We start from the raw sequence: 72,089 nt of genomic DNA, 5'->3' as shown, positions 1-72,089 counted from the left end.
TCGTGCTTTTTCAAATCCTCAGCACGGCCGAAGCTTTTCTCGCAGGTGTTGCAATTGTGCGGCTTCTCGCCCGTGTGGATTACAACATGCCGATCGAGGTTCCACTGACAAATGAATCCTTTCTTGCAAACGCTGCATGTGAACGGCTTCTCCCCAGTGTGTGTTGCCATGTGCTTTTTCAGGTTGAAATCCTTGGTGAACGTTTTCCCACAAATGTCACACCTGAAAGGCCTTTCCCCTGCGTGGGATCTCATGTGGGTTTTTAACTTAATTGTGAGAGAAAACTCTTTACTGCAAATTTTGCACTTGTACAGTTTCTTGTTTGGTTTTGTCTCAGTACTCCTAGTTGATCCTGTGTTCCCACATCTGGATCTTTTGTGACCTTGGCTCTCAGCTACATCACTGTGGTCACTTCCATCACAAGCAGGAGTCAACCTAAATATATCAGCCTCCTCCCACAGTAAAGGCTGCTCTCCCTCCTGACTGGTGCAGAGTTCCTCCGGTTCCTCTTTAATCCGTGGAGGCTCTGGGTCCTCTTGCCCCACACTGATGTTGCTCTGCTGGTTAGAGTGCTGCTCTCCCTCCTGACTGGTGCAGAGTTCCTCCGGTTCCTCTTTAATCTGTGGAGGCTCTGGGGCCTCTTGACCCAGACTGAAGTTCCTCTGCTGGTTACAGTGCTGCTGGTCCAGGAGAACCTCCTTCTTAACGACAGGTGGCTGTGGGGGGTCTGAAGGAGGGGAGGAGAGAGGAAGTACTCTTATTATAGTGGTATGAATGAACATTAGGGACACTATTTGGATTTTATCCGCATCACACTCACCTGGTCTTAGAAAGGAGGGGGCCGCAAATCTCGGCAGGTAATAAAATACACATGTAACTGTCTGTAACTTATTTTTCTATTAACCAAATGGTTTTATTGGAATAATGTTTGCGCTATTTTGGAGCAACAGTGTGAATATCAGGTCAATAATGACCCAAGCTGAAATAACAGACATTATTTCTCATCAATCATTGATGAACAACCACAATTTAAGAAGATAAAAAATAGTTTTTGAATGGTACATTGCTGTAGAAATCATTACAACATGGTCCCGCGAGGTGTGGCCAGGGAGGGATACAATTCTCGGCGGGGATGCAGTATTCAGCATAACACCTGGAGTCTGTAGTAACCCTGTGAGCATTTTTTCATTGAAAAGGCATTTAAAAAATGGCTATGGTCACCAGTGAAAAGGCTCAAGATAGGTTCAAAAGTGGACTACTATTTGAAGACATTTAGACCATATATTTCGCTGGGATATTATACCACAGAGATGTGGACCAGTGATGTCATTTGTGCACGATTGACATTAGTGGTCCACAACTTAACTCAAATTAACTCTCAGTAACTGTCAAACTAAATTAATGCATGCCTGTACAACTGTTTAGAGTGTCAGATGTGTCAGAGGCGACACGTGCAAAATAAATAAGCATTGTTTTTCGCAGGAAATATCGGATACTTTGAGACTTTTACTAAAGCAATATTGTAATAGGTGTGACTAACTTCGACCAACCAGTCATTTTGTGGTAAAAAAAAATTGGTGGTAAGAGCTTAATTCATCCAGCACTGGTGGCAGCGCTGTTGTAAACAATAAATTAAAAAAAAGGGAAGGGACTCTGGATTGGCTTTGTAGCCTCACCGGGGTTCACCAGCCAATACATGAGAATTACAGACGATTTCTGTTATTCAAATCGGAGTGTTTTGAAAATCGTTTCATAATAATATCACGGATTATGGACAGCCAATCCCAATCTTTGTTTCAACAAGAACAGCGCATCCTGTAAAGAATAGTGTGTACCAACCTGTTTTGTGTAGCTTTATCTCGGGCTTCAAAACGTTATCCAGCAGTCTGCGCTGACGGTCGATCTCTTCCTCGTACACAACTATAGTTTTTTCAAACACTCCAAATATTTCCTCAGCAGCCGCAGTTAGTCGCTCGTTGACGAACGTTATTTCAAACACTCCCACGATTTCCTTTGCAGCCGCAGTTAGTCGGTTGTTGACGAACGTCCTCAAACACTGGACTGTCCAGCGTTTGAGGCCAGTCTGGACTGTAGACATTTCCACTGAAGCAGATGAGAATCTCTCTGAGACCGACACTGACTGTACAAGCAACCAGGCTAAACCTGAGCTAGATCAACTCCTCTTCTTTCAGATTTCCGGCAGTGTAGACGCTTCTTGGCATAGCCTACTACTAGATTAGTCCCGCCGTCGACGGTGGGTCTGACTACGTGAGACTTAGTACTGCTAGCTCAAGATCTTTCATCTAAGCTAACTAGTTTTTCCCTGGTTTTGTTTTTTTCCCCATAACTAGGCATGCTTCCGCCTGAGAGACTGCAAAATCGCAAAGTATCTAGGTACATACCGCCACCTACTGCACCGGAGTGGGTTACATTTTTAGGTTACATTACCAAAGAGCATGGAAGGAAAGAGACGACACTCCGGCCATTTTTGGAAACAGAATGCGCCTCGCAGTGGTCAGCTGCGGTAGCGCGGGCCCCTATAATCAGCCTCTCTAAACAGTAACTCAACGGGAGAGCACTCTAAATTTCGTGGATTCACATCTTTTCTGGGCGTACTGCAAATCTTGATTGAAGTGGTGTAGTGCAGGGATGTAAAACAACAACCATATTGTGGAAACTAAGCAAAATTTTTCGTTTTTTTCTTTTAGTTTTTTCAAGATAAATAGTAAATGCAAAGGACCCGAGGTTAAAACCATGGCAACGCAATTCTGACGGAGTGGACGACAGCCGCATTTGCGCAAACTGTTTACAGGTTAGTAGCTTCTTGTTAAATTTGGATTCTGTCAGTTTTCATAGTTTCCACAATATGGTTGTTGTTTTACATCCCTGCACTACACCACTTCAATCAAGATTTGCAGTACGCCCAGAAAAGATGTGAATCCCCAAAGTTTAGAGTGTTCTCCCGTTGAGTTACTGTTTAGAGAGGCTGATTATAGGGGCCAGCGCTACCGCAGCTGACCACTGCGAGCCTGTGCGAGGTTCTTTTGGCGCTGTCACGCTTCCAAAAATAAAAAATGGCGGAGGCTGCTGGGCGCTGATGTTGCAATGGGGCAATATGGAGCTGTCATTTCTTTCCATAAAAGTTCTTTGACATTACTGTCCTCAAAAAAGGCTTGTTTTCGAGACGCCCCTATCCGAGTTCGGATCACTGGTTCGGATAGGGGCTGAACAGTGATTTTTCATATCCCATAGTCTCCAATTAATTAAATTGATTGTTGGGAACTTTTGAGGCAAAATTAGTTTTTTGGGTTATTCTGTAATCCCCATAATAAGAATAAGAATAAGAATAAGAATAAGAATAAGAATACGAATAAGAATAAGAATAAGAATAAGAATATAATCTAAATAAATCGTAGTGCCATAGCCTACCCTTTCACCTTTCAAACATGTTCCAAGTCCAACCAAAAAAGTTTAAATATATTGACAAAACAAATGTACAATACCATGAGGACAATGAGGGATGAGGGAATGTTTCCCTTAGTGAAAGTGGTTACTATAGCCGCTATTGCCGCTAAACACCTATATCAGAATGATGCTGCACAAGTAGCCTATAAACTAGTATAGCCTATATAGCAGTTAGCATACTATATAGCCTGAGCTATTCCTCTGATTTAGTAGTGCAATATGAACGCAAGGTGATGGTAAACTTCCACTGCAAAAACGTTTTTTTTACTTTGTTTAATTTGCAAAAAACAACAATAAACGATATCAAGAGAACATTTCACTACATACTACAAGACAAGACATTAAGACATGGTATGAGTGCACGACCTTGGTGAGGTGAGCAACAAATCAAGGGGAAACAAACTGATAAGAGAAGAAGGGCAAAAAATAACCACACAGGCACTGTCGCCTCATAGAAGGTCCTGGGTTCGATTCGCCCTTGGGATGCTGTGGGCGCTGAGGGTGTGTCCCCCCATGTCTTCAGTCTCTATGGCCGAGGTGGGCTATCTCGTCAAAAGGGGCTTTCTTTTTGTACGGTCCATGAATATCAGTGGCAAACCTGTAGGCTTATTCCAGATGTGCTAGAATTCCCTTTTCTTCATCACTGAGATGAAATTGATGTACAGTAGCAAGCTACTTTTATTTTGGCATGTAGCCTGGAGCTTAGCTTGCTACATTTTAGTCTAGCAGCAGAGGGCCTCAGATTTTGAGGTACTGTAGGCTACCCCATACCCGAAATTGTATTTTGATGCGAAATTAGTTTTTTGGGGTTATTCTTTACCCCAATCTCTGAAAAAGAGCCAAAATATAGGCCAGTCCGATCACCCACTGCGTGTGCCCGCAGCCTCACCCACCCTGCAGCTCACCTACTGCGTATATTATGCAGGTCGGCCGCTACACGGCCTCACTTGCTCTATTACATCACTGATGACATCATCATCGATGCCATCACTGATGACATCTTCACTGATGACATCATGACTGAACTCATAGCCTCAGCCAGGAAGGATCATCACTGATGACATCACATAATTAATTAGGGCAATCAGCTCACCAAAAAATCCGGCTCCTTCAGGTCACCCGCACGGGTGCTTTTTATACCCCCTGAAAGTTTCAGCCCGATCGCACATAAAACGGCATAGCTGTGGCGTGGCCAACAAAAATGTAAACTAACATTGCCCACCTGCTCCCTTTTAATATAGATTTAATATAGAAGAGGTGAATTAATTAATGAAAATATACAGTTATTTTAAAGGATTACTGGTTCAAAGAGATCTCTGTCAATCCTCCCAGCTGCAGCCAGCTCTGAAGATCATGCACAAACTCTGTGTGGATCTTTTTAATTTAAGATGCCTTTTGGTTTGTGCAGTTAAAACTGAAAGACATCTTGTAACTTACAAAGACCTGTGAATAGTGTGTTGTCCTGATCACCACAGTGATGTACTGTGCACATTGATGAAGGCACATTTGAGAAAACATGAGATGAGTGAAAAGTTGTGCTACAAGCTCTATCCACTTCCTCGTTTAAATTATGAAACTACACCATTCTGTCATAAAATAGATTCTATGTTCCAGGTCACTGGATTTCAGTGTGACTCATTTCATTGTGAATTATTTCAAGAGTCAATGTTATAGTTTTTAGATGTGAGTTACAGGTAATCATCTTTTCAACAACAACAAAATAGTTCTGGAAATATTATCTGATGCAATCCTTTTCCCAAGAAGACTTCATAATTCTCTTATATCTGTGGTATTCTGAAATGGTTATATTATTAAATTATAATAAAAACATCTAAACCCCTCTGAAATATATTGTTGTGGCAACAGACTGTGGCAGCAACTGATCAGCAACACTGAAACACACCTAACAAAACAGATGCAACAATAGACAAAAAAAAAGGCAATGTAATTTGATGATAATGTGCAGTGTGACTTTAATAAAGACAATTTCAGCCAATAAGCATGGACAGTATAATAGGCCCTAACATGTTGATTGTTGTTTTTATGTTATCAGCATGAAGATATGACAATTATAAATTATAGCTGCCATCACATAATAACAAGTATAGTAGCTACAAAAACAAACATTCCTGCACATGAAAAATGAACTTAAAATCAACAGCAGCCTTATAGAGATATCTCTGCTGGGAACTCTGGTCAGTGAGAAACAGTCCCACCTGCTCTGGTCTTTGTACACTCTGCCAGTCATCTCTGTGGCCAAATAATCACATTTGGTCTGAACTTAAAAGTATCAATCACAAACTATTCCTTTATGCTGAACATTTTAATTATTGACCGATGTTGATCACTGTTGGGGGTAACTCATTACAAAAGTAACATGTAATATCTTACTTTTAGCAGTAACTCAGTAATATAACTTATTACCAATAGGATCTGAGTAATATTATACCAGTTACTTTGTCAAGTAGCACCAGTTACAAATTGAGTTACATTTCTTTAAATCAGAGCACATACGAAAAAAGGATACAATCATTTCCTAATCAAATTGTGTGTTTTTATGCAAATAACCACTAGAGATGACAATAACAAGCAAAAGGATAACATTTAGAATTTTGGACAGTTTACACTGATTTTTGTTCCGGGGCGGCAATGTCATTTTGCAACTGCAGTTATTTTGATGAAAGTCATGCAAAAGTAATGTCATAAGTAACAAGTTACTCTTCCCAGACAGTAATATTGTAACGTAACTTATTACTTTCAAATGAAAGTAACTAGTAATATGTAGTATATTACATTTTGAAAGTAACTTGCCCAACACTGATGTTGATACAGTAAATGGTGCAATACAGTAAGTGCCTAAAAACTGTCCAGCGTAAGAAAAAAAAGTAGCCTAAATAAGAGTGAAGTAGCTGTTGAAGCAAGTAGCCTACTAATAAGTTACTTCCACCCTCGCTTGTGTGCGTGCATGCGTGTGTGTGTGTGTGTGTGTGACGTGTGTGTGTGTGTGTGTGTGTGTGTGTGTGTGTGTGTGCGTGCGTGCGTGCCTGTGCACGTGCCTGTATTGGTGCCTGACTGTGCCCTCCTGCGCTGTTCTAACAGATGAAAGTAAGGCTACACAAGAATGCGAACAGCAGAGGGAACACACTCAGTTTCACAGCCCAGGCAGAGTTACACAAATCAGTTGTACAGCACGTTCCTGTGAATGTAACACCGTCTACCACTTGGCTGTGCACACCATCACACGCCGCCGGCCCCGGGTCTCCACAGGAAACGCCCGAAACTTCCTTCCCTCTGACAGTCCCTAGATGAAAGAGAGATCCCCCCCCATATTAATAACATTTTTATTGTCTTTGAATAGCTAATTTTAGAGATCTCATTAAGTTTAAAATAGAAGGCAGCATTAATATAACCAGTCCTGGCAATTACACAATCTTTGTGCAGCCTCCATCTGCAACATGGGACTCACCTTTCCCAATACTGCAGTATTCCACATTGTCTGGACACGTTTTTACTTCGGTGGCTGTACAGTCCACTGCCGTGCACTCATAACACTTTATTTTGGCGGCAGCGGGAACTGAAATAGAGCAGAGTAGGAGACAAGCAGCTGTCAGAGTTGCTCACGGTCAATAATTGAGTGGAGCACATGGGGAATTTTAGGAAACACAAAATGGGAAAATAGAAGGGGTCTGCCATCTTCCATCATATATTATGTGTGGCAAAACCTATTCAAAGCAATAACAGGCCTTGGACAGTATATACTTTTATTTTCCTCAGAAATGAGAAACAGAGGTGAACTAGCTGGGTAATGTTGTGACACTTTGAAGTCTCTGATGTAGGCCTATTTTCCAGCTTCTCTAAATTTGATGGAAGCAAAATTCATGAGTGATGAAATACCACTTGACAACTTGTGACAACTGTCACATGTTACTCAACACCATTTCCTTTGAAATTATATTAGCATGATTGTCCGAAATCAACACCAACAGCCACGGTCAGATAATCCTTCACCCATTCTGGGAGACAAATTCTGTGTTTCCAACAATTGATCAGCAATCAAACATGGAAGGGTGCTGCGTTTCATGTATGTGTTACAAAATCACATTTATTTGAGAAAATATTAACTTAAAAGCTATTTCTAACACACACAAAATGTTTAGACAACATGCTCCAAAACAATTATGTGACAACATGCCCCACCCAGGCATTCCTTACAAAGGTCCCTTCCTTGAGCACATACATGTGTGTAGCTCGACTAAATAATTCAAATGTATTACAGTATCAGCTTATAGCTGACCATTTCTTTCATGTGTCAGAATATAGTTATTTTGATTTCTTTATGAGGAAAATGCACCACACAGGCTCTCTCATTTTACATGATGATAATGAAGCCAAAGTAAATTCAGGAAACAGTTCTGAAAAACGATGAAATCAAAGTGAGCTGAGTTACCGGTGCCGAAGACGGTCCAGATGAGAGCCAGAGTCAGGATCAGCTTCAGCTTCATGGTGATGAGCAAGTGAGCAGATCAGACGGTCCTGATGATGGCAGTAGCACCTCATTATGTAGGGGCATCAGCTATGGGTGGGCCTGGCTGGGCCTAGGCCCACCCACTTCTTGCCTATAGGTCCATCTAATCACAAGACTTTAAAACCTCCACTGGTGGTCATTGAGTATGCACTTCATTCACATAACCTGTCTATTCCCTGTCTGTTGGTATATAGATAACAGAGTTTATGTTTTATTTTGATTCATTTGACTGCAGTATTAAACCTTTTCAAAGTCTTTTTAAAAAACATACATTCTCACACATTTATTTTGAATGATAAACATCCAATAGAGTCTGAAAGTGTGTGTATATATTTGGCAAGCTGCCAATTTGAACACACAACTTTCCAGTGTCCAATATTTGCCACAAGGAGAGAAACCTTACAGCTGTGTCTACTGCGGGAAGAACTTTGCCCAAGGCTCAACTCTCACAAGCCATATCCGAGTGCATACAGGAGAGAAACCTTATAAATGTCTTTTGTGCGGGCAAAGTTTTTCCTGCCAGCACAACTTTGAAATTTCACACCAGAACTCACACAGGGGAAAAGCCGTATAAGTGCAGCACTTGTGGGAAAGCTTTCGCTCTAAAAACCTACCTGACGGAACACATGAGGACCCATACAGGGGAGAGAACGAAGAGAACGAGAGAACGAAGCATTTGGATACTGATTTGGAAATCGATTACCAATGGCATCGATTGAAGCTTCGAAGCATTTGGGTCAGCCCTAATTGTTTTGTTTTGTTTGTTTGTCTAATAGTGTTGTTTGTTCTTGGATTTTTGTATATGTAGTTTTCTTGCTTGTTTTGTTTGTTGTGTTGTTGTTATTGTTGTTCTTTGTGGGGGATATGGGGTATGAGAGCCATGTAATCAATGACTTTAAGATGCTCACAGTGTCCATGCTTGGATCAAAGTCACTACAAATTCTTCAAACTCTTTTAATGCAAATCAGAGCACAGTATAAAATAATAAAGACCTGATCCAAACAGTAAGAGTAATGGCAAAAGGATATGTCCTCCAAATAACATGTGAGTATGGACAACTAACATTAGTATTTTGAATTTGATGCTATGCTCTGATTGGTTCATACAGTGGAGTATGGAAGTGCCCCCCCCCCCCTCTCTGTCTTTCCTCTCTTGTTCAGATTCTCCCCCTGTCCGTCTCCCTGATTTTGTCTCTCTAACCACCTCAATCTACTCTCAAACACCTGTATTTCTCAGTCTGTCTCTCATCTTTCCATCAAGTAAAGTCCACTCGTAGCTCATGTGTTCAACAGTGTTGGGCAAGCTACTTGGAAAATGTAGTGAGCTTAAAGCTACCAGCTACTGTACATTAAAATATAGCTTCACTGCCCCGGTGACGTTGTATAGATCCAGACCTTATGTTTGTGTTATATGTATTGGGATACTGGTGGTGGTGGTGGTGGGAGGCGGGGGTTATGTTATGGTGTGTTATTACGTTATGATATATGATGTGATCATCTACGTTCTTGAAACATGTACTGACCTTGAAAACAAATTTCCTGCTGAACAAATCAACCAATCAATCAATCAATCTATATCTATCTTCACTACATTGAAGCTATCCCCAGAGAAATGTAGTTAAGCTACTACCACCACGAGATAAATGTAGTTTAGTAGCTCCACTACTACTTCTATGCATGCACCCCCCCCTCAAGGAAAATGATGTACATAATTTACATTCTAAATCAAAAAATACATTCTCAAAATAATAAAAACATGATTAGAACTTGTATTAAAAACTTGTATTAAAGTTAGATTTAGACTTGATTGAAAAAACAGCTTCAACATTTTCAAAGGGAAAGACACCTTTCTGACAGAAAGTACATGCGACTCAAGGTGTGTAGCCCTAACCCTACCCATAGACCAGATATCATATTCAGATATGTTGAGGTCAGAGGTCAAGGGACCCCTTTGAAAATGGCCATGCCAATTTTTTCCCTCGCCAAAATGTAGCCTAACTTTGGAGCGTTATTTTGACCGCTTCCCGACATGGTAGGTTGACATGGTACCAATCGATTCCTTAGGTCAGTGGTTCTCAAGTGGGGGTCCGGGGACCCCCATGGGTCGGTGGCACTTTGCCAGGGGGTCCGCGAAAAGTTTTCAGGAAAATAAAAATAAAAACTTATTTTTTGCAAAAGCTTCATAGTTCAACGAAAATATTGTACGCTTTAAATCTAAAGCTGTTCATGGATTACATTCTAATCTAATAAACCTATCAATTTAAAAGTCAAGCACGTTACCGTGGAAACAATTAAGCTTAGCTCAAAATCACAAATCAGAATGAGGGGGTCCATGGCTGAAAAACATTTGAGAACGTCTGCCTTAGGTCTTCTAGTATGGTATAAGAACCATAGGCGGATTATGACATGACGTGCGCCTGGGCCTGGAGCCCTGGATACATAAAGCCCCCCCCCCCCCCCTCCCCTCAATTAAGGCCAGAATAATAACTAAGACTCTGGGCCAGGTTTATCCATATATCGCATCGGGTGAGTGCCCGGGGGCACCAGCCAATTTGGTAAATGGTAAATGGACTGCATTTATATAGCGCTTTTATCCAAAGCGCTTTACAATGTGCCTACATTCACCCATTCACACACCGAAGGTGGCCAGCTGCCACGCAGGGTGCTGGCACAGCCATCGGGAGCAATTTGGGGTTCAGTGTCTTGCCCAAGGACACTTCGACATGCGGACTGGAGGAGCCGGGGATCGAACCACGACCTTCTGGTTGGTGGATGACATGCTCTACCTCCTGAGCCACAGCCGCCCCAATTTGCCTTGTTGGGAGGGCACCACACATTCAAATCAATTCTTTATAAGCTTCGTCATATTTTCTTTATATATTAGGCCTACTCCGGCGGCCGAAATTAATCTTCAATACTAAAAGAATATATGCATGAGAAAGAATCGTGATTGGTGTGTAGGTGCCCCCCCCCCACCCTCTCCATCACATTTGAATGTATCCAGTTCAAGCATTTTGTGTGGTGAGAGAAAACCTGTTCACCAGAAGAACTGCTAGAAAAGGGAGGCTGAAATCTACTTCCCCAAGTGTGCTCACCACAGTCTGGCTTTTCTTTACCCTGCCTGTTAACTGTGGGTGAGAGACCTTCACAATTGAAAGATCTCTGTCTCTCACCTTGTCACTAACTGTAGACTAAGGGTGAGAGAGATGGTTTGAACTGGACGTGCGGTTTGTGATGCCTAACCATAATTATGCAACCATAATAACAGATGGCATATGGATTGCAATATATGGCCCATTCCTTTAAAACTGGGAGCGAAGGATTTCACGGTTGAGTGACGTCACAGCCGCGTTGTCGATGTTCCATCTATACAGTCGGCAAAGCAGCCAGGTTTAGCTCTAGCTAGCCAGGCTAGCCATCGTTAGCCAAAGACAGCAGCAACATGTCGACACAGATAGAAGTAAGCACGGTAAAGAATTTAGCTGTTAATTAGTAAAATACTGGCAGCCAGGACGCCAGCTTTATACTGTTATTTATTTACAGTACATGTAACGTTATTTATTTTAGGATATATTACCGTACATCCATACTGCTCACCTGGCTCCTCAAGTCTCCACAAGCCCTGAAATGCCAAGATGGCGTGAAAATACATTATTTATATCCTGTTTTTAGCTGAAATCTGCACTATAGCCATGTTGCTCCAAGCATAAGGCAGAGCACCACTTCTTGGGGCACCATGGCAACAGTGATTTTGTCTAAAACAGCGTGTAAATGATGTGTGTTGTTTTTTGTGTTGTTGTTTGTGTGTGTGTTTTTTTGTGTGTTTTTTTTGGTTGCTCATGACTCTGTTCACACTTGGCTGACAGCTCTACTTGCCAGTTGCGTTCTACTGCATGTTCAAGATTCAAGATTCAAGATTTTTATTGTCACTCCATGGTACAAGTATCACGTGTGAAATTCTTGTGCTGTGGACTCCGTTTACGACATAGTACAAATATAGCAAGGCATATGAGTGCAAAAACAACAAGCAATAGGGCAATAGGCAATAAGCAATAGCAATAAGTAACAATAGCAATAGGGCAGTATAGTGATAAGACAAGTCCGAGACAGTGGCCCATTCACTGCACCTAGGTGCACATGTCATGTGCATACATTAGACGCGCCCAAACATTTCAAATTCGACGTATTTGTCACACAGGTGCAAATAGCATGTACCTTATTAGACATACAATTAAACATTAGACATCCGTAATGGCAGCAGCTGCAGTGCGGTACGGCACGGCTACTACGCTATTTGTGCATGTTAAGGAGTCTCGTGGCCTGCGGGAAGAAGCTGTTCCTCAAGCGATTTGTGCGTGCTTTTGGAACCCTGTATCTCCTCCCTGAGGGTAGCAGGGAGAACAGGCTGTTGTGGGGATGGTTTGTGTCTTTGATGATCTTCAGGGACCTCCTGAGGCACCGCTGGTTATACAGTTCATGCAGTTCTGGCAACTCACATCCTGTTACGTGCTGGGCCGCGCGCCTCACCCTCCGTAGCGCCCTGCGGTCCATGGTGGTACAGTTCCCGTACCAGGTGGTGAAGCAGCCAGTCAGCAGGCTTTCAGGAGGAGAGAGGGGGAGAGAGGGGGGGGTGATGGGGGGGAGGAGAGGAGGAGAGGGGTGGGAGAGGAGGGGGGGAGGAGGGGAGGCGCTCTGGCAGAGGGGTCAAACCTGGCGTAGAACGCATTGAGTTCATCTGGCAGGGTGGGTGACTCGTTGTGTTGTTGTTTTGCGCCTTTGAAGTCATTGGCAGCGTGGAGTCCTCTCCACAGGTGTTTGGGGTTGTTGGAGTCCAGTTTTGCTTCCAGCTGCCTGCCATATTCTCTCCGTGCTCTTTTTAAAGTGCTTCGGAGGGCATATCTTGTCTGTTTGTATTCCTCTGGTGTTCCGGAGTTGAAGGCGGTGGTCCTGGCGTGGAGGGCTGCCCGGACGTCACTATTGATCCAGGGCTTCTGGTTTGGCATTATTTTGATTATTTTTTGGGGGATTATGTCCTCTGTGCATTTTTGAATGAAGCCTGTTACTGTGTCTGCATACTCGTCCAGGTCTCCTGCAGCCTTGAACTCTTCCCATGCTGTTTGGATGTAGTACACTGACTATCAGCAAGTACCCGACATACAACCCGACAAAACATCTGAGCTATCCCTTTAACAAACACATGGGTTAAAAGCTTGAATATTTGGAATGAGACTGGACAGTTTTTAACTTACAAAAATGTCAAACTAACTTTGTCAACCAAATGTCCCACCTCACCCAGCTTGTCTCTTGCATGGGTCTTCCTCATGAGACCGTCTCTGCCACCTCTCTCGAGGACTTGTATCCTCCTTCAACGATGACGAGTGCCTGTGAAATAAACAAAGATGTCATTGGTTAAATATAACAAACGCAAAACGTTTAGACCGCGGCAACCTTTTTGCCTCCCCCCATATCCCCCTAGCCACTAATCCTATCCACCCCTCGAATCCTGACTCTCTAGCACCTTATTATTTACCTTATTACAATAGTGAATGAATGATGAATTACAGAAAATATGATGAGAATGAGGTATTGTTAATAGTCTTTGGCGCTTAGACACCACAGGGAGATATTGAGATAGAGCTGCATCAGCCATGAGCAGGAGCCAGATAGATCCCCCTGTCTAGATACTGGTGGTGGTGATGGTGAGGCCTCTCCTTCTGAGACTCTTCAGACTGAAGAATCTGATGGGTGTGTGAAAACTGGGTGGAGAAGGGGAGGTGGAGGGTGCGAGTCAAGGTTGGGAGGCTGAATGGACCGAAACAAGCATATTTAATAGGATAACAGCCATGTGATAGGCTTACAGTACGATGAGGGGTGAAAAGCAATGTGATACAATGGAGGTGTGTGGGGTGAGAGGTGATGTGACTCTCTGCTATTGGATAATAGAGACCAGGTGGCAAACAGCTGATTATTCAATTGATGCCCGGAAGTTGACAGGCTATTTTGAGCATGTGAGCAGATTTGAAGGGGTGGAGAAATAAGAAGTGAACTGAGGAAGTGTAAAGTGCAGATTATAGTCTTCCTGACTGAACTTACGTTAGAACTTCATATCCCCCTAGCCACTAATGCTATCCACCCCTCGAATCCTGACTCTCTAGCTGCTAGAGAGGTGCTAGAGTCTAGCACCTTTCTATCCCTATGGCCCCCTTGCACCCCTCCAAACACCACCCATATCCACCGAGCCACTGTAGTGTTCAGGGTAAAATCAGACTAGAGCAGAATAGGACAGGCCAGACTAGGCTGTAGATTAGCTAGATCCCCTGTGTCCTAGTTAGTTCTGGTTAATGTCTAGAGTAGTCAGTTTTTTCTGATCTCCCCCCCCCCTCTCTTTCTCTTTCCTCCAACCCCTGCTCCTTCCCCACTTCCCCTTCCTGTTCTCTCCTCTCCTACATTTCCCATTCCCCCCCACCTCCTCTCTTTCCATGCTCTTTCCTCCCCCACATCCCACCGCTCTCCCCCCTCCTCCTGCTCTCTCCTCTTTCTCCCCTCCTCTGCTCCTTCCCCTCCTCCTCTCCTCCCAATTTTCCCCATTCCTTGCCACTTCCTGCTCTCTCCTCTCTCACATTCCCCCTGCTCTCCCTCACCTGCACCCTCCCACCTCTCCTTCTCCGTTCTCTCCTCCCCCACACTTCCCACCTCCTCCCTCTCCCTGCCCTCTCCTCCCCCACATCCCCCCGCTCTCCCTCCCTCCTCCCCTCTCCTGCTCTCTCCTCTTTCCCCCTTCCCACCTCCTATACTCTCCAACATTTCCCATTCCCCCCCCACCCCACCACTCTCTCACATTCCCCCTGCTCTCCTCCCTTCTCCTGCTCTCTCCTCTGCTCTCTCCTATATTTCTATATTTTCTATAATTCTCTATCAATTGTTCAATGTGTTATCTTTATTCTGTAATTTGCTACTGTTGTGTCAGCTAGAATTAGCTAGACTCTGTGAAGCCCTCTGAAACATGCTTGTGAATTAGGGCTATATAAATAAACTTGACTTGACTTGACTTCACTGTTCATACCCATCCATCGAATCCTCACTCTCTGCCTTCCTATCCCGCGCTATGGCCATTTTAAACATCCATGACTGACTGAATGAGTGCGTGAGTGAGTGAGTGAGTAAGTGAGTCAGTGAGTGAGTGAGTGACTGACTGACTGACTGACTGACTGACTCACTGACTGACTGACTGACTGACTGACTGACTCACTCACTGACTGACTGACTGACTGACTGACTCACTGACTGACTGACTGACTGACTGAGAAAGGTAAACATACTTAAGTAGGGGGGCAGAGAAGGGGGGCAGAAAAATCAACTGTATTAAAGGATGGCTTTACCGGTAATCAGTGAAGAGAGAAAATCCAGCACTCCAAATGTCCTTTCATAGGTTTGAATAATTCCTCAAACCCGGGCAGCAGCAATGAACGTTTCAGCGAAAGACCTTCCTCAGCATTGTCAATACCAAATCATGTTTGGTATTATGAGACAAAATGAAAACAACCTAATTCCAAAAATAAAAACATAAAATAAAATATTTGTTTTTATTATTTTGTTGCAAAAGTACATCATATTCATGTTCCATCAAACATTTCTGCAATATATTAGTTATGAGAATTTTATGGCCTTATGATGAAAACTAGCTAAAGCTTATGTCATTCTCCTCACCACATGCCCTGCAGGGTCAACCTCCTGTTTGAAGCTTGCCCCGCCCACCTATGTGATGTCATACCAATGAGGGCATGCAATTTTGATTGTGTAGTTTCACAGGTAGGGCTCAGCAAAAAAAGTGTTTATTTTCACTCATCAGGCATGAAAATATAGCCTCTATAGTTATACCATAATACCCTATGTCCCATAATACCTCAAGTCACCCTAATAATAATAAACAGATCACAGGAAGGAGGGCGCGGAAAAAAAGAATAAAATGACAAGGGAGAAAGAGTATTTATGTATTCTGGCAGACTTTGAAAAACGGGGAAGAATGTGGGAGGTGGATGCGGGGGGGGGGAGGGTCGCCTGCCACCTAGATGGGCCGACTCAAAGCCCTGCATGCAGGTCTCACCCCAGCAGGGCGAGCCCGGAGGATGTGGGCACAGCGGCCCGAGGTGATTTTAACACTTTTGTGTGTTAGTATGAGTGTGCACAAAGCCTATAGTTTATCCTGCAAATTATGCCCAAATCTCCAATAGTGTTTGTTCTAACTCTGTTATTTGTTTATTGTTTATTATATTACTGTCTTTTATTTATTATGGTTTCATTGTCTGAAAAAAATTGGGAATTCAGTTTTTGGAATATTGTGTAGGCTATAAGTAAACTTTGCTATGTTTCTCATTATTATGAATCTGATAGGTTCTGTTCAAAAAGTGTTTTCCTATAGACATATGATTCCTCTCTCCCAATTTTACCATCTAGTAATTGTAATTGTCCCCATGAATATCAGTGGCAAACCTGTAGGCCTATTATATATATATATATATATATATATATATATATATATATATATATATATATATATATATATATATATGTATATGTGAGGTCTCTAGACCATATTTCAAGCTGAAGGCCATTCGTGCATAATCTAATCCGATCACACCCTGACGTCAGTCAAGTTCTAGTATGACGTGGTCAGTCAAAGTCTTAGTATGACGTCTGTAATGACGTCAGATATGACGTCAGTTAATTCTCATATATATAGCAAGGGTTCTACGTCACCTCTCTCTCTCTGGCCGATCATAGCAGCAGCAGCTTCACGGCAGTCCATCTCCCCTGAGCCGTCCTCCGAAGCGTTGTTTTGCGGCTGTTTTGCACCACATCTGCAGACCGAATCAGCACCCCCAAGTCCTCTTTACCCGTGGATAATCCCTGCGGATCTCTCAACGCTTCCCCACCCCACTCCTGGCATGTCGGATCCCGAGCCAGAGCAGTCCATGGACAGACGACAGCTTAAACAACGATACCCTGTTCCGGATCAGCCACGGAGCGTATTTGCCCTACGAGATGCCTGACGACACCGGCGAAGCGGCCGTGCCACAGGCCGCCGACGTACTGTATGCCACGACGAGAAGGCACGGGGCGCGCCATTGCGACGGGCCGCGCCACAGCTCAGCAGCCTATCCTGTCCCGGGTGTTCAGCTGCGTCCGCACCCAGGCTCCTCCAAGCAGGCATCACAGGCCGTTCCATTCCACGTCGCTTGTGGTCAGTTGCACGGCAGGCGCGGATCCCTCTCACCGGGCAGTTAAGTCTTTACTTTAACCGTAAATAAACGGGAGGTTGCGTGAGTAAAAGATGTCACGTCGCTGCCTGATGACGGTGACATTATCACCGCACATTGTATATTTCATCCATAATTCTGTCAGCATGTTGTTGAGATCATCAAAAAAAAAAAAAAAAAAACTTGGCTCATGGAGCACGTCTGGGCATCAGTTTGAGTGTCATAACCTTAAGACCGAAGTCAGACGGCCCAGGGGATGTTGACAGATCAGCATAATTTTTCTTAACAGCAAAGCTTGAAACGTTTGCATTGAGGCCGTGTTGTTTATCACCACTCTGACAGTAACAGCGTCGTCGTTTACATTCACGCTGGCTGTCTCATTTCACGTTTTTCCGCGTCAAGCTACCCAGTCCTAACTCACCACTTCCTGTTAACGAATTTCAAGGTAAAACGCCTTTGGCGTTCCTGTTGACCATAAATAATACCAAAAGCTAAAACAGTTAATACAGTGACATGCTAGTCATGTAACAAGAGGCTGCGAGGCCCGACCGAGCTGGGAAGCGCCAGCCGCAACGCAAGTAGGGGGATCAAGATCGAAGGCCCGACCGAGTTGGGAAGCGCCAGCCGCAAGTAGCCATAAGTCGTTAAAAAGGTCGAAGGCCAGAAAAGTACAATCAATTACTAATGTACCAAGATCGAAGGCCCGACCGAGCTGGGAGCGCCAGCCGCAACGCAAGTAGGGGGATCAAGATCGAAGGCCCGACCGAGTTGGGAAGCGCCAGCCGCAAGTAGCCATAAGTCGTTAAAAAGGTCGAAGGCCAGAAAAGTACAATCAATTACTAATGTACCAAGATCGAAGGCCCGACCGAGCTGGGAGCGCCAGCCGCAAATAGCTGTAAGTCACTAAAAGGTCGAAGGCCAGAAAAGTTCAATCAACTACCGGTGCCCGTAGATCTCAATTAACCTCCGGTAATCAGATCTTCCTTTTGGGGGATCTCCTAGCCTATGCAGATGCCCTCCTCTTGCCTCAAGAGCAGCGCCACTGGCTAATGGAGTCATGCGCCAAAGTATTTGCCATGCATGCCGATTGCTAAATAAAGTTCGTTAAATCCTACCAACTGGCCTCTCATGATTGAAATATATATATATACTGTATATATACTGTATATATATATTCATTCATGCACAAACTCTGTGTGGATCTTTTTAATTTAAGATGCCTTTTGGTTTGTGCAGTTTAAACTGAAAGACATCTTGTAACTTACAAAGACCTGTGAATAGTGTGTTGTCCTGATCACCACAGTGATGTACTGTGCACATTGATGAAGGCACATTTGAGAAAACTTGAGATGAGTGAAAAGTTCTGCTACAAGCTCTATCCACTTCCTCGTTTAAATTATGAAACTAACACCCTTCTGTCATAAAATAGATTCTATGTTCCAGGTCACTGGATTTCAGTGTGACTCATTTCATTGTGAATTATTTCAAGAGTCAATGTTATAGTTTGTAGATGTGAGTTACAGGTAATCATCTTTTCAACAAAAAAATAGTTCTGGAAATATTATCTGATGCAATCCTTTTCCCAACAAGACTTCATAATTATCTGATATCTTTCGTATTCTGAATGGTTATGTTATGAAATTATAATAAAAAAATCTAAACCCCTCTGAAATATATTGTTGTGGCAACAGACTGACGCAGCAACTGATCAGCAACACTGAAACACACCTAACAAAACGGATGGAAAAATAGACAAAAAAAGACAATGTCATTTGATGATAATCTGCAGTGTGACTTTAATAAAGACAATTTCAGCCAATAAGCATGGACAGTATAATAGGCCCTAACATGTTGATTGTTGTTTTTATGCTATCAGCATGAAGATATGACAATTATAAAGACATTATAGCTGCCATCACATAATAACAAGTATAGTAGCTACAAAAACAAACATTCCTGCACATGAAAAATAAACTTAAAATCAACAGCAGCCTTATAGAGATATCTCTGCTGGGAACTCTGGTCAGTGAGAAACAGTCCCACCTGCTCTGGTCTCTGTACACTCTGCCAATCATCTCTGTGGCCAAATAATCACATTTGGTCTGAACTTAAAAGTATCAATCACAAACTATTCCTTTATATGCTGAACATTTTAATTTTTGACTGATGTTGATCACTGTTGGGGTTAGAAAAGTCACATGTAATATATTACTTTTAGCAGTAACTCAGTAATATAAATTATTACCAATAGGATTTGAGTAATATTATACCAGTTACTTTGTCAAGTAGTACAAGTTACAAATTGAGTTCCATTTCTTTAAATCAGAGCACATAAAAAAAGATACAATCATTTCCTAATCAAATTGTGTGTTTTTATGCAAATAACCACTATATATGACAATAACAAAGCAAAAGGATAACATTTAGAACTTTGGACAGTTTACACTGATTTCGAGACATTTAAATTATTTTTGGGGATGTTCCGGGGCGGCAATGTCATTCTGCAACGGCAGTTATTTTGGTGAAAGTAATGCAAAAGTAATGTAATAAGTAACGAGTTACTCTACACAGACAGTAATATTGTAAAGTAACTTATTACTTTCAAATGAAAGTAACTAGTAATATGTAGTATATTACATTTTGAAAGTAACTTGCCCAACACTGATGTTGATACAGTAAATGGTGCAATACAGTAAGTGCTTAAAAACTGTCCAGCATAAGAAAAAACTAGAACGACCGCACCGCGGATTTATGCCTCCGCCATTAGTTAATTATTGAGTCCAAATCGCCATTTGAGGCAAATTGGAAGAGATTCCGTCAAGGCACTCCTGAGATGTTGCGTTACAGAGCTTGGAAATTGGGTGTGTGAGGTCACAGTGACCTTGACCTTTGACCACCAAAATCTAATCAGATCATCCTTGAGTCTAAGTGGATGTTTAAGGCAAATTTAATGAAATTACGTCAAGGCGTTCCTCAGATATCGCGTTAACGAACATCGGACAGACGGACGGACGGACATACGTACGTACGGACGGACATACGTACAGACGGACGGACAGACAACAGGGATCCATAATGCCTCCGGCCTGGCTATCGCCGGCGGAGGCATAAAAAGTAGTCTAAATAACAGTGAAGTATCTGTTGAAGCAAGCACTAATAAGTTACTTCCACCCTCGCTTGTGTGTGTGTGTGTGTGTGTGTGTGTATGTGTGTGTGTGTGTGTGTGTGTGTGTGTGTGTGTGTGTATGTGTGTGTGTGTGTGTGTGTGTGCGTGGGCGTGCGCGTGTCTGCGTGCCTGTGCACGTGCCTGTATTGGTGACTGTGCCCTCCTGCACTGTTCTAACAGATGAAAGTAAGGCTACACAAGAATGCGAACAGCAGAGGGAACACACTCAGTTTCACAGCCCAGGCAGAGTTACCCGAGGCAGATTTACCCGAGCTAGAGTTACGAGAGCCAGAGTTACACAAATCAGATGTACAGCAATTTGCTGTGGGTGCTGTAAGACCCTTCATCAGTTGGAGTGCTGGAACATCCTTGAACACCAGGTCTATCACTTGGACTATCCCTTGGCCTTTCTGACACGCCGTCTCATCAAGACCCAGTACCCCACAGGCAGCGAATGAAACGTTCTTCATTAGGAGGAGAGTCCCTAGATGAAAGAGAGACCCCCCCATATTAATAACATTTTTATTGTCTTTGATTAGCTAATTTGAGAGATCTCATGAAGTTTAAAATAGAAGGCAGCATTAATATAACCAGTCATGACTCCTGGCAATTACGGTACACAATCTTTGTGCAGCCTCCATCTACAACATGGGACTCACCTGTCACTCTAACGCAGACTTTCACATTGTCTTTACACTCTTTTTCAGTGTATTTGCAGCCCGGTGTCCTGCACTGATAACACTTTAGTGTGGCGGCAGTGGGAACTGAAATAGAGCAGAGTAGGAGACAAGCAGCAGTCAGAGTTGCTCACGGTCAATAATTGAGTGGAGCACATGGAGAATTTTAGGAAACACAAAATGGGAATATGATGGAAGATGGCAGACAGCCCTTGTCATATGTGTGGCAAAACCTATTCAAATAAATAACAGGCATTAGAGAGTATAGAAATGTATTTTCCTCAGAAATGAGAAACATACTGTAGAGGTGATAGCTGGGTATAATTGTGACACTTTGAACTCTTTGGTGTATTTTCCAGCTTGTCTAAATTTGATTGGAAGCCAAATTAATTACTGATTAAATACATGTACCACTTGACAACTTGTGACAACTGTCACATGTTGTGCACTCAACACCATTTCCTTTTCAATTATCAGCATAAAAAAACATCCTTCTCCAAAATCAACATCAACAGCCACGGTCAGATAATCCTTCACCCATTCTGGGATACATAGAAAAACACAAATTCTGATCATTTTTTTAAAACTTGTATGATGTAAATTAGCGGCTTAGTCAATTAAATAAATCAATAATAATAGTAGCCTAATCTTCCTATGCAGCCTAAAATCGCACACACAAAATCTAATTTATTTTAGAAAATAGTAAATTCAAAGCTATTCCTTTCATGTGTCAGAATATACAGTTATTTTGATTTCTTTATGAGGAAAATGCACAACACAGGCTCTCTCATTTTACATGATGATAATGAAGTAAATTCAGAAACAGTTCTGAAAAACCATGAAATCAAATTGAGCAGAGTTACTGGTGTCGAAGACGGTCCAGATGAGAGCCAGGATCAGCTTCAGCTTCATGGTGATGAGCAAGTGAGCAGATCAGACGGTCGTGATGATGGCAAGAACACGGTACCTCACGGGGGGGGGAGGGCATATGGGTGGGCCTGGCTGGGCCTAGGCCCACCCACTTCTTGCCTATAGGCCCATCCAATCACAAGACTTTAAAACCTCCAATGGTGGTCATTGGTGGTCATTGAGTATGCACTTCATTCACTTAACCTTGTCTATTGATATATTATGATCTTTTGCACATCACTAACAGTTAATAGGCTGCCTATAGCACACACATGTGTCATAGGAAAACAGTTTAATAGCTAAATCCTTGTATAATTGTACATAAGAATCAGATCAGGAATATGATTCAGAGAGTATGCACTGCATTATCACAACCTTGTCTGTTGGTATATAGATAACGGAGTTTATGTGTGATTTTGATTCATTTGACTGCAGTATTATTGTTTATTTTAATTGATTAAATCCTTCTTCTTTTTCAAACAGAAATGTATATTTTCTGTGTGTCATATACATAGGCAATGTATGATGTAGGCTACAAAAATAAACCTTTTTCGATGTATTTTAAAAACATACATTCTCACATATTTATTTTGAATGATAAACATCCAATAGAGTTCTGAAAGTGTATGTATATTTTTGTCAAGCTGCCAATTTGAACACACAACTGTCCAGTGTCCAATATTTGCCACAATCCAAGGGACTGATGCATACATGGGCAAAATGCGGCCCCAGGGCCGGACCTGGCCCCTGGACCATCCCAATCCGGCGCCCAAGGTCCTCCAAAAAAAACAAAACGACTCCCAAAAACTCAATAAAAGGCAGAATTATGTTCATAAATCTCATCTGCTACAGCCATTTGATTTCTATCACTATTATATCAGGAGAATAACAAGAATTTACCAATCACAACGGGAGAGAGGGTTAAAAATTGGGAGACTCCCGCGAAAATCAGGAGTGTTGGCAGGTATAATCTCCAATGTGTGGCTCTTCGCCCACTTGATGTAAGTCAGTATGGCCCTCTGGAATTTTTTTTTGCCCACCCCTGGACTAATGGCTCAGTTGCAGTGTTAGAATTGAAAGAAGTGTTTGTGACTATGACTGTGGAAAGATCTCCATTATTGAAATACAGCAAGAGGATTGGTCGTATATTTGTACGAAAATTCATAAATGTTCCTCCAACCATAAGTTAGCTTTATTTAACTCATTGAGTGCCAAAGACGACTAAAGTCGTCAATTGCGTTTTTTGACGGTGGGATGTGGATCAAAGCCTCGTGCATCTGCTGTAAAAATATTGTAGCTATTGAAGGTGTATAACCTATTTTACGGACCCATTAGGTGGCGACAGTGCTAACATGCAAACATCGACTTGGACTCAAGCATGGACTGATTCGATTTTGGTGGTCAAAGGTCAAGGTCACTGTGACCTCTCGAACACCATTTTCAGGCTTGTTAACATGATATCTCAGGAATGCCTTGACGGAATTTCATCAAATTTGCCTCAACCATTAACTTGGCCTTAAGGATGAACTGATTACATTTTGGTGGTCAAAGTTCAAGGTCACTGTGACGGGAACACCATTCCCAAGTTCGTTAACGCGATATCTCAAGAATGGCTTGATGGAATTTCTTCTGATTTGACATAAACATCGACTTGGACACAAGGATGAACTGATTCCATTTTGGTTATCAAAGGTCAAAGTTCAAGGTCACTGTGACCTCACACACCCAATTTCCAAGCTCTGTAATGCAACATCTCAGGAGCGCCTTGACGGAATTTCTTCCAATTTGCCTCAAATGGCGATTTGGACTCAAGAATGAACTAATGACGGAGGCATAAATCCGCGGTGCGGTCGTTCTAGTTTTGTAACTCTAACCAAGATAATATCACATTGTTTACATGTATCTATTCCCCTTTCACCTCTTTTGGGAACTTGTAGGTCTGATAGGTGGGATACATATGGAAGCAAATACGTAGATCTTGCCCTGTTGGCAGCTAGGAAATGCATAGCTTTAAATTGTAAAGCATCCAACCCCCCAGCAATAGTTCACTGGTGGAATGAACTCTCAAGTTACCACATGTTGGACATTTGTTATAAGAGTAAACGTAGATGATCAGACTTTTCCAAAATATGACAATCACTGTCAGTAGGCTAATCATGGTAGGAGCGGAGTGCATTGTTTTTAGGGCTGTGCCCGAATACCATTTTTGGGCTTCAAAGCTTCAGTGACAAGTATTCCAATAGATTTGAAGCTTCGACGGGGGCGCGGGGCACGTAGTGACAATGAGAGGCGAGGAGAAAAATCAGACTTCAAGGATTTTCCTTTTTATTGACATGAAAATGGATGGAAAAAGGATATGTCCTCCAAATAACATGTGAGTATGAACAACTGTGGACAACTAACATTAGTATTTTGAATTTGATGCTATGCTCTGAATGGTTCATAGAGTGTTCAGATTCACCCCCTGTCCATCTCCCTGATTTTGTCTCTCTAACCACCTCAATCTACTCTCAAACACCTGTATTTCTCAGTCTGTCTCTCATCTTTCCATCGAGTAAAGTCCACTCGTATCTCGTGTGTTCAACAGTGTTGGGCAAGCTACTTGGAAAATGTAGTGAGCTTAAAGCTACCAGCTACTGTACATTAAAATATAGCTTCACTGCCCCGGTGACGTTGTAGCTAGGCTACAAAGAACTAGCTCTATGAAGAACTACACACATCACATTGATATCCTCTTTACTATGCTGTGGCTTTACAATGATCAAAACAATTATTGTCTCCTTATATATTGTGCATACAGAATTCAGTCAATTCTCTCTCACTCTTAATGAAGAACATTCACGTATCCAAACACAAAGAATGAACCGACATATCTTTGGAGGACTCTCCCTTTCTCTCTCATTTATTTAATGACCAAACACAGCAGCAGAGCAGGGAAGTCAATGTACAACCTTATGTATACCGTACTACTGTACAGCTTCTATATTCAGAATATCAGACATGCGCCTATCCCAACAGCAGAACAGCGTAACAGTCCGGCACAGCTGCTAAATCAGACGTGCCCAAATTGTTTCGTATGAAGAGCCAAAATGTATCTGGATGGAGGGCCGTGGGCCAAAAATAAATGTTGTTACGTGAAATTACATTAGATTAAAATGTATTATAATTTAAAAATCAAAAAATACATTCTCTAAATAATGATTAGAACTTGCATTAAAAACTTGTATTAAAGTTAGATTTAGACTTCAGCTTCAACATTTTCAAAGGGAAAGACCTTTCTGACAGAAAGTGCATGCGACTCAAGGTGTGTAGCCCTAACCCTACCCATAGACCAGATATCATATTCAGATATGTTGAGGTCAGAGGTCAAGGGACCCCTTTGAAAATGGCCATGCCAATTTTTTCCCTCGCCAAAATGTAGCCTAACTTTGGAGCATTATTTTGCCCCCATGCTATGTTGACATGGTTGGTACCAATCGATTCCTTAGGTCTTCTAGTATGGTCTAAGAACCATAGGCGGATTATGACATGACGTGCGCCTGGGCCTGGAGCCCTGGATACATAAAGCCCCACCTCCCCTCAATTAAGGCCAGAATAATAACTAAGACTCTGGGCCAGGTTTATCCATATATCGCATCGGGCAAGTGCCCGGGGGCACCAGCCAATTTGGTAAATAGTAAAATGGTAAATGGACTGCATTTATATAGCGCTTTGCTTTACAATGTGCCTACATTCACCCATTCACACACTGAAGGTGGCCAGCTGCCACGCAGGGTGCTGGCACAGCCATCGGGAGCAATTTGGGGTTCAGTGTCTTGCCCAAGGACACTTCGAGGAGCCAGGGATCGAACCACCGACCTTCTGGTTGGTGGATGACACGCTCTACCTCCTGAGCCACAGCCGCCCCAATTTGGCTTGTTGGGAGGGCACCACACATTCAAATCAATTATTTAAAAGCTTCGTCAAATTTTCTTTATATATTAGGCCTACTCCGCGGCCGAAATTAATCTTCAATACTAAAAGAATATATGCATAATGAGAAAGAATCGTGATTGGTGTGTAGGTGCCCCCCCCATCCTCTCCATCACATTTGAATGTATCCAGTTCAAGCATTTTGTGTGGTGAGAGAAAACATGTTCACCAGAAGAACTGCTAGGAAAGGTAGGCTGAAAACTACTTCCCCAAGTGTGCTCACCACAGTCAGGCTTTTCTTAACCCTGCCTGTTAACTGTGGGTGAGAGACCTTCACAATTGAAAGATCTCTGTCTCTCACCTTGTCACTAACTGTAGACTAAGGGTGAGAGATGGTTTGAACTGGACGTGCGGTTTGTGATGCCTAACCATAATTATGCAACCATAATAACAGATGGCATATGGATTGCAATATATGGCCCATTCCTTTAAAACTGGGAGCGAAGGATTTCACGGTTGAGTGAGGTCACAGCCGAGTTGTCGATGTTCCATCTATACAGTCGGCAAACCAGCCTGTAGACTAAGGGTGAGAGATGGTTTGAACTGGACGTGCGGTTTGTAATGCCTAACCATATTAGGCAACCATAATAACGGATGCAATCACACATCCCTAGCTAGCTTGTTGGCTCATTCATCTTTAGCCTTTATGCCGTTCATGTTTACATTAAAAAAATTAAGATATTTATTTATTTACATACTATATTTTACATAGTTATTGCAGTTTGGATGAAATGTTTACCTTCAGACTCAAGTATGTCTAAGCATATTCTTCATTTGGTCTGGCCCAAGGACTTGAAGACGTGAGATTTCTGCCAAAGTCGTTCTTCATATTTAAGGCCTATAATCACATCTCATAATGAAATATTATGGCTATATTATACAGTACATTTCCTGAATCCATGGAGTCCTGGGAGTATTCCAGGTTTTGTGTTTTGTGTCTCTGATGTTCCTTGATTCCACAGGGCTAAAAGAAAGTATATAGTTTAGGCGAAAATTGTTGAAAAATGTGTGTCATTGACAGTTTGAAGAGCTATATTTGTCAGAAAAAGTCACACCTGGCGTTAAGCTAAGAAGGTCCCCTTTAAGATAGGACCAAACACAATATTATAACACATTGAAAAAAGTCCTGACCATGAGCTACACAAGGTTATGCACCAGCATCTTAACATGCAATTTACTTAGGGGTTGTTAACTTCAAGAGCTGATAACCGTGTGTCAGCTACCACTAAGGAATGGCTATCATACCAAAGTATCTACAGACATGTATCTTATCAAAAAATTTAAGCTGCCACCTTAAGTTTTGCCACCTTGAGTGGTACCGGAATCTGGTCTGGCCCATGGACTATCTCTCCCAATTTTACCATCTAGTAATTGTAATTGTCCCCATGAATATCAGTGGCAAACCTGTAGGCCTAGTCCAGATGTATGTAAATTGTATAAAATAATATTTTACCTGGGCACTTCACACAGACTACCCGAAGTAAAGACACCGGAGCACTCTTTTCCGTCTGCACGTTTTAATAGAAGGGGCTGACTGACGTTTCGACAGACAAGTCTGTCTTCCTCAGAGTCAAGCAGAACACTGAAAAATGGGAGGTTTATATACCCTCCTCCACAGTGATGTCATTAGCAGCCATTTTGAATAATAATAATAGGAAAAACAATGACACAAATATGACATCAAACAATTTACAAATGGGGATATGAATGTGGGGGAAAAAAAATGTATATATATATAATACATATATCACTGTTTTCCCAAGGACGATAGGCTATATCGAAGGGGGAAAAAACCACAAATCAACATATACCCATCACTATTTACAGTATTTACATGTTCTAAATAAAGACTTCCACTAAGAGTCAAAAGGAGAACAGAGAAAAGAAAGACTGTTCTCTCTGTTCTCCTTTTGACTCTTAGTGGAAGTCTTTATTTAGAACATGTAAATACTGTAAATAGTGATGGGTATATGTTGATTTGTGGTTTTTTCCCCCTTCGATATAGCCTATCGTCCTTGGGAAAACAGTGATATATGTATTATATATATATACATTTTTTTTTCCCCCACATTCATATCCCCATTTGTAAATTGTTTGATGTCATATTTGTGTCATTGTTTTTCCTATTATTATTATTCAAAATGGCTGCTAATGACATCACTGTGGAGGAGGGTATATAAACCTCCCATTTTTCAGTGTTCTGCTTGACTCTGAGGAAGACAGACTTGTCTGTCGAAACGTCAGTCAGCCCCTTCTATATTAAAACGTGCAGACGGAAAAGAGTGCTCCGGTGTCTTTACTTCGGGTAGTCTGTGTGAAGTGCCCAGGTAAAATATTATTTTATGCATATTGTCCTCCACTGTTGAGCACCAGGACCCTTTTTATTCCAAACCTGGCTGAAGCGTGCTGGACTCTATTACGTATGTAAATTGTATGTATGTCATGTAAATTCCCTGCACATTTAATGCCTATTTAACTTAGCCTGTACATTTCATGTACATTCATTGTAAACTCTTAATTAACTCTGACTGTAAATTCATGTAAATCCACTGCCTATTTAACGTCTATTTACCTCAGTCAGTAAATCTCATGTAAATTCAACATAACATATTTATCATCCACAGAACAGTTCACCACTCATGTACATATTCTATTTGATTGCAATTGCAACTTTGTGATTGTCTTTAGTTAGCTTCCTACTTCTTATCTCTGTATATTGATGTGACCGCTACGCTGCATACAGACACTAAGACAAATTCCTTATGTAACTTGCATACTGTGGCAATAAAAGTGATTCTGATTCTGATGTGCTGGAATTCCCTTTTCTTGATCACTGAGATCAAATTGATTGGGGGGTGTAGCTTTGATGTACAGTAGCAAGTTACTTTTATTTTGGCATGTAGCCTGCAGCTTAGCTTGCTACATTTTAGTCTAGCAGCAGAGGCCCTCAGATTTTGAGGTAGGCTACCACACCCAAAATTTTATTTTGATGCTAAATTAGTTTTTTGGGGTTAATCTTTACCTCTGAAAAAGAGCCAAAATACAGGCCAGTCCGATTCCTAGCCTCGCCCACTGCGTGTGCCCGCAGCCTCACCCACCCTGCAGCTCGCCTACTGCGTGTTGCATGCAGCTTGGCTGCTACGCGGCCTCACCTGTGTGACAAAGTGGGTGAGACCTCTCCGTTTCCTCACCACTATTGTCTCATAAATATTCACATTATCCCCTTAATGTTCATATCATACATACATACATGCATACATTGTTCAGTTGGCTATAATTTATCTTTTCTTTGTAACAGTTGCAACATTTACTATACTAGTTTTGTTTGTGTTCGCATTATGTTAGTCACATCAAAGTACAATGATAAGTTAAAGCACACACAGAGCCATGTTCATGTCATTCACCTTTATTGATTTGCAGTATATAAACCAGTGTTTCTTTGTCCTGCCATGCTGCTCACCAATTGTTTGTTCTTGTTCACACAGATACACCATGTTGGCTTGGTTGGGAGGGAAAGGGCTCCGCCCAGCACTTCTGCTGCATTTATACAGTCGGTGATGTCATCCTGACATCATTGGGGCAAACCAAGCAGAGGGGTTGTCTGATTGTTGAGTGTTCATTTTGTGGAGTTATGATACTCTAAAGTAATGAAGAGATTACAAAACATTCTGTTACTAGTTATAGTTGTGTGAATAATCTGTCGTTTAACTTTGAACATGCTATTTCAAATCCTTGTGTAAGGGAAAAGAGAAAGATCACCTCCAGTGGAATGGTGTAGGCTGAAGAGAGCCAGGAGTCAATGGTCATGCTATAAATTCATTTGGTTTTCGTCTCCTCAGGAGAGAGGTCAGGCGGTGCTGCCCGAACACGAGCCATTATTTAAGTTTCATTATGAAGTAACTTTGCATTATTTCCTTTGTTCTGTTTGTTTGTTTTGTTTAACTTGCAAGTATTTTGTTATGGGAGCACTATAAATAAATGCACCTCTGAGAAATGCAAACCATGTCCTCCATGCCTGCCACCTTCCTTGCCACTTTTGCTACACTACCTCACAACCTGCCCTATTGCATCACTGATGACATCATCATGGATGCCATCACTGATGCCATCATCACTGACGACATCGTGACTGAACTTATTCACCTTATGTAGCCCCACCCACTTGACCCACTTCACTTCCTGTCCAAAACACCATCTGTTTTACCTGGTCACTAGTACTGTCACAGGAAGTGTAAACACAATAGGAAGTAACTGGCTGTGTTGGAACATAAGGGCCCAATTCCAATCCGCCCCCTTACTGCCTCAAGCCCTTAGAGGCGCGTTCACGTGAAGGGAGTGAGGGTTTAGGGATGTCCCACGGTGAAATCGCAAAGTGAATGAGGGCTCGGAGTGAGCCCTTTCTGCCCCCTTACCGTAAGGGAGCAGCTATGGCCACTTACGGAAAGGGAATTGCCCACAATGCATAGCGTTGTGATGTATAAAACGGGGAAGGCTGCAAATATCTGTCAAAAAAATAAAACACGCGCGAAACGAACGCGGTGTTTGCGAGTGCGCTGGAATGCCTTAATTGACAATGAAACATTACATTAATAGGGATTTCAGATTAGACAAAAATATTATATCAGAGGAATGCAAGTAGTTATTTTACACAATCCTAGAATAATCATCGATCATTTCTATTAGGTCTACAATTGCAATCCACAACTTTTTTGATGAATGAGAAATGGTTTTACCGAATGTGTATTGTACAGTATTGACATTGTGTATAATGTTGGGTGACATGTCATTATTATGCTTATTTTAATTATAATTACACATGTTGCAGATTGCAGATTTTGCAGTAGGCTACATTTATTTTTAAATGAGCTGTTGTCCACTCGGAGCCAGAGCCTGGATGAGAACAGACTCATCTGGGAGTCTATTCCTCAAAGCGTCTTGACAATAAACAATATATAGCGAACCCCAAACGTGCCAGAGTCAACATCATCTTGTCAAGTGCAAAGGGCTCTGCTGTCCCAATCATCACTGATCATCACTGATGACATCACATCATTAATTAGGGCAATCACCTAATAAAAAAATCCGGCTCCTCCAGGTCAGTCCGATCGCACGTAAAACGGCATAGCTGTGGCCGGCCAACAAAAATGTAAACAAACATTGCCCACTTGCTCCCTTTTAATATAGATTTAATATAGAAGAGGTGAATTAATGTAAATTAATGAAAATATACAGTTATTTTAAAGGATTACTGGTTCAAAGAGATCTCTGTCAATCCTCCCGAGCTGCAGCCAGCTCTGAAGATCATGCACAAACTCTGTGTGGATCTTTTTAATTTAAGATGCCTTTTGGTTTGTGCAGTTACAACTGAAAGACATCTTGTAACTTACAAAGACCTGTGAATAGTGTGTTGTCCTGATCACCACAGTGATGTACTGTGCACATTGATGAAGGCACATTTGAGAAAACTTGAGATGAGTGAAAAGTTCTGCTACAAGCTCTATCCACTTCCTCATTTAAATTATGAAACTATACCCTTCTGTCATGAAATATATTCTATGTTCCAGGTCACTGGATTTCATTGTGATTACATTTCATTGTGATTACATTTCATTGTGAATTATTTCAAGAGTCAATGTTATATCGTTTTTAGATGTGAGTAGGAATCATCTTTTCAACAAAAAAAAGAGTTCTGGAAATATTATCTGATGCAATCCTTTTCCCAAGAAGACTTCATAATTCTCTGATATCTTTGGTATTCTGAATGGTTATGTAACCCACTGTATTTGAATGCAAGAATGTCGAATTGCAGTGGTACATCAATTCTAGGTTATGGAGACTGGCTGTACTTTGTTTAAACACTCTGATGGAAGGAATAAGACAAGATTCAATGAGCCACGTTTTACCCTTTATCTAAAGGATTAATGGTGGTGATATGCACAAGAAATTTGTACAACGCTGACCTAACAGAGGCCAGAAAGGAAAATAATAAACAAATAAAATGGATATCCAAACCTTTTTTCTTTGTGTGCACTCAGTTCAATAAAATAATAATTGTTCCACTCCTACCACTACTACCAGGGATCAATGTTCATGGGCAGGAAGGGGGGGGGGGGGGTGTTGGTATGGGCGACGACAGGTGGTTGGTGTAGTTGGGCGTGGATCCGTGCTCTCTCAGTTCAGAATGGGGTGTACAAAAAACCAGTCAGGACTCTTCTCTCTCTCCTCTCGTGCAACGAGATGAACGATCTTCTCCTCCCGTTTCCACTTCGGAGCGGAATCCTCTTGTTTATTTCTGTCAGGTAGACTAGCGTCAATCCTCCTTTGTATCGTCTTTCTCCGTCTCCAGTCCGGATCTTCTTCTTGTATCTAAGTCTTTATTTCTTCTCAAGCATCTATATTTTACTTCTCAAATCATTTCTCTCTTCTGTCTATGACTGACTTGCACCAAAACAAATGGACTCAGCCAGGCCGCTCTGTCTCTTCTGTCGCGTGTCCCGATGACATCACTGCCCGTCGCACCAGTGTTGCCTTCAGGGGGTGCCCGTCGCACCAGTGTTGCCTTCAGGGGGTGTCAGAAATAGCGGCCGTGAGATAGCATGGGCTACATACTCCCCCCCTAGAACGCATGAGTCTCTTCATGCGTCTGCCATTGGGCAGGTCCCTGGAGGAGGCCTTCCAGACTCTTGCAGAATGCAGAAATAGCCAGAATCAAGGGCCTCCCAAGGCTATCGTAGTGCAGCCTATCAGGTGGATGTCGTGGTCTGCTCGACCTCCTGATTTCAGCTTGTGGAGCTATGTATTCTGACTGTTCATATTGAGACGGAGGGTTGATGGGTGCGGCTACTTTGTCCTCTACCGCTGTAAGGTCCGATCCGTCATCACACTCATGTAGTTGATCCGTGTCCACATATTCCTGAAGCTCTCCATGGAGGGAGTGGTCCAGGGTATGGCGGACACTGTCAATGACGGCTTCTAAGTTCTCAGCAGTAGGAGTATGATCTGAGTTTGATCTGAGCCGGTGGGGCCTCCTTTCGATTCTCCGTTCCACATTCTTGATGAAGGGTTCCCTCACAGCCACTTGAGGCCTGTGTACCACCACGGGCTCCTCTTCATCACTGCTGCTGCAGTCAACCTCCTCTTCATGGCTCAGTGTGTTGCCTCTCGTACCCATTGTTGACCACTCTCCGGATCTCAACTTCATCGCCTTAGAGGGCGCCTTTCTCTCTGGTCCCTTCACATCGGTGAGAGGTAGGAACCCACATGGTAAAAGGAGGTCCCTGTGGAGGGTGCGCAGAGGGCCGCCACCTTTTTCCGGCTTAACAACATAAACTGGTCCATCTCCCATCCTCTTCTCTACTATGTAGATTTCCCTCTCCCATTTGTCCGCAAGCTTGTGTTTCCCTCTGATGTTGACATTTTGCACTAAGACTCTGTCACCTGCCATCAGTTCTGCTGCTCTAACCTTGGCATTGAACCTTGTCTTGTTCTTCTCTCCCATTTTCCGTGCACTCTCTGCAGCTAGAGCATAGCTTTCTCGCAGCCGCTCCCGAAGACTCTTCACATACTCAGAGTGGGTCGTGGCATGATTCCCCTGTGGCTTGACTCCCAAAATGAGATCTATGGGGAGGGTTGGTTGCCTGCCAAACAGGAGCTCATACGGCGAGTAGCCCGTGGTGTCGTTCCTCGTGCAATTATATGCGTGGACAAGGGGCTTCACAAAGTCCCTCCAGTGATACTTGTCTTTGTCCTCCAGAGTTCCAAGCATGCCGAGCAGGGTCCTGTTGAACCTCTCAACTGGGTTCCCGCGGGGATGATAGGGGGTAGTCCTCACTTTTTCTGCTCCGATCAGGGAACATAGCTCTTTGATGGTGTGACTTTCAAAATCCCTCCCCTGATCGCTATGAAGGCGGGCAGGGAACCCATAGTGGACGATGAAATTCTCCCAAAGCGCTTTAGCTACCGTTCTTGCTTTTTGGTCTTTTGTGGGAATTGCCACGGCAAACTTGGTGAAATGGTCTGTGATCACCAATACATTTCGCGTATCTCTGTTGTCGGGCTCAATAGACAAATAGTCCATACAGACCAATTCAAGGGGGTAACTTGTACTGATGTTCATCATTGGAGCAGCCCTCTCGGGGTTTGTTTTTCTTCTGAAGCACCTTTCGCATGTGCGGCACCTCATATCGACTGCTCGAGCCATATTTGGCCAGTAAAACCGGGCTTGGGCCAAGTTAAGGGCGCGTTCAAAGCCAAGGTGCCCCACTTCATCATGAACACCTTCTAGTGCCTTGGTTCTGTATTTCTCTGGCAAGACTAACTGGTAGCTTCTGTTCCTCTGTCGATATATCTCCTGAATAGGACTCCATCTTTGAGTTCGAGTCGGTTCCACTCTCTGAGGAAGGTCCTCACCTCCGGTAGCTCCAGCCTAACCTCTCTGAACGAGGGTTTAATGCCTCCCTCAATGAGTTGGATGACACGCCTTATGGATGGGTCTGCCCTCTGTGACTTATGCCAATCTCCTTGCGTCATTCCTGGAATAGTCCCTTGTGCAAGGCAGGTGTAACTCTGGGGAATGGCGGAGGGGCTGACCGCTAGGGATTCTGCTAAGGCAGGGAGTCCCTCTGGATATCCACAGGGCTCCAGTCTCACTGAGTGTCTTTGGCAGAGGGCAGTAAAGGTATCCTCTGAGAGCACTTGGTGATTCGCATCCAAAACACGTTGACGAAGCTCCTCAATCCTCTCTTTTTCCTTGAGAAAAGCATCATCTTCCTGTGAGGGTTCCTGGGGGCGCCTTGACAGCCCGTCTGCATCTTGATTTGTGTTACCAGGCCGGTACTTTATATCGAACCGGTATGTTGACAGCGCCGCTAGCCAGCGGTGGCCTGCTGCATCGAGTTTGGCAGATGTCAACACGTAAGTGAGAGGATTATTGTCAGTGAGAACCGTGAAGTCTGTGCCATACAAAAAGTCATGGAACTTTTCACACACAGCCCACTTCAGTGCCAAGTACTCAAGCTTGTGCGTCGGGTAGTTGCGTTCACTTCTGGATAACCCTCGACTAGCATAGGCTATGGGCCTGAGTTTCCCTTCTTGCTCTTGATAAATGGCTGCACCAAGGCCTTCTCCACAGGCATCTGTGTGGAGAACATAAGGGAGGTTGGGGTCAGCAAAAGCCAATACAGGTGCTGAGGTCAGCCTGTCTATGAGTGTTCTGAAAGCGGTTTCGCAGTCCTGCGTCCATTCCCTTCCAAAAGGCTGGTTGGGGCTTTCTGAAGTGGGAGCCCTTTTCTTTTTATAGGCCCTTCCCCTTTTCCTTGGAGCCACGTAGCCAGCAGTGAGGCTATTCAACGGCTTTGCTATTTTTGAGTAGCCTTGTACGAAGCGCCTGTAGTAGCCTGCAAAGCCTAAGAAGCACTTAAGCTCTGCACGATTGGTGGGTCTAGGCCAACTTTTTAAGGCTGATATCTTCTCAGGGTCAGTGTGGACGCCATTAGCATCCACAATGTGGCCCAAGTACTTCACCGATGACTGGAAGAAATTACATTTGTCAGGGGACAATTTCAGCCCGTAGTCCCTGAGTCTGTTCAGCACCTTCATCAACCTGGTTTCATGCTCCTCCAATGTGTCTGAGAAGACAATCAAATCATCCAGGAACACCAAGACTTCGTCTAGGTGCAGATCTCCCACACATCTCTCCATTAACCGCTGGAATGTGGACGGTGCATTGGTAACACCCTGTGGCATGCGGTTGAACTCGAAAAAACCCAGCGGGCAAGTGAATGCAGTCTTGTGTTTGTCTTCCTCAGCGAGTTCGACCTGATAATAACCTGACTTGAGGTCCATAACAGAGAACCACTTAGCTCCGCTAAGGGCTGAGAAGGTTTCTTCAATGTTGGGGAGGGCGTAGGCATCTTTAATAGTACGCAGGTTCAGCTTCCGGTAGTCCACACATAGTCTGATCTTCCCATTTTTCTTTTTCACCACTACTATAGGGGAAGCAAATGGACTCTCTGATTCCCTTATGATTCCTGCCTCCAATAGCTCTCGGAGGTGCTGCTTAACAGCTTCTCTATCACATGGATGAATTGGCCGGGGCCTCTCCTTGAAGGGGGTTTCATCATTAAGACGTATCCTGTGTTTGACTGCAGAGGTGCGACCATGGGTTAAGTCGTCAACTGCGAACACTTCAGGTATGGTGTTCAACTTGACTATGATGCGTTTCCTCCACTCTGCTGGGATGGGTGAATTCTCCAGGTTGCATGATACTATATTGGAGGGGGTTCCGTATTCACTGTCTGAACACCACAGGATATAGGAGCGACGTCGGGTTTTACAGGCGTCACACAGTGAGCAGTCGTCATCTCCGCTATCACACAGTTTGGGCGTAGTGTGATGTCGTGTGAACTCACATTGCAAAGAAGAACAGGGACTTTGCTGAAAGACCGATAAGGGACGTCCACTAGTGTTGGTACCAGGAAGATGCCCCCTGGCAGAGGGGAAGTTGTAGGGGGCTCCATTGCGTATGACGGAAGAGGTGTGGATGCCTTCGTTCTAACACCTCCCAGTACACACACTCTTTGTCCGGCTGGAATGAGGACTGGGCGACGTCCAAACAATTTCACTGTCCTTGCCTCCTCTTCTTCACTGTGAGTCTGAGCAATGTACTGAAATAGCATGTGGCATTCAGCACTGAGTTCACACCCCTGTAGAAATTTCAGCCCTTCTCGTTTAACTCCATCTTGGTACAATCTGTCGAGTACATTGGTTCCAATCAGTAGGGGGATTTCACAGTTAGAGTCGCAATTAGGGACGATAAGAATCAGGGAGGAAATATTTTCTTCTATGCCAGTGACATTCTTTGGAAGTGTTATTAGGACTTGGGTGTAACCTATATAAGGGACACGCTGACCCCCAGCGCCCACAATCTCAAGTAGAGCGGTGATAGGTTCAACAGGAAGGGATGAGAGATGGTCTGTGTAGAAGCTCTCGGAGACTGTGGTGACCTGTGACCCGGTATCTAAAATACATTTACACTGGTTACCTTCAATAAGGACTGTCGTGGTGCAACGTGGCCCTACGAGACCATGGGGTAAGGGTTTATAGTCGAGGGGTGAGCTGTTTTGGGCATACTGTCCGGCCCTCACTACATTTGTTTTTGGGTTAGCTGACGAGGGACTAGATGAAGAAGAGTGCATGGCTTCTGAATGTCCCACAGCAGGAGCCACTACATGTTTAAAGAGAACTCTGGCTGGCCCTGGTGCTGCAGCCTCCATTGATCACGCCTTTCTCTGAGCTCAAGGTTCTTCTGGCGTACGGCAGCAGGGTTTGGTTCATTCAAACATAGGGCGGCAATGTGGCCGTCTTCCCCACATTTAAAACAGAACCAGGCTCGGGGCATGTTGGAGGGGTTCATGTTGGAGGGGTTCATATTCACCCTGTGGTTTGTCACATTTGAGACCATGCAGTTTCCCCTAACAGCATTTTCAATGGGGATCTCTACATGACAAAGCTCGTTGGGCCTTGAAGCTGGCTTGTAGGAAGCAACTTGTTTCTTTAGTTCAGCCACTTCCTGGGCGAGTTTCTGAGTCTCAGTTAGACTCTTTTTGGTTGCCTTTTGGCTTATATCAGTTTCAGTTTCTTCTAACTCCTCTTCACCATGGGGTAGGCCATACACGGTGTGCATGTGAGACATAGCTTTGGCGCTTCCAAGGTGCTTCTTCATTCTGTTCAATTTTGTCAACCGTCTGTCTTCCTGCTTTCTGAGAAGCAGCAACAACTTAGGGAAGGACGGGGGGTTAGTTTTCTTGTGCTCAAGCTGGAGTTCAATGAGCATTGTCTGATCCCAGCAACCCCTGCAGAATTGTCCGATGAGTTGCTTGTGTGAACCTTCAGCAGACACGCCTCCCCCGGTAATAGCTTTGTCGAGCATCAGGTGTAGGCGATTCAAGTAGTCTGAGGGTTTCTCGCCTGAGTTTTGATTTGCGCTTAGGAATGCTGCATACAGCTCTTCTCCATCTGCTACTGCCCCAAAAGCTGCATCAAGTTGGGAAAGGTACAGCGTGGGCGGGGAGTCGATGCCAAGGCTTTTGACAAGGTCACTAGCTGGGCTCTCCAAGATCTTTCTGACCTTCTGGGTATCTGGGCTTGAAGGGTCACTCAATAAAAGTTCTACTTGGGTGTGCCATGTCTCATAGTCAATTTCTCCATTTGGCTTTGGCGTTCTTCCCGAGAAGGTGCAGATTTTGCTGACATAGGAGGGCTGAGATTCGGTTTTTATTACATGCTCGACAATTACTCTCTGAACACTGGGAGGGTTGATGAGGCTCTCATCTAGGAAAGACGAGTTGTGAGGCGGCTTAGGCACTTCGTTGTTTACATGCTCGTCATTTACTGTATCATCACCACTCATTTGAAGGTTGCAGAGTTGAGTTTGGAGCATCTGGATCAGGCTGGCCTTGCTTATGCCTGCTATTGCTGCAGCAAACTTTTGCTCGTCCACTTTCTCTTGTTCTTGTATGGTGGAGACATGCCATGCTGCTTTATCATCAGGACTAAATGGTGTTTTGAAGAAGTCTGGATCTATGCGAGCCACAGATCTTTCATCTTTGTAATTTACCAAAACCCTCCCATTCGGTTTATCTGATTCATTAAGGATTCTTACACATTTCAGTACGTCACCATGTACCTTAAAGCTGTCAAAAATAAACTCTATGGAGTATGAGTCATCAATGCCAGAGACCAAAAGGCAGCTTGGCCCATGCATTTCATAGTAGTTGCAATATTCCATTTTGACATAAGGCTCCGTTTAGCATGAAAAATATTGTAATGATGAATATTCAGAAATATATGAATTCCTCTAATCAGAGTGTATAACCAGTCTCCTGGCTAGGCTCGCCACTTTTGTAACCCACTGTATTTGAATGCAAGAATGTCGAATTGCAGTGGTACATCAATTCTAGGTTATGGAGACTGGCTGTACTTTTTTTAAACACTCTGATGGAAGGAATAAGACAAGATTCAATGAGCCACGTTTTACCCTTTATCTAAAGGATTAATGGTGGTGATATGCACAAGAAATTTGTACAACACTGACCTAACAGAGGCCAGAAAGGAAAATAATAAACAAATAAAATGGATATCCAAACCTTTTTTCTTTGTGTGCACTCAGTTCAATAAAATAATAATTGTTCCACTCCTACCAGGGATCAATGTTCATGGGCAGGAAGGGGGGGGGGGGGGTGTTGGTATGGGCGACGACAGGTGGTTGGTGTAGTTGGGCGTGGATCCGTGCTCTCTCAGTTCAGAATGGGGTGTACAAAAAACCAGTCAGGACTCTTCTCTCTCTCCTCTTGTGCAACGAGATGAACGATCTTCTCCTCCCGTTTCCACTTCGGAGCGGAATCCTCTTGTTTATTTCTGTCAGGTAGACTAGCGTCAATCCTCCTTTGTATCGTCTTTCTCCGTCTCCAGTCCGGATCTTCTTCTTGTATCTAAGTCTTTATTTCTTCTCAAGCATCTATATTTTACTTCTCAAATCATTTCTCTCTTCTGTCTATGACTGACTTGCACCAAAACAAATGGACTCAGCCAGGCCGCTCTGTCTCTTCTGTCACGTGTCCCGATGACATCACTGCCCGTCGCACCAGTGTTGCCTTCAGGGGGTGCCCGTCGCACCAGTGTTGCCTTCAGGGGGTGTCAGAAATAGCGGCCGTGAGATAGCATGGGCTACAGTTATATGATGAAATTATATTAAAAATAAGAATCTAAAACCTCTGAAATATATTGTTGTGGCAACAGACTGTGGCAGCACCTGATCAGCAACACTGAAACACACCTAACAAAACAGATGCAACAATAGACAAAAAAAGACAATGTCATTTGATGATAATGTGCAGTGTGACTTTAAGACAATTTCAGCCAATAAGCATGGACAGTATAATAGGCCCTAACATGTTGATTGTTGTTTTTATGCTATCAGCATGAAGATATGACAATTATAAAGACATTATAGCTGCCATCACATAATAACAAGTATAGTAGATACAAAAACAAACATTCCTGCACATGAAAAATCAACTTAAAATCAACAGCAGCCTTATAGAGATATCTCTGCTGGGAACTCTGGTCAGTGAGAAACAGTCCCACCTGCTCTGGTCTCTGTACACTCTGCCAGTCATCTCTGTGGCCAAATAATCACATTTGGTCTGAGTTTGAGTTTGAGTTTAATCATTTTGGTCTGAACTTAAAAGTATCAATCACAAACTATTCCTTTATACGCTGAACATTTTAATTTTTGACCGATGTTGATCACTGTTGGGGGTAACTCATTACAAAAGTAACATATTACTTCTAGCAGTAACTCAGTAATATAACTTATTACCAATAGGATTTGATTAATATTATACCAGTTACTTTGTCAAGTAGCACCAGTTACAAATTAAGTTACATTTCTTTAAATCAGAGCACATAAAAAAAAGATACAATCATTTCCTAATCAAATTGTGTGTTTTTATGCAAATAACCACTATAGATGACAATAATAAAGCAAAAGGATAACATTTAGAATTTTGGACAGTTTACACTGATTTCGAGATGGTTTAAATTATTTTTTTGGATGTTCCGATGTCATTCTGCAACTGCAGTTATTTTGGTGAAAGTAATGCAAAAGTAATGTAATAAGTAACGAGTTACTCTACACAGACAGTAATATTGTAAAGTAACTTATTACTTTCAAATGCAAGTAACTAGTAATATGTAGTATATTACATTTTGAAAGTAACTTGCCCAACACTGATGTTGATACAGTAAATGGTTCAATACAGTAAGTGCCTAAAAACTGTCCAGCGTAAGAAAAAAAAGTAGCCTAAATAAGAGTGAAGTAGCTGTTGAAGCAAGCACTAATAAGTTACTTCCACCCTCGCGCGCGCGCGTGTGTGTGTGTGTGTGTACGTGTATGTGTGTGTGTGTGTGTTTGTGCGTGCGCGTGCGTGTCCGTGCATGCGTGCCTGTGCACGTGCCTGTATTGGTGCCTGACTGTGCCCTCCTGCACTGTTCTGTTCTAACAGATGAAAGTAAGGCTACACAAGAATGCGAACAGCAGAGGGAACACACTCAGTTTCACAGCCCAGGCAGAGTTACACGAGGCAGGTTTAGCCGAGTCAGATTTACCCGAGCCAGAGTTACGAGAGCCAGAGTTACACTTGGCAGGTTCACCCGGGGCAGAGACGCCCGATTCAGAGTTACACAAATCAGTTTTACAGCACTTTACTGTGGCTACTCTAACACCACTGGTCTCTTGGCCTATAACTTTGCATTTCTGATCTTCACACGCCATCTCGTCAAGACCCGCTAGCCCACAGTCAGCGAACAGAACGTGCATCTCTCCGAGAGTCCCTAGATGAAAGAGAGATCCCCCCCCCATATTAATAACATTGTTATTGTCTTTGTTCAGCTAATTTTAGAGATCTTATGAAGTTTAAAATAGAAGGCAGCATTAATATAACCAGTCCTGGCAATTATACAACCTTTGTGCAGCCTCCATCTGCAACATGGGACTCACCTGTCCCACCAAAGCAGAATTTCACATTGGCTTCACACGTTGTTGCTGTGAATCTGCAGCCCGGGACTTTGCACACATAACACTTTATTTTGGCGGCAGCGGGAACTGAAATAGAGCAGAGTAGGAGACAAGCAGCTGTCAGAGTTGCTCACGGTCAATAATTGAGTGGAGCACATGGAGAATTTTAGGAGACACAAAATGGGAAAATGATGGAAGATGGCAGACAGCCCTTCTCATATGTGTGGAAAAACCTGTTCAAAGCAATAACAGGCCTTGGAGAGTATAGAATTTAATTTTCCTCAGAAATGAGAAACGTAGAGGTGAACTAGCTGGGTATAATGTTGTGACACTTCGAACTCTTTGGTGTATTTTCCAGCTTCTCTAAATTTGATTGGAAGTAAAATTCATTAGTGATGAAATACCACTTGACAACTTGTGACAACTGTCACATGTTGTGCACTCAACACCATTTCCTCTGAAATTATATCAGCATGAAAAAACATCCATCTCTGAAATCAACATCAACAGCCACGGTCAGATAATCCTTCACCCATTCTGGGATACATAGAAAAACACAAATTCTGATACAATTTCTAAAAGTGCATGTGCACATTTGAAGTTGTATTGATGTAAATTAGTGGCTTAGTCAATTAAATAAATCAATAATAATAGTAGCCTAATCCTATACAGCCTAAAATCACACACACAAAATCACATTTATTTGAGAAAATAGTAACTTAAAAGCTATTTCTAACACACACAAAATGTTTAGACAACATGCTCCAAAACAATTATGTGACAACATGCCTCAACCAGGCATTCCTTACAAAGGTCCCTTCCTTGAGCACATACATGTATGTGTGTAGCTTGACTAAATGATTCAAATGTATTACAGTATCACGTTATAGCTGACCATTTGTTTCATGTGTCAGAATATAGTTATTTTGATTTCTTTATGAGGAAAATGCACAACACAGGCTCTCTCATTTTACATGATGATAATGAAGCCAAAGTAAATTCAGGAAACAGTTCTGAAAAACCATGAAATCAAATTGAGCAGAGTTACCGGTGCCGAAGACGGTCCAGATGAGAGCCAGAGTCAGGATCAGCTTCAGCTTCATGGTGATGAGCAAGTGAGCAGATCCGACGGTCCTGATGATGGCAGTAGCACCTCATTATGTAGGGGCATAGCTATGGGCGGGCCTGGCTGGGCCTAGGCCCACCCATCATTGAGTATGCACTTCATACACATAACCTGTCTGTTCCCTGTCTGTTGGTATATAGATAACGGAGTTTATGTTTTATTTTGATTCATTCGACTGCAGTATTATTGTTTCTTTTAATTGATTAAATCCTTCTTCTGTTTCAAACAAATGTATATTTTCTGTGCATATACATCGGCAATGTATGATGTGCAAAATAAACATTTTTCAAAGTATTAAAAAAGAACATACATTCTCACACATTTATTTTGAATGATAAACATCCAATAGAGTTCTGAAAGTGTGTGTATATGTTTGACAAGCTGCCAATTTGAACACACAACTGTCCGGTGTCCAATATCTGCCACAAGGGGAGAAACCTTACAGCTGTGTCTACTGCCGGAAGAACTTTGCCCAAGGCTCAACTCTTACAAGCCATATCCGAGTGCATACAGGGGAGAAACCTTATGGGCTATATCTTCCCAAAAGCGCTAATTTAGCGCTTGCGCTCATTTAACGGCGTGCGCAATGCAAATTGGGGGCGGACACAAGCGCATGCCTGTGATAATTGTACTGGGCATTGGCTGCCACAAGCCAAAGCAGGCATTTCAGCGCTAAAATGTGGTGATAGATAGCATTATGCTATCGTCAGCAGCGCGCAATTACTTTGCGCTAAGAGCTTTGAAAAGGACCTCTTACACGCAAATACCTCTCAGCGCTGGGTTGCGCACCATAATCTCTGTGCAGCGCCAGCGCAGTGCAAGTAAAATCGCTTTTGGATATGTCATTACACACAGCCTTGTCATGCCAGGACATCAAATTATGCTGCTAAAATTGGGTATTAGCAGATAATTCAGTGAGGCAATCAACTATAACTCACTGAGAAACTTTTATCACATTGCAAAGAGGGAAACGAATTGAGAAAACTTGTTATGGACCACAGACGATCTGCCAATAAGCTCTCTGTCCTCGCACAAGTGAGTACACTCTATTACGCATGGAGAGAATTACAGCATATTGCATCGCGCAAACAGCCATTGCAAGACGGGAATCTGATTGGTTTTGATTGACATAATGCCCAGCCTTGCCTGGCCACGCCTGTGAATAATTCTGGTACTTAAGAAACCCTCCCTTGACCCTACTGCCATCCAGAACTACCGCCCTGTCTCTCTTCTCTCATTCATTTCCAAAACCCTTGAACGGGCTGCTTCCGAACAACTTTCTCTCTATCTCTCCCAGAATGACCTACTGGATCCTTTACAATCTGGCTTCAAGGCTTCTCACTCTACTGAGACAGCCCTCCTTTCAGTCACTGAGGCCCTACAAACTGCTAAGGCCTCATCCCTCTCCTCTGTCCTTGTCCTCCTTGACTTGTCTGCAGCTTTTGATACAGTGAATCACCAGATTCTTCTCTCTACTCTCTCTGATCTAGGCATCTCAGGATCTGCACTCTCCTGGTTTGCCTCCTATCTCTCTAACCGCTCATACCAGGTTCTATGGCGAGGATCCCTATCCAGATCCTGTACTCTTAGCACAGGTGTGCCCCAGGGCTCAGTCCTGGGCCCCTTGCTATTCCTTCTCTATATCAGGGCCCGTATTTATCAAGCTTCCTAGAATTACTCCTAAGAACACTGCGAAGAGTACACTTATGAGCAAAACAATTCCCAGCCAAAAGCTGCACTTAAAAGTCAGTTATTATGCATCTCACTCCCTCTTTCAGCGAGGTGTAGGACTGAATCCTAAGTGTCAATCTCAGAGCTGATTTACGACAGGTGTGTGTGCCGTAAAGGGAAATGTTGATGACGCAATTCCAAGTACACAGGAATGGCCAATCGCTGAATGGAATCCCTTATGCACGGATATCCTAAATAGAGATGATTCAACAGTGAAATGCACAATGGGAGTCTAGCATATATTCACCAATAATTTCAGAAGAAATTATCAACAAAATAATACAAGATAGCCTACATTGAAAATGACTCAAGAATAGGCTAAATGTTTCCTAATCCACCCAATTTACCTAATCCCACAACTGACTCGAAACTGGTGTGCTGTCAATTGACTACCCTATATAGCCAGGTTCTATAGGCTGTATGATGAGCAAACATGGAATCCAAAAGAAAGCCGAATTGGAGGGAGGATGACACGCTGTACTTAGTGGAGAAGATTCGCGCACGTCTCTGTCTCCTGAATGCCATGATGTCAACATTGCCCTGCTGGCAACTCCTAACCACTTAGGACACCTCCTGAGACCTCCTAAATAGCTGGGGGAGTAGGAGTGTTTCCTAGTCTTAAGAAGGTTGATAAAAAGCTTTTATTCTTAAGTGTGAGAGTAGGACTAAATTTCACAAATTCTCAGCACTTAGGACTAAAATGGTACTCTGAGATGCTTGATAAATACGGGCCCAGATCTCTTGGCCATGTGATCTCATCGCATGGCTTCTCTTATCACTGCTATACTGACGACACTCAGCTCTACCTCTCTTTGACCCCCTCAGACACCCACATCGAGGCACGTATCGCTGCATGCCTCAAAGACATTAGTGCTTGGATGTCTGCCCACCATCTCAAGCTGAATCTTGGTAAGACCAAGCTACTCTTCCTCCCCGGGAAAGACTGTCCCCTCACCGACCTCTCCATCTCCATTGACAACACTACTGTGTTTCCCTCTCAAACAGCTAAGAACCTTGGAGTGATCCTTGACAATCAGCTGTCCAACTCAGCCTACATCGCAGCAACTGCCCGCTCCTGTAGGTTCTCCCTGTACAACATCCACAAAATCCATCCGTTTCTCACAAGGGAAGCGACACAACTCCTGGTCCAGGCACTTGTCATCTCTCGCCTGGACTACTGCAATGTTCTTCTGGCTGGGCTACCTACCGGCTACAGCCATCCGTCCGCTTCAGCTCATCCAGAACGCTGCAGCCCGTCTGGTATTCAACCAACCCAAATTCTCTCATGTCACTCCCCTCTTCCTGGACCTTCACTGGCATCCCATCTCGGCACGCATGAAATTAAGGTTCTGGCCTACAGGGCAGTACACCAGACAGCCCCTCTGTACTTACAATCTATGGTCAGGCTCCAAAGCTCTCACCGTTCCCTCCGCTCCTCCACCAGCGGTGGAACAAGCTACCACCTTCGGTCACGACGGCCGAATCACTGCCGATCTTTTGGAAAAGACTAGACTCACCTTTTCAGGCTCCATCTGGGCCCTTCTTGAACTAACTTCTTTCTCTGTCAAAAAATAAAAAATAAATAAAATAAATAAATAAAATAAAATAAAATCTAAACTAACCTAAACTAAACTTGTACCATTATTTCTTACAGAAGTTGTAGTTGACATAGACTGTGTTGCATAGTTGATTGTTCTATTGCTGACAAAAATGTGTTATTGTAAGTCGCTTTGGATAAAAGCGTCTGCCAAATAATGTAATGTAATTGTAGTGACTAATTAGCCCTTTGCCAAAAAGCCACGGTGGTGAATGAAATGCTAAAATGTGTCCTTGACGCGCATACCTTTAGTTGTTATTGTCACTTGCTTCCTCCGGCTTGCTGTCTTCGAATGTAGTTTCTCGAAGTGTTAGTATTTGTGCATTGTTAATTCTATATTTTTGTGCCATGTAATTCGGTTAATTCTGTTCTATCACCCAGTGATTGCGGTAAGAACCATTTCATCTCTGCATTCCAAACACACTGAGCCTACACACCTGTGCGTATTTGTTACCTGATTGTGTGTGATGTAACCCATCACCAATATCTTACTGCCCTCTAGTGGTGTGGTATAATAATAACACCCAAGTAAAAACCCAAATCAAAAAGCACCCATATTGGCCCTTAATTGTGATAAACAATTACCAAAACAAAAACAAAATTCTAAGGAGCCAATACTAAAGTGATTTCTTTAGTCTTTGTTTCTTTGTTAAGCAGATGTGCCATCTGGGCACTCTGCAGCTTCTTGCAGCAGACAGATCTTGGTGATTGGTCTGTCTAGCTGCCCATTCTTGGTCTTCAACCTTACTGACCGCACGAATCCTCTCTTGTCAGGGTGAGTATTTATGATCTTCCCCTTTTGATAACCTCCAGAGGTTCCATGAGATGTGGAGCATTGGTACCGATCAATAGATCCACGTCGGCGTTGATTTCCTTGATTTGGATTTTGTCCAAGTACGGCCATTTCCATATTTCATCCTGTTTAGGAACTAATTGCTTTTAGACACAGGCATTGTCCTTTGTGTTATGACTTCTGGGAGATGAAGAAATGGATCACCATCCAGCTTGTATATTTCCAATCCTTTGAATGCATTACAAGTCACAACTTTGGTTTGCCCCATTGTGCGAAGTAATATCTCCTTACAGGTTCCTGTCAAGTTCAACTGTTTCAACAAATTATCAGTACAAAAGGTAGCTGTACTTCCTGGGTCCAGGAAAGCATATGTCTGCACCATGTTATCACCCTTTTGTGACTTTACCTGTACAGGCACAATGGAAAGGACATTGTTATCCTCTTCTCCGGCCCCTGTAGGACCACACGATTCCATAGTAATGAGAGCGGGGACACCTCGGCATTCCGAAATGTCGGCACTCCGTAATACCGGCATTCCGACAAAATTGAGATCTGTCTCGCCATTGCGAAAGAACCTAACCCTAAACCCTAAACCTAACCTCTCTGCAAAACATTTTTTGGAGATAAAAAGGGCCGCCTCTCCGAAAGCATAGAAGTCAATGATCGGAATGCCGACACTTCGGAATGGCGAGCTGACCCCAATGAGAGCACTGCTCACCGGCACTTCCTGGTCCTGTCCTGTTTTCCTTTCCTTTTCTTTAAACTGAATATGAAGAATGCTTGGGTGCTTTGAATTGCACACATTGCAAATGAGCCGTCCTTTACAGTCTTTGCTCATGTGTCCTACCTTCAAACATCCAAAGCAGGCTCCTTTCTCCTTTAGAAAGGCTATCTTCTCATTGTGCATCTTCTTCTTTAATTTGTTGCACTCCCCCAGTGGGTGTGCTCCTTGACACCATAAACAGATTTTCTTGGAATTGCCAGGTGTAACACTACTTTCTTGCAGTTGTTCTGATTCCATTGCAGTATTAACAGCTGCTACAGTAGCAAAACTGCCTCCCTTATACTTTTGACTTTTAATTTTTAAATTCCTTTTGACAGTATCAACTCTTGAGTCCTGAATATCTCCAAACAAAGGATCTGACAATATTTGTACTCGCTTTTCAATTAAATTAACCAGGTCTGGAAATTTAACTCTGTAGCCATTTTGTTCATGTACTGTAGCTCGCAGGCTGTAGCTCTCCACCGTTCTCGAAGCCTGTACGGCAGCTTCATCATTATTTGCCGCATGTTGGATGTGGTGCTAATTTCATCCATACTGGCTATATCCTCGAGGGCAGTACAGCATTCTCTCAAAAAGAAAGCGTAAGACTGTAAAGCACTTACATCTTCTGGCTTATATTACAGGCCAAGCATAAGCCTTTTCCATGTAGGCTGTAGCTATTTTACTTTCATTGCCAAAATGTTTCTTTAACAGTAATTTGGCCCTTTGGTAACCTTGATTTGGACTCAGGTATTGGCAACTTTTCACAAGCGCCTTGGGTTGTCCTGTAGTGAATTGTTCCAGGAAGTATAAACAGTCCTGGCTGTTGTTCGTTTTCCTTTCAATAGAATGTTCAAAGGCTTTAATAAATGTTCCATATTCCAGGGGATTACCATTAAACACTGGGATATCTCTTTGTGGTAACAAGGCAGCTGTCTGTTGTTGAACTAATAATGATGTGATTTCATTCTGCTTATTTAATAAGCTGTGGATGTTGCGATTATCTTGAGTAGATGGCAAAACTAAATCATTACGCCCTTGATCTTGAAATCTATTTTGATGTTGGTCCGTTGTGGCCCTTGGTTGCAAAGTTGGCCTATTGGGAGGATGAAACATGACATCGCTTGCTCCAAGTGAATAAACTGGACGTCTATGAGACCTGTCAATATTTCTTAGTTCATATTGGCCTTGCTCCTGGTATGGTCTTGATTCCTTTGGTCGCACAACCTGTGTATGTGACACTGTCCTTGTAGGTTGAGTCGTTTTCTTCTCTTCCTGGGCTTGCAATGGTGTAGCCTTGATTTCTTTCAATTCAGCATTTGGTGCACTGCAGCCTCAGATTGCTGCATTTCATACAGGTCAAGATATGAGCTCATGCCATCACTCTTGCTTTTAGCACGACTAGACACAACACTTCCTTCCAAAACCTCCAACCTTGCATTGGTAGCTGCTATTTCGGTGTCCAGCTGTAACCTCTCCTTTCTTCTTTTTATGTTTTCCTCTTCAACCTCCAATGCATGTTTAGCATCTAGTGCAGCAGCTCGTTCAAGCAAACCAGCCTTTTCTGCTTGAGCTTTACGACAGGCTGAAGAAGTAGTTGAAGACGTTTTTGAAACCTTGGTTTTCAATGAAATATTTGAAATACTATCTTCTGGTTGCACAATAATCTCAGGCTCAGGGAGGTACGGTGTTGCAGTGGTAAGCACTATCGCCTCACAGCTCGAAGGTCGCGGGTTCAATTCCCACCTGGGGACGAGGTGAACGCTGAAGGAATGCGTGCCCGTCCGCATGTCCTCGAGTGCCCACCGCCCGGGTGGGGTCGGCAAAAAGGGCCTTTCTGTGTGGAGTTTGCATGTTCTCCGCGTGCCTCCCGGGGGTTTCCTTCATATAGGAACCCCCTTCACAAAAACATGCAATATCCTGGTCGCTAATGTGGTTCCTCCTCTGGTCGTTAAGGGAATAGCGGATATAATAATATAATAATATAATATAATATAATAATAGCGTGAACCTCCCACGTGCTATGTCCTACCGGTGAAGCTTCCTCTGTCAGGTGAAAAGAAGCGGCTGACTGACTGCCCATGTCTCGGAGGAAGCATGGAGCCAGTCTCGGCTCTCCCCAGATCGGCAGAGGATGGAGTAGCAACCAGGATTGAGAAATCAAATGAGCACTAATGGGGGATAAAATGGGATAAAAAATCGGCGGGGGGGGGGGGGGGGGGGGGGGGGGGAGATCTCAGGCTCATACAGATGGCCATTATCAAACAGCCATTGTTTCACATTGCGAACAAACTCTGCATTTACACCCATCTTTGCTTTAAACCAGTCCTCTTGACTTATGCACTCATCTTCAGGAAGTGGTAAATCAATCAATTTATTGTGTTTTTCAACAGCATCATCGCAAAGTGTCATAAAATGTTTCAAATTCCTTTGTATTTCAGACACTTTGTCATTTGTTTGCATAAGAGTCTCGATTTGTTTTCTCAATTGTTTTGCTTTATTTAAGCTTGCTTTTCTCTTTCTTTGAACATCTTCAACAAACATTTCCAAACCCTTAGGAGTCAGTTTAGTTACCCTTTTTTCTTTAACATCAGCGTCATGGACTGGCTCCGATGCCTCGCTGATATTAGGGAATCCATTGTTTTTGTCAGTAATTTTTTAGAAATTGGGATTCATTCCTCCATGCAAAATTAAGCATTTAAAATGCAAAAACAAAAGCCCGCACCGACTCGCCAATCAAACGTTATCATCAGTTTATATTATCGCATTGCATCCCCTCAGTTCAATCTTACAACACAGCCCAATACTGTTTCCTCCAACTACGGGTAGCGTTATGGAAAAGATACACCAACCGGTATGAATGTCTTCTCTCTGCTTTCATCCATGCACTGATGATCTCCAGTGAAATTGTCCCATCTGAATCAATCCCACGATGTCCTCAATGTATTTAACAAAAGACAATCCAATGATGTCCTCAACGTAAACAAAAAACAATCAAACATTACGTTGTCCTCTTGAGATAGGTTCTTACTTTTTGTAGTGACTAATTAGCCCTTTGCCAAAAAGCCACGGTGGTGAATGAAACGCTAAAATGTGTCCTTGACGCGCATACCTTTAGTTGTTATTGTCACTTGCTTCCTCCGTCTTGCTGTCTCCGAATGTAGTTTCTGTCAGGCATGCTATGCTGTGAGACTGGTGGATTTACGTGCGGATAGTTGATGGCCAAGACAAACTTGGTAACTGAAGTCTCGATAACTAGGAACGCTGAAGCACTTGATAGCTGAGTCTGCGAGGTTCGAAGGTTGGGAACTGTGGCAGAGTGTTGTCGCGAGATGAATCTAGTCTATGAACAACTGCAGAGGACTTGCAGAACTGAACATTTATAGATCCCGAATATGACATCACCTTGTGTTATGACATCATCAGTGAGACCATCCGAGAGGCATGATTTAGACACTTATGAATCATGACATCATCACCGTCTGTGACATCATCAGTGATCTATGACATCACAGTAGGAATGATGACATCATCCTAACAGTTTCTCGAAGTGTTAGTATTTGTGCATTGTTAATTCTATATTTTTGTGCCATGTAATTCAGTTAATTCTGTTCTATCACCCAGTGATTGCGGTAAGAACCATTTCATCTCTGCATTCCAAACACACTGAGCCTACACACCTGTTTGTTACCTGATTGTGTGTGATGTAACCCATCACCAATATCTTACTGCCCTCTAGTGGTGTGGTATAATAATAACACCCAAGTAAAAACCCAAATCAAAAAGCACCCATATTGGCTCCAACAGTAATGTATATTTCTTTAAAAATCATTACAAGTATGCTCCCGTGAGCTGGGGGTGCTTTTTTTTAATGCTGGGGGAGCAAAATTCAGCAGAACACCTGGCAGACGGCGCAAGGCAGAGTGCTATCTTCCGTAAGGCACTCGCAAACAGGTGCGCAATCGCTATTAGGGGATATCGCCTGTCGGAAGATAGAGCCCTATGTCTTTTCTGCGGACAACTTTGAAATTTCACACCAGAACTCACACAGGGGAAAAGCCGTATAAGTGCAGCACTTGTGGGAAAGCTTTCGCTCTAAAAACCTACCTGATGGAACACATGAGGACCCATACAGGGGAGAGGCCATTAAGATGTAGTGTCTGTGGAAAAGGCTTCACAGGCAGGTCCAACCTGAAGAGGCACATGAATGTCCATACCAAAGTAGCACAGAGTAGCAGTGTTTAAAAAGTGTTGCAGTGCTTTACAGTATATTATGAAACGTTTTCCAGAATCAGTTCTTTTATTTGGAGTTTCTGTTTTGGTCCCGTTTGAAGACCTGGGGCCTGTGTCTCACCATGAAGCAGGATTAACGGGTTAGCAATGCAATTTTGTTGCCCAACCCTGGCTTTAAATAGCAGGTGTGCTTCTGTTGTACATTAGAGATACAGTATAGACAGGACAGGGCGTGATGGGCAACTGAGATCCCACGCCAGATTCAATGATTTTACATTTTTAGTTTTTATATTCTAGTTGTCCTTTTCTGTGCTGAATCGTATTACTTTTTTGATGCTACAAAATAATCTCTGCAGGGCCGTTTTCAATCCAAGGGACTAATGGCTCAGTTGCAGTGTTAGAATTGAAAGAAGTGTTTGTCACTATTACTGTGGAAAGATCTCCATATTGAAATACAGCAAGAGGATTGGTCGTATATCACAACAGTGATGTACTGTGCACATTGATGAAGGCACATTTGAGAAAACTTGAGATGAGTGAAAAGTTCTATACACTTCCTCGTTTAAATTATGAAACTACACCCTTCTGTCGTGAGGTTTCCATACCAAATTTCAAGCTGAGAGAGAGGTCGTCATATCTGTATTACCTGATCAGCCCGTGACGTCAGTCAAGCCCTAGCGTGACGTCAGGCATGACATCAGTTGCCCTCAGTTCATGACGTCAGGCCCTAGTATATATAGCAAGGGGTCTACGTCACCCCCCACTCTGGCGGATCACAGCAGCAGCCGGCATCGTGGCTGTTCATTCCCCCTGAAACCATCCTCTGAAGCCATCATTTCACCCCACCCACCTCCCCAGTCCACCACCACCGAGTCTTGACTCCTGGAGAATCCCGTGGGGGATTCTCTCTAGCCCAAATAGATGCCGCCCCCTCCCGCCTAAAGAGGAGCACCATCTTACAATGGAGTCATACGCCAAAGTACTTGCCATGCACGCCACTTGCTAAATAAAGTCCCTTGTTAAACCTTACCGACCGGTCTCTCATGATTGAAATAAAATAGATTCTATGTTCCAGGTCACTGGATTTCAGTGTGACTCATTTCATTGTGAATTATTTCAAGAGTCAATGTTATAGTTTTTAGATGTGAGTTACAGGTAATCATCTTTTCAACAACAACAAAATAGTTCTGGAAATATTATGTGATGCAATCCTTTTCCCAAGAAAACTTCATAATTATCTGATATCTTTAGTATTCTGAATGGTTATGTTATGAAATTATAATAAAAACATCTGAACCCCTCTGAAATATATTGTTGTGGCAACAGACTGTGGCAGCAACTGATCAGCAACACTGAAACACACCTAGTAGCTACAAAAACAAACATTCCTGCACATGAAAAAAAAACTTAAAATCAACAGCAGCCTTATAGAGATATCTCTGCTGGGAACTCTGGTCAGTGAGAAACAGTCCCACCTGCTCTGGTCTCTGTACACTCTGCCAGTCATCTCTGGGCCAAATAATCACATTGGTCTGAACTTATAAGTATCAATCACAAACTATTCCTTTATATGCTGAACATTTTAATTTTTGACCGATGTTGATCACTGTTGGGGGGGTAACTCATTACAAAAGTAACATGTAATATCTTACGTTTAGCAGTAACTCAGTAATATAACTTTTTACCAATATGATTTGAGCAATATTATACCAGTTACTTTGTCAAGTAGCACAAGTTACAAATTGAGCACATACGAAAAAAGGATACAATCATTTCCTAATCAAATTGTGTGTTTTTATGCAAATAACCACTATAGATGACAATAACAAAGCAAAAGGATAACATTTAGAATTTTGGACAGTTTACACTGATTTCGAGACGGTTTAAATTATTTTTCCGGATGTTCCGGGGCGGCAATGTCATTCTGCAACTGCAGTTATTTTAGTGAAAGTAATGCAAAAGTAATGTAATAAGTAACAAGTTACTCTACACAGACAGTAATATTGTAAAGTAACTTATTACTTTCAAATGAAAGTAACTAGTAATATGTAGTATATTACATTTTGAAAGTAACTTGCCCAACACTGATGTTGATACAGTAAATGGTGCAATACAGTAAGTGCCTAAAAACTGTCCAGCGTAAATAAGAATGAAGTAGCTGTTGAAGCAAGCACTAATAAGTTACTTCCACCCTCGCTTGTGTGTGTGTGTGTGTGTGTGTGTGTGTGTGTGTGTGTGTGTGTGTGTGTGTGTGTGTGTGCGCGTGCGCGTGCCTGTATTGGTGAGTGTGCCCTCCTGCGCTGTTCTAACAGATGAAAGTAAGGCTACACAAGAATGCAAACAGCAGAGGGAACACACTCAGTTTCAGGCAGAGTTACACAAATCAGTTTCACAGCACCTTCCTGTGACTGTATGACCCTCGACCACTTGGCTTTTCACACCATCACACACCAGCTCTTCACCGGGGGGCCCACAGCCAGCGAACCGATATTCCTTCTGTCCGTGAGTCCCTAGATGAAAGAGAGATTCCCCCCATATTAATAACATTTTATTGTATTTGATTAGCTAATTTTAGAGATCTCATGAAGTTTAAAATAGAAGGCAGCATTAATATAACCAGTCCTGGCAATTGCACAATCTTTGTGCAGCCTCCATCTGCAACATGGGACTCACCTGTCCCAGTATAGCAGTAGTTCACATTGTCTGGACACGTTTTTTCTGTGTCTTTGCAGCCCTCTGTCATGCAGTGATAACACTTTTTTACTTTTGCGGCAGCGGGAACTGAAATAGAGCAGAGTAGGAGACATGAAGCTGTCAGAGTTGCTCACGGTCAATAATTGAGTGGATTCTGATGTGTGGTCAAAACCTATTCAAAGCAATAACAGGCCTTGGAGAGTATAGAATTTAATTTTCCTCAGAAATGAGAAACGTAGAGGTGAACTATACCTGGGTATAATGTTGTGACACTTTGAACTCTTTGGTGTATTTTCCAGCTTCTCTAAATTTGATTGGAAGCTAAATTCATTAGTGATGAAATACCACTTGACAACTTGTGACAACTGTCACATGTTGTGCACTCAACACCATTTCCTCTGAAATTATATCAGCATGAAAAAACATCCATGCATCTCGAAATCAACATCAACAGCCACGGTCAGATAATCCTTCACCCATTCTGGGATACATAGAAAAACACAAATTCTGATACAATTTCTAAAAGTGCATGTGCACATTTTAAGTTGTATTGATGTAAATTAGTCAATTAAATAAATCAATACTAATAGCAGCCTAATTTTCTTATGCAGCCTAAAATCACACACACAAAATCACATTTATTTTAGAAAATAGCTATTTCTTTCATGTGTCAGAATATAGTTATTTTTTATTTCTTTATGAGGGGAAAATGCACAACCCAGGCTCTCTCATTTTACATGATGATAATTAAGCCAAAGTAAATTCAGGAAACAGTTCTGAAAAACCATGAAATCAAATTGAGCAGAGTTACCGGTGTCGAAGACGGTCCAGATGAGAGCCAGAGTCAGGATCAGCTTCAGCTTCATGGTGATGAGCAAGTGAGCAGATCAGATGGTCCTGATGATGGCAATAACACCTCCTTAAAGGGGCATAGCTATGGGTGGGCCTGGCTGGGCCTAGGCCCACCCACTTCTTGCCTATATGCCCATCCAATCACAAGACTTTAAAGCCTGCAATGGTGGTCATTGAGTATGCCCTTCATTCACTTAACCTGCCTATTGGTAAATGGTAAATGGCCTGTATTTTTATATAGCGCTTTTATCCAAAGTGCTTTACAATCAGTAGGTACATTCACCCATTCATACACCGAAGGCGGCAAGCTGCCACGCAGGGTGCTGGCACACCATCAGGAGCAATTTGGGGTTCAATATCTTGCCCAAGGACACTTCGACATGCAGACTGGGGGAGGCGGGAATCGAACCACCGACCTCTTTTATCCAAAGAGATTAGTCGACGACCCGCTCTACCTCCTGACCTACAGCCGCCTATTCCCTGTCTGTTGGTATATAGATAACAGAGTTTATGTTTTATTTTGATTCATTCGACTGCAGTATTATTGTTTCTTATAATTGATTAAATCCTTCTGTTTCAAACAGAAATGTATATTTTCTGTGCATATACATAGGCAATGTACGATGTGCAAAATAAACCTTTTTCAATGTCTTTTAAAAACATACATTCTCACACATTTATTTTGAATGATAAACATCCAATACATCCGATACATATGGAAGCAAATACATAGATCTTGCCCTGTTGGCAGCTAGGAAATGCATAGCTTTAAATTTCAAAGCATCCAACTCTCAAGTTACCACACGTTGGACAACATTTATTATAAGAGTAAAGGTAGATGATCAGACTTCTCCAAAATATGGCAATCACACGCAGAGTTTGACTTTAAGAACTTTTTACCCCAGTGTCAGTAGGCTAATCATGGTAGGAGCCGAGTGCATTGTTTTAAGGGCTGTCCCCGAATACCATTTTTGGGCTTCAAAGCTTCAGTGACAAGTATTCCAATAGATTTGAAGCTTTGACTGGGGCGGGGCATGTAGTGACAATGAGCAGGGCCGGATTAATAGTACCATGGGCCCCGGGGCTAATCATTTTTCTAAGCCCCCCCCCCCCTTCCTTGCAGCAAGGCGTCGCCCATTTTCATTTCAATAAAAAGGAAAATCCTTGAAGTCTGATTTTTCTCCTCGCCTCTCAGGGACCCCTTTGAAAATGGCCATGCCAATTCTTGCCCTCTCCAAAAGGTAGCCTAAATTTGGAGCGTTATTTTGCCCCCTTCCCGACATGCTATGTTGACATGGTTGGTACCAATCGATTCCTTAGGTCTTCTAGTATGGTCTAAGAACCATAGGTGGATTATGACATGACGTGCGCCTGGGCCTGGAGCTCTGGATACAGTACATAAAGCCCCCCCTCCCCTCAATTAAGGCCTGAATAATAACTAAGATTCTGGGCCAGGTTTATCCATTTATCGCATCGGGCGAGCGCCCAGGGGCACCAGCCAATTTGGTAAATGGTAAAATGGTAAAAGGACTGCATTTATACAGCGCTTTTATCCAAAGCGCTTTACAATGTGCCTACATTCACACACCGAAGGTGGCCAGCTGCCACACAGGGTGCTGGCACAGCCATCGGGAGCAATTTGGGGTTCAGTGTCTTGCCCAAGGACACTTTGACATACTGGACATACATGGAGGAGACGGGGATCGAACCACCGACCTTCTGGTTGATGGATGACACGCTCTACCTCCTGAGCCACAGCCACCCCAATTTGCCTTGTTGGGGGAGCACCACACATTCAAATCAATTCTTTATAAGCTTCGCCATATTTTCTTTATTTATTAGGCCTTAGGGGTGTCAAAAATAATCGATTATAAGATGCATCGCGATGCGGACGTGCACGATTCTGCATCGATTCACAAATGTCAAAAATCGATTATTATTATTATTTTATTTTTTTTAATAATCAAATAAAATATAATGGAAGTACATGCAGTTGTTTATTTTAATTATGGATCATAATACAATGCAATTCCAAATGCACTTTTATTTTAAAAGTAGCCACACAGTGAGAAAAAAGAAAGTGAGAAAAAATAAATCAAAAAAGTGATGCATCGATTTAAGATGCATCGAGATGCATCGAGATGCATCGATAATCGTTATCGAATCGAATCGTAGCCCTCTGAATAGTAATCGAATCGAATCGTGAGGCCAGTGAAGATTCACAGCCCTATTAGGCCTACTCCGCGGCCGAAATTAATCTTCTATACTAAAAGAATATGCATAATGAGAAAGAATCGTGATTGGTGTGTAGGTGCCCTCCCACCCTCTCCATCATATTTGAATGTATCCAGTTCAAGCATTTTGTGTGGTGAGAGAGAACATGGTCACCAGAAGAACTGCTAAGAAAAGGTAGGCTGAAATCTACTTCCCCAAGTGTGCTCACCACAGTCAGGCTTTTCTTAACCCTGCCTGTTAACTGTGGGTGAGAGATCTTCACAATTTAAACATCTCTGTCTCTCACCCTGTCACTAACTGTAGACTAAGGGTGAGAGATGGCTTGAACTGGACGTGCAGTTTGTGATGCTTAACCATAATTATGCAACCATAATAACGAATAGCCTATGGATTGCAATATATGCCCCGTTCCTTTAAAACTGGGAGCGAAGTCACAGCCGAGTTGTCAATGTTTCATCTATACCAGGGGTGCCCAAATTCTTTCCCATGAAGGGCCAAAACTCAATCTGGGTGGAGGGCCGAGGGCCAAAAATAAACATTGTGGAATTACATTAAAATGTATTGTGTTTTATAGAAAATTAACATTCTAAATCTAAAATAACATTTCAATATAATAATCATACTTTTTATCTGTTTGGTAATTGTAATAATTTGTAATTGGTTATATATATTTAAAAAAAAACATCTGCATTTGTGGGGAGCTTAAACATTTAATCAGTAAACACCCCGTTAAAAACAGTTGTATTTTCCACCTTTGTAATCAAGAGAGAAATTTGACTTAATTCACAACTTGAAAAATCCTCAAGGTACAGCTTTATTATCCATCTTTTGTAAACAATTTGCCATGACAATTTGACAAAAACATGCAATATCCTGGTTGCTAATGTGGTTCCTCCTCTGGTCGTTAAGGGCGCCTGTTCAGAGGGAGGGGAACTGGTTGGAATAGCATGATCCTCCCACGTGCTATATGTCCTAAGCTTCCTCTGTCAGGTGAAAAGAAGCGGCTGGCTAACTGCCCATGTCTCGGAGGAAGCATGGAGCCAGTTTCGGCTCTCCCCAGATCGGCAGAGGGTGGAGTAGCAACCAGGATAAATAAATTAAGTTAGCGCTAATGGGAGATAAAAAATGGGGGGGGGGGGGGGGGGGGGGAGATCCCCCCCCTCCCAAATCCATGGTGGGCCAAAACAAACAGAGTGCGGGTATTTTGCGCATACAAACACTGCAGCAACATCGACACAGATAGAAGTAAGCATGGCAAAGAATTTCACTGTTAAATAGTAAAATACTGGCAGCCAGGACGCTAGCTTTATACTGTTATTTTACAGTAGGCTACATGTAACGTTATTTATTTTACGATATATTACCATATTATGGATTACGGTATATGACAGTCCTATAACAGGGTTTTACAGTCACTTAACAGTACTATCGTACATTGGATTACAGTTATGCCAGTACAATATGGTATTATTGTATATTGGATTAAAGTATTATCACAGTAGGATAACTGGATTTTATGGTAATTTTACATCACGCTACTGTTTATTTTTAGAGGGTAATAAAATCTGCTACTTTTGCATTGAATTCCTATAAATGCCTACAAATGAAATAAAAAGGTAGAAAAGCAAGAATAAGAATTTTATTTTATTTGGAACATTTGTATTTACAAAATAGACACAAAATGTACAGTCAGCAAAATGTACAAAATTCACACTATGCTGCATTACACTATTTGTCTCCAAACTGTGTGCAAAAATGACAGGCTTTACTGAGCATAACTGTGAATTAAAATAAAATGTCAAACTAAAAGTAAAACAGTGTACTGTAACAGAACAGTCCAGCTTGGAAACAAGTCTTTTGCACATGTAAATCTGAACTGCATGACAGTAAAAAATTACTTGTGACTTATTTGTACAGCCATAGCATACTATAAGGCCATACAAATTGCACAGAAATAGTGAACCACGAAACATGATTTTTAAAAACATGATTTCAGACGGAAGCCCGTCTTTATTGTCACACGAACACACTACAACACATGCATGCGGCTACAACACACACTCATGCCGACGGTGGCCGGTGAAATATGTGTCACAATCCACGGAACACTTAAAAGTGAATTAGAATACCCCAGTCTTAAAAGTCACACAACACAGTTCTGGTTCAAAAAGGGTCTTTATATAAAAATGTGCAGAGAGTACAGGCCAATAATTAATATGCAAGCAGTGGAATAAAAGAGCTAAAAGTCATTAGGCAGCAGCTGGAAGAGTGGGGGTGAGGGGAGCGTTATCCATGGGCAATGTAGTCTCTTAAAACAGACTGTCTTATCTACATCCGGCAGATGCAGCTATATACAGTCTGTACTTCGTGGGGGAGAATCATGCACCAAACGGAAGAGGAAGTTGAAAGGCGGGACTTCCGCTCATTCGTCCAATCAGAATTTAACATTAGCTAACTAGCTGTATACTGCTGTAGCTATCGTTAGCTAACGCTGATTAGTAAGACGAACGATAAGCTCAGTAACGTTAGCAACTTACCTCATCACTTTCGTTTAACTCTGGAATAAGTGCACGTCTTGCACGAGGTTCCTCCAAGCCGCGGATACATCGTTTACGTCTATCAGGGTCTTATTTCACCGGTTTCGTCGGCGTAGCTTCCATGGTAATTCTAAAGCACTGCTAGCATTAGCAACCTGCATCGGTTTAAGTTTCCGGGGGGAACATATTTTTCGTGGACACGCGTGTCGTGATTGGTCAGATTCCGTCGAACTTCCTTCCGGTCTGAAGGTTTTTTTCACTACTTCCTTGTGCATGTTCTGGGGGTCTAACGTACAGACGGTATGGCGAGAGCATTTGAAAATTGCGGAAGCCAACTCGTCTGTTCTAAGAGACTATGGGCAATGGGGAGGGCAAGGGTAAAAGCAATGATTGTTCTTTAAGAAAGTCACAGATACCAGTCTTGTTTCCTTTGCTGGGGGTAAGCGGGGGAAAAGGGGGGGAAGCGTCGCACCGACAGCACACGTCCTCCTGGTCTCCTCGTAACTGTGCAATCCTCTGCGTGTGTGCTCCACACTGGTCGGGCCACACTTGCCGTTGTCCGGCTGCCTTGCCCACACACCAGCTCAGTCTGTTGTCGTCCGTGTCCTGCCCGTGCCGCTCCGCTCTCACCCTCCACCTGGCCACACTAGCTCTGCTCAGCTCTCTCCTGCAGCTCGTCACAGCTGGGTTAAATCAGCCCCATCCGCTGATTGCCTGATCCGCTCCAGGTGTGTTGGAAAGGCGGGGGGGGGGGGGGGGGGGGAGTGTCTCAGTCCCTGCCAGGCAAGCAAAAGCAAAACAGCAAAACCACTCCAAATAATACAATATGAATAAATAATGAGAATAATTCAGTATGAATGTACACATGCAACTTCACACTGGCTTTGCTTCCTGGTTACTTCGTGACACTCCTCCCACCTTTAAGGATTGTCAATCGGTGCTTAATGTAAATAACGATCCGGCTTAGCTCCCAGATTACTTCTCGTTGACCTACGAGGTAGGTCAACCTCTATCTGACCTGGGTTAATTTGGTCCTGTGAGGCCTCTCCAATCTCTGCCACTTCCTCCCCAGTTACTGCTCCTGGAGCCTGTCCATTCGGCCTTGGCTGGGCTGGCGGGGCCGGTGGCCGGCCCTCTACTGCCGTTTGTGCTGGAGTCCACTGTGGCCTACATAAGAGCAGAGGAGGAAATCGAAATGTGCTCACCTCTGGGGTATTTTGTGGGCTCACCGGCCTGGTTTGGGACAGCGGTGGGTCTGGGCAGGGCCTGAGGTGGTTGCGATGAATGGTCCTTACTGGACCTTCACGACCTTCGGGTCGGATCCTGTATGCCGGACTGTCTGCAGACAGAGTGGATATCACAACGAATGGCTCTCGTACCCACCTAGGGGTCAGTTTGCCCTGGGCCCGCCATCGAAAGTTCCTCACCAAAACTCGCTCCCCCGGCAACAGCGGTAAAGCCATCTGTTTTTTATTATACCTCTGCTGGTCTCGGGCCTGTCTGCGCTTGGAGCACTTGGACACAGCTTCATACGCTTGCAACAATGTCTGGTGGTGAGCCTGGACCCATCCTCCCTGTTGATTGGAAGGTGCTGGTGTGGGGGCTCCCACCAAAATATCCACCGGAAGGCGGGCGTGCCTGCCAAACATAACAAAGAAAGGGGAGAGACCAGTAGACTCATTAACAGCATTGTTATATGCATGCACCAATTCTGGTAACCTTCGAGACCACTGTGCCTGCTCCTCCTCTTTCAAGGAGCTCAAAAGAGTCAACAGTGTATGATTGAACCTTTCGACCGAGCCGTTCCCCTGGGGATGGTATGGGGTTGTCCGACTCTTCCTGGCTCCATACATCTGGCACAGTTCTGCTAGGACAGCGGATTCAAAAGCTGCTCCTCGGTCTGAGTGTATCCGTTCCGGGCAGCCAAATGGCTGGATGATGTGTGCCCACAGCGCTTTGGCTGTTGTGGCCGCCGTCTGGTCTCTTGTTGGCACAGCCCATGCAAACCTGGAAAACACATCCACTGCAACCAAAATATAGGGGTGCACGTCTCCTTGCCGGCCCAATGACAGATAATCCACGGCTACCAGTTCCAGTGGGTAAGAGGTAGACACAGGATTTATGGGAGCTCTTACCTCCCGATAGGATTTCTGGTGCAGACAGTGGCTGCAGTTAGTTGACCATTGGTGGACATCCTCCCCTTGTCCTGGCCAATAGAACCGGCGCTGCAACACAGACAGAGTTTTGGTGCCAGCCAGATGGCCAACCGCTTCATGGTAGTGTTTCCACACCAACCTTCTCCACCCTGGGGGCACTACAATTTGTTCAAGCAGTTCAGTGTCTTTGTCTTCTACAGTCTTTAGTAGAAGACCCCCCTTAACCCTCAACTGGGCCCACGATTTGGCATAGGGCTGCAACAACTTCACTCTGTGTTCTTGAGCATGCTCTGAGATGCGTTTACCTTCCAGTATCAAGGTTTTCACCACATCTAGTGTCGGGTCCTCCTGTTGACGTGCTGCCCAAAGCTCAGCCTGCTCCTGGCACTCTGCACCCTCTGTGGTGATAGCCATGGTGGCGGAGGTTTCCGGTGGTCTCCGTGACAAGGCGTCCGCATTGCCATTTTCTTTTCCTGGGCGGTATTTAAGAACATAGTTAAAATTTGACAGCTGTGCCACCCACCTCTGCTCCACCGCCCCAAGCTTTGCATTGTTCAAGTGCACTAGTGGGTTATTGTCAGTGAACACCATAACCTCCGAGCCCCACAAGTAGTCTTTGAATTTTTCTGTTATCGCCCATTTAAGGGCCAGCAGTTCCAATTTAAATGAGCTGTAGTTCTTATCATTTCGCTCATTAGGATCCAGGGATCGGCTTGCATACGCTATTACCCGTTCTTTGCCCTCCTGCACCTGCGAAAGAACTGCCCCCAAGCCTTCAAAACTCGCATCAGTGTACAGTCTGAAAGGCAGGGTAAAATCTGCGTAAGCCAAAATGGGGGCACTCACCAACTTGTCCTTCAAAGCTTCAAAGGCTGTTTGGCAGCTAGAGTCCCACTTTACAGGCCGAGTCTTTGAATTAAACTGTTGCACGCCATGTGTTAGAGCTTGTAAGGGGGCAGAAACTCTTGCGAAGGCATGAATAAAACGCCTGTAATACCCCACAAAACCCAGGAACGAACGTACCTGGCGTACAGTAGCAGGTGGGGGCCAATCCCTCACCGCCTTGACCTTCTCGGGGTTAGGTGACACTCCCTGCTGGCTCACCAGATGGCCCAAGTAGTGTACCTCCTTCCGGAACAGAGTGCACTTCTTTGGTTGCAGTTTCAGTCCATGGTCTTTGAGTTTCTGAAACACTCGTTCTAGGTGGGCAAGATGTTTATCAAAGGTCTCAGAGTACACAATGATATCGTCTAGGTAAATTAAGAGAGAGTCATTTACCTGTGAACCCAGACAACGTTGCATCAACCGCTGGAATGTGGCTGGCGCATTGCACAGCCCAAATGGCATTCTCTCAAATTCGAACAGCCCCAGCGGTGTAGTGAAAGCGGTTTTCTCCCGGTCCGCTGGGTCCATTTCGACCTGCCAGTAGCCACTGGCAAGGTCCAGGGTTGAATACCACTCAGCTTTGGTCAAGGTGGTGAGTGACTCCTCGATGCGTGGCAAGGGGTAGGCATCTTTATGGGTGAGGTCATTCAGCCGCCGGTAGTCCACGCAGAACCTCCATGACCCATCCTTTTTCTTCACCAGAACGACCGGTGCTGCCCAGGGGCTGCTGCTCTCCTTAATGACCCCCTTCTCCAGCATGGTCTGCAGGAGGGACCGGAGCTCCTGGTACAGTTTTGGGGGCACTGGCCTGTACCGTTCTCGGGAGGGGGGTGCATCACCTGTGGGGATTTGGTGTAATACAGCATCAGTGCGCCCAAAGTCTTCATCATCCTGAGAAAATATGCCCCTCCATTTTGAGAGGAATTGTTCCACTCTCTCTTGCTGTGGTTGTGGAAGGTTTGGACAGAGAGGGACCCCACCCGATGTACAGTACAGTCCTCAGCAGTCTCTTGGATGGCTCGCACTGCCACCTCCAACTCCCCATCTGATTCCTGCAACACGAGGTTATTAGCATCAAGTTGTTCAGGTGATATCTGACAGATTTTGGCCAATGGCTGACGCTGTGGTATTTCAATGGAGTAGGGGTGTGGGTTACATAACCTTATAGGTACTTTGTTTCCTTTTACCTCGACTACAGCATGTGCAACTTGCCACTCATTTAATTGTTTTGGACCATCTCAATATCTCAATCCGGCCCTCAACATCCTCAAAAGAAAAAAACAAATACCCCCAAAAATGAAATAAAAGAGAATTATGTTAATAAATCTCATCTGCTACCAGGGCCGGTTCCAGAACAAGATGACTAGGGATGCATCCTAGATAGGAAGGAGTGCAGATGCCCGGCCTAAGGCCGGGCCAACTCGGGCTATTTTACTAAAAATAATGCATTTTACCATCATTTCCAGTAGAATGATACCACCCAAGCAAGAATATTTCAAGTGTTTCAAGTGATTTACTGAAATATTTGGACCATATAATGATAATACAATTATCTCAACCTTAAAAGGTTACATGTAGGTGCCAAAAAGCCATAAATTCACATCAAAGAACAAAGAAAAACAACAATTATAATTCAAGTTTAAACAGAACGGCCCCTATCGTTGCATCGGCGTAGTTTCTAGGCCGAGCGCCTGGCGCAGCGCAAATCAATGGGCGTGGACCAGCGCACTTGATATCGTCGTGCTGGCGCTACACGCAGCCTAAAGCATTACAACCACGCCTTTTAAGCGTAAAATTATGCACCGTCATGCTCATTGGATAAGTGCAATAAACGAATCGCACGCTTGCCTTTTTAGCTCCAATTCCAGTGGTCCCGCAAAACCTGACGAAAGCCAAGCGCTCTGCCCCCCCCCCCCCCCCCCCCCCCCCTTCATCCAGTCTGTCTGTCTCCATTATAGGCTATTATTCCATATTATTATGCTTCTCAAACCAATCTAACTGCAGTTTAAATACTGCAAGCATGTAAATACCCTACACTATAGCAAGATCAAAGTGAAAAGAATGTTCTAAATGCATCAGCTAGAAAAATATAGCCTATTAGATTGGTGAAAGTTTGTCCAGAAAGATATCATTTTCTCTCGCCTGCTGCAGGAAGGATGATGCACATAAATATACCCTACATTATGTCAAGTCATTGCATAAATGTGTTTTTATTGTAAAACTAAATGTGAAATAGGGCCAAGTTATTGGAGCGGACATCACAGTATAGTAGATGCCAGTAGAAGCGCGTTCCGCTGTCACTTATCTAAATCACGTTAAATCGACAAGGGGTATATATAGGCCCAGGAGGACATATAGGGTGGTGTTTTCATTTCGATGTTTTATTTGGTCCAATATTGAAATGTTCTACAATTGCAGGCTGTGTTACCATTACACATTAATTTAGAACTACCTTTTATATCTATTTCGGCTCATTTGGTTGCTATTTAGTAGCGAAATGGAGAAGCACAATGCATGCTGGGAACTTACAACTTCTTTTTCCTATGGGAAGTGTGTTGTGTCTGTCTAAGCGAGGGAGTCAGAGAGAGAGAGAGAAGGGTGACAAAGCGATAAATGTACGCCAGGTCGGAAGATATCAGTAGGCCGGTATTTAGCGCCGACACGCCCATTCTGGCCCATTCTGGGACGGCGCCACGCCCATTCGGCCTAAAGCGCATTTGGCAGCGTAAAGCCATATTGATATCTTCCGGAAACAGGCGCAAGGCACGTTTTTTTTGCGTTTAAGGCCCGTTTTAGCGCCGAAAGCCTGTGGGAGAATAGGGCCAGTGCAGCTGCCGCATTTATTAAAAAAATAAAAAAAATAAATGTACCACTCTTTTCAACTGAGCATGCAGACAATTAAAATAAGGGTGAAATGCGTGCTTTTGCACCCCCGTAGAACCGGGCCTGTCTGCTACAGCCATTGGATTTGTATCACAGTATATTATCAGGGGATTAACAGGATAAATGATCAATCACAGAGGGAGGGAGGGTTAAAAATAGGGAGACTCCCGTGAAAATCAGGAGTGTATGGCAGGCATGATATCCAAGTGTGGCCCTTCGCTTACTTGATGTAAGTCATTGTGTGGCCCTCTGGGGAAAAAAATTGCCCACCCCTATGCTAGAGAATCAGGATTCGAGGGCTGGATAGGATTAGTGGCTAGGGGGATATGTGTGGTGTTTGGAGGGGGCAATAAGGGGGAGGCAAAAAAAAATGCTGTGGTTTAAACGTTTGTTGCATTTGTTATATTTTACCAGTGACATCTTTGTTTGTTTATTTTACAGGCACTCATCATCGTTGAAGGAGGATACCAGACATGGGACCAAGTCACTTCGGTCCAAGTCTCAAGTAAGTCCCAAGTCATTTGGTCCAAGTCTCAAGCAAGTCCCAAGTCATTTTGTTTTGGGCAAGTCAAGTCAAGTCAAGTCACAGGTTTTGTCAAGTCAAGTCAAGTCGAGTCCTTAGTTAAGTCAAGTCACTTTTTTTCCCCACAAGGAGAGAGCAGGGAAAGGGAGGAGGGGAGAGAATAGCAGAATGTTGGGGAGGAGAGAGCAGGGAAAGGGAGGTGTGGAGGGAGCAGGGGGGGTGTGGGAGAGGAGAGAGCAGGGAAAGGGAGGAGGTGTGGAGGGAGCAGGGGGGGTGTGGGAGAGGAGAGAGCAGGGAAAGGGAGGAGGTGGGGAAGGAGAGCGGGGGGGTGTAGGGGAGGAGAAAGCAGGGACTTTTGAAAACAAAGTGATTGAACAGAGAGGGCAATTAAAGCCAAAAGCACAATAACCCTCTAATTGCCCATAAACGTATGGAAGATTTTGTCAAAATAAGTGATCATTTTGTCCTGGGCAAGAGACACAAACGTGTCTGTTGTTGACCTCATTGAGGTGTAATTCTGCATGCAACATGTGTTTTTTCTTTTTTACACACAAGTAGCAAGTAACTGTGTATATTTCCCATCTCTAGGCCCGGGTCTCTGCAGTCAGGGTTAAGGCTGAGGGATGCCACTAGGTTAGGATAGGGTAGGTTAGGCTGTAGATTAGCTAGATTGTTTGCCTTGCTCTCCTCTTGCCTTGTGTTTTCTTGTTCTCTTCTCTCTCTCATTCTCTCTCCTTGTTCAATTCTGTTTATTGAGTGCTATATTATACTTAGCAAGACAACACATGCTTGAATCAGGGCAATAATAATAAGCTTCAATGTGACACGAGGGCAAGACAGAACATTATTTTGTCAATGTTCATAATCAAGAATAAGACATATAACAATTTGGCATTCAGCTAAAGAAAGTGTGATTTCATCACTTTATTTATGAGGAAGTTAGACTCGTAAAGTTGTTGCTGTGGTCAACACCGAGCTGAGGTCACGTTGGGGCTGTTGTTCTCCCCGAGTCTGCAACATTCAGTTCTCTTTTTCTCTTTTCATTTCTCTGTTTGATGGTCAAACAGAGAAATGAAAAGAGAAAAAGAGAACCGAATGTTGCAGACACCTTAGTACACCAAAGTTTGAAGTAGATCCGACCAACGGTTCTCGAGATACGGGAGGAACGCATTGACACACACACACACACACACACACACACACACACACACACACACACACACACACACACACACACACACACACACACACACACACACACACACACACACACACACACACACACACACACACACACACACACACCTCTCCCCCCTCCAACCCAGGGCTGACACATCAATTTGCATAATGTCCCAAGATGTGTCATTGTGGTTGACAAGGAAGCAACCAAATTAAGCTAAATAAGTGGTAGATAAAGTAATATTTATTTTTACCAAATTTTTACCACAAATTGTAAATATTTCAATGTTGGCCAAAATAAAAAATAAAATTTGCTATATGAATTAACACCCTAAGTCTAAAGCACATTTTTAGACGGGGCCGTATATATACATCTCACAACTTGAACAAGTTGTAAGGTTGACTGGGAACGTTGGCGACCGTGTTGCACAAGCTTGTGCATAATATTTTAAGATACCTTGGCGTGCAGCAGGCAGATTGGCTCGCAGATCGAACCGATCGTCTACTGGCTGGCTCGCAGATCGAACAGATAGTCTACGGGCCTGCGCTGGCCAAAAATATTTAATACATATTTCCTTTCAATCACTGTTAAACAGTAAAACACTGACAGCCAGACTACAACATCAAACGTTGTTAGATTCCGCCCCTGTCCCGTCTGCCTGTTTGAAGAATATTTCAGCTGTGTGCAATCCAGTGAGAGGATTGATTGACGGCCAGTCATCCAATCACGACAATGCTATAAGGAGGAGCATGACTGGATGACAATTTGTCATTGGATGACTCAGTCATGATCCTCCTTATAGCATTGTCGTGATTGGATGACTGGCTGTCCGTCAAGCTCCTCTCTCCGTCTCCTCTCCTAATGCCGTTCCAGCTTGCACTCGCCATGCACTGACTGACGCATACCGGACAGACAGAGAAACTTGGACAATAAATGTTACCTTATGATTTCATTATTTAAACAGACAAACACAAACAAGTCATCCAAGTCATCACCTCTCAAGTCAAGTCAAGTCTCGAGTCTTTAACTTCCAAGTCCAAGTAAGTCTCAAGTCATTTATGTTTTTGTCAAGTCAAGTCACAAGTCATCAAAACAGGGACTCGAGTCGACTCGAGTCCAAGTCACCAAGTCTCAAGTGCCCATCTCTGGTTAACGGGGTATTAATCATTATTGTAACGTTACTTGAGCTTACCTTTGATGAAATGTTGGCCGCAAAGAGCAAAGACGTGTGTACTTTGGTAGAAAAAAAAGCAATTTTTTTTGCCCTCCCCAGCGACTGAACCACGTCGCACAAATCCACAACCTCCTCCATTCTTTCTCCGACGGGATTTCTTTCTCCGACACAAGCCAGGCGTGTCTCCTCGTCGGTTTAGTGCAACCGATAGCACAACAGGTAGGCTATCCGGCACTTTGGCTGAACAAACGGAATCAACAAGTTTTTTTTTGACCGCCAGGTGGGCGTTCCCGGCAGCACGTAACGCCCCTTGAAAGCTATGAATTGCCCCCTCCAAACACCACACATATCCCCCTAGCCACTAATCCTATCCAGCCCTCGAATCCTGATTCTCTAGCATAGGGGTGGGCAATTTTTTTCCCCAGAGGGCCACACAATGACTTACATCAAGTAAGCGAAGGGCCACACATTGGACATCATGCCTGCCATACACTCCTGATTTTCGCGGGAGTCTCCCTATTTTTAACCCTCCCTACCTCTGTGATTGATAATTTATCCTGTTAATCCCCTGATAATATACTGTGATACAAATCCAATGGCTGTAGCAGACAGGCCCGGTTCTACGGGGGTGAAAAAGCACGCATTTCACCCTTATTTTAATTGTCTGCATGCTCAGTTGAAAAGAGTGGTACATTTTTATTTTTATTTTTTTTAATAAATGCGGCAGCATTTAAACTTACTGTTTAAACTTGAATTATAATTGTTGTTTTTCTTTGTTCTTTGATGTGAATTTATGGCTTTTTGGCACCTATGTAACCTTTTAAGGTTGAGATAATTGTATTATCATTATATGGTCCAAATATTTCAGTAAATCACTTGAAACACTTGAAATATTCTTGCTTGGGTGGTATCATTCTACTGGAAATGATGGTAAAATGCATTATTTGCCGCAGAACTTCCTAGCCTGGGTAACCCCAGCCTCCACGTGACATCTATGTGCTATCAGTCACAAAGTCTTCGTGACTGATAGCACATAGAGGTCACGTGGAGGCTGGGTTTACCCAGGCTAGGAATGAATGAATGAATGAATGAATATTTTATTTTCGTGTCAGGACAATTACATGACCCATCCCACATGGGATTATCAGACACATCAACATTCAATATTTAACAAAACATAACATTCCGGTATGTTACCCAACCAAAAGCTTTCAGTACAGCCCAAATTAGAGAGTATATATGCAGACATAATATGCCTATACATACATATACATTCATACATACCTGCACATAGAATACGAAAATAAAAACAAACAAAAAAGTAAACTATAATTTATCAGTTATACGTCAACCTTCTCCTCCTGTCCCACGCTTTAGAAAGAAATTCAGAGAATGCAAAAATATTATCAAAAAGAAATTCGAGTAGAACTCCGTTCTCACTATCTATCATATTTAGCTCAGGAGTATGGACTCTTTTAAACATTGTTTCTCTCAAGTCATGATACAAAGGACAATATAAAAAAATGAATTTCATTCTCCACCTCATTCAACTCACAATATTCACATATTCTATCCTCCTCAGCTACCCCTCTGTATCTTCCTGTTTCAATATGTAATGGTAGGATGCCACATCTTATCTGTGCACAGAGCGATCTCTGACTTTTGGACAAATTATACAAAACATATTTTTCACATTTATAACCTTTTTTAAATAAACAATATGTTCTTAATTTTGGCTTTTGCCACATTTCTTCAGCCCAGGATTGTAGACATTTAACCTGGATTCGATTTTTAAACTCCTCCACATTCACAGTTTTTCTTTGAAAATAATGGTCTTCCAGACCAGATTCCTGTAGTAAGTCATACAGTTCAGAAACCCATTCCCCTTCAGCAAACAAACTAGGTGTAATCGCCTACTGTGGCTAATGTTAGCGGCTAGCTAGTTATGTTACATGGCAGTAAAACGCCACTGAATGACCAAATTGATCTCACTTTTAGTTAGTTTATCCTGCAAATTTTGCCCAAATCTCCAATAGTGTTTATTCTAACTCTGTTATTTGTTTATTGTTTATTATATTACTGTATTTATTTATTATGGTTTCATTGTCTAAAATAAATTGGGAATTCAGTTTTTGGAATATTGTGTAGGCTAAGTAAACTTTGCTATGATCCTCACTATTATGAATCTGATAGGTTCTGTTCAAAAAGTGTTTTCCTATAGACATATGATTCCTCTCTCCCAATTTTACCATCTAGTAATTGTAATTGTCCCAATGAATATCAGTGGCAAACCTGTAGGCCTATTCCAGATGTGCTGGAATTCCCTTTTCTTGATCACTGAGATAAAATTGATTGGGGGGTATAGCTTTGATGTACAGTAGTAAGCTACTTTTATTTTGGCATGTAGCCTGCAGCTTAGCTTGCTACATTTTAGTCTAGCAGCAGAGGCCCTCAGATTTTGAGGTAGGCTACCCAAACCCGAAATTTTGTTTTGATGCAAAATTAGTTTTCTTGGGGTTATTCTTCAGAACTAACACAATCTCTGAAAAAGAGCCAAAATATAGGCCCATCCGATTCCTAGGCTCGCCCGCTGCGCGGGCTCGTAGCCTCTACCCGCCCTGCAGCTCGCCTACTGCGTGTTGCATATTATGCAGCTCGGCCGCTACGCGGCCTCACCTGCCCTCACCTGGCCTCCCGATCGCAAGTTAAACGGCATAGCTGTGGCTGGCCAACAAAAATTTAAACAAACATTGCCCACTTGATCCCTTTTAATATAGATTTAATATAGAAGAGGTGAATTAATGTAAATTAATGAGAATATACAGTTATTTTAAACTATTACTGGTTCAAAGAGATCTCTGTCAATCCTCCCCAGCTGCAGCCAGCTCTGAAGATCATGCACAAACTCTGTGTGGGTCTTTTTAATTTAAGATACCTTTTGGTTTGTGCAGTTAAAACTGAAAGACATCTTGTAACTTATAAAGACCTGTGAATAGTGTGTTGTCCTGATCACCACAGTGATGTACTGTGCACATTGATGAAGGCACATTTGAGAAAACTTGAGATGAGTGAAAAGTTGTGCTACAAGCTCTATCCACTTCCTCGTTTAAATTCTGAAACTACACCCTTCTGTCATAAAATAGATTCTATGTTCCAGGTCACTGGATTTCAGTGTGACTC

General features: G+C 43.1%; 3 protein-coding genes and 1 long non-coding RNA gene across 6 annotated transcripts in view; all 4 read right to left on the bottom strand.

Moving 5' to 3' along the window:
• Positions 1–2,266, bottom strand: part of LOC310783084 (uncharacterized protein) — a 2,796-nt gene extending 530 nt beyond the window's left edge. The window contains exons 1-2 of the mRNA XM_083643872.1: positions 1,840–2,266; positions 1–727 (exon numbers count right to left, since the gene is read on the bottom strand). The exon at positions 1–727 is cut by the window's left edge and continues 530 nt beyond it. Coding sequence (XP_083499998.1) covers positions 1–727; positions 1,840–2,098 — 986 coding nt within the window. The 5' untranslated portion in view covers positions 2,099–2,266. The remainder of the gene's footprint in view (positions 728–1,839) is intronic.
• Positions 2,267–5,421: 3,155 nt separating this feature from the next.
• LOC310783592 lies at positions 5,422–8,007 on the bottom strand. Its single transcript, XR_014553095.1, has 3 exons — positions 7,913–8,007; positions 6,932–7,039; positions 5,422–6,766 (listed from the first exon to the last, which is right to left on the bottom strand). It is a non-coding gene; the product is annotated as an uncharacterized lncRNA (long non-coding RNA).
• Positions 8,008–19,028: 11,021 nt separating this feature from the next.
• Positions 19,029–42,671, bottom strand: LOC310783851 (uncharacterized protein). 3 transcript variants are annotated; one of them, XR_014553105.1, is made up of 4 exons: positions 42,596–42,671; positions 41,530–41,634; positions 40,774–41,363; positions 19,029–19,422 (listed from the first exon to the last, which is right to left on the bottom strand). XR_014553105.1 is itself a non-coding variant. In XM_083644758.1 (3 exons), the coding sequence occupies exons 1-3, from the start codon at positions 42,648–42,650 to the stop codon at positions 41,029–41,031; spliced, it is 495 nt and encodes a 164-aa protein (XP_083500884.1). In that variant the 5' UTR covers positions 42,651–42,671; the 3' UTR covers positions 40,292–41,028. The 3 variants fall into 3 exon arrangements, 1 of the variants encoding a protein (XP_083500884.1); XR_014553106.1 differs by lacking the exon at positions 19,029–19,422 and adding an exon at positions 39,751–40,280; XM_083644758.1 differs by lacking the exon at positions 19,029–19,422 and having other exon boundaries at positions 40,292–41,363.
• A 10,191-nt stretch (positions 42,672–52,862) lies between these two features.
• On the bottom strand, positions 52,863–55,398 carry LOC310783081 (uncharacterized protein). Its single transcript, XM_083643869.1, has 3 exons — positions 55,296–55,398; positions 54,464–54,571; positions 52,863–54,300 (listed from the first exon to the last, which is right to left on the bottom strand). Exons 1-3 carry the CDS (start codon positions 55,348–55,350, stop codon positions 54,155–54,157), a joined length of 309 nt encoding a protein of 102 aa, XP_083499995.1. The 5' UTR covers positions 55,351–55,398; the 3' UTR covers positions 52,863–54,154.
• Between the last annotated feature and the right edge of the window lie 16,691 nt (positions 55,399–72,089).

Source organism: Poromitra crassiceps (genome assembly GCF_964638095.1).
Source record: "Poromitra crassiceps genome assembly, chromosome: 10".
NCBI lineage: Eukaryota > Metazoa > Chordata > Actinopteri > Beryciformes > Melamphaidae > Poromitra > Poromitra crassiceps.
The sequence above is the reverse complement of the archived record's forward strand: the minus strand, read 5'-3'. Positions and strand labels throughout refer to the sequence as shown.

What these genes read in the sequence shown, in the direction of transcription:
- LOC310783081 (XM_083643869.1), bottom strand. Translation starts at nt 55,350, where the DNA reads ATGAAGCTGAAGCTGATCCTGACTCTGGCTCTCATCTGGACCGTCTTC. An exon ending in CTGGACCGTCTTCGACACCG is followed by an intron (nt 54,572 to 55,295) that starts GTAACTCTGCTC and finishes GCTCTATTTCAG; the next exon opens with TTCCCGCTGCCGCAAAAGTA. An exon ending in CTACTGCTATACTGGGACAG is followed by an intron (nt 54,301 to 54,463) that starts GTGAGTCCCATG and finishes TCTTTCATCTAG; the next exon opens with GGACTCACGGACAGAAGGAA.
- LOC310783851 (XM_083644758.1), bottom strand. Translation starts at nt 42,650, where the DNA reads ATGAAGCTGAAGCTGATCCTGACTCTGGCTCTCATCTGGACCGTCTTC. An exon ending in CTGGACCGTCTTCGGCACCG is followed by an intron (nt 41,635 to 42,595) that starts GTAACTCTGCTC and finishes GCTCTATTTCAG; the next exon opens with TTCCCGCTGCCGCCAAAATA. An exon ending in ATTCTGCTTTGGTGGGACAG is followed by an intron (nt 41,364 to 41,529) that starts GTGAGTCCCATG and finishes TCTTTCATCTAG; the next exon opens with GGACTCTCGGAGAGATGCAC.